The 72,089-nt window shown below is 40.3% G+C and overlaps 2 protein-coding genes and 1 non-coding gene across 4 annotated transcripts in view; 2 read left to right on the top strand and 1 right to left on the bottom strand.

The window, feature by feature from the left end:
- Nucleotides 1–17,613, top strand: part of LOC145408475 (leucine-rich repeat and WD repeat-containing protein 1-like) — a 19,036-nt gene extending 1,423 nt beyond the window's left edge. Inside the window, exons 2-9 of the mRNA XM_080279212.1 lie at nt 1,210–1,365; nt 2,593–2,735; nt 4,504–4,733; nt 9,844–10,060; nt 11,314–11,478; nt 14,155–14,255; nt 15,326–15,489; nt 17,243–17,613. Of these exons, the coding sequence (XP_080135338.1) occupies nt 1,210–1,365; nt 2,593–2,735; nt 4,504–4,733; nt 9,844–10,060; nt 11,314–11,478; nt 14,155–14,255; nt 15,326–15,489; nt 17,243–17,389 (1,323 nt within the window). The 3' untranslated portion in view covers nt 17,390–17,613. The remainder of the gene's footprint in view (nt 1–1,209; nt 1,366–2,592; nt 2,736–4,503; nt 4,734–9,843; nt 10,061–11,313; nt 11,479–14,154; nt 14,256–15,325; nt 15,490–17,242) is intronic.
- Nucleotides 17,614–31,316: 13,703 nt separating this feature from the next.
- Nucleotides 31,317–59,521, top strand: kra (basic leucine zipper and W2 domain-containing protein kra). Of its 2 annotated transcripts, none has more exons than XM_080277006.1 (11): nt 31,317–31,397; nt 36,795–36,916; nt 39,365–39,491; nt 40,997–41,175; nt 41,790–41,951; nt 43,442–43,621; nt 45,976–46,116; nt 47,859–48,078; nt 54,908–55,030; nt 57,853–57,916; nt 58,253–59,521. In XM_080277006.1, the coding sequence occupies exons 2-10, from the start codon at nt 36,806–36,808 to the stop codon at nt 57,885–57,887; spliced, it is 1,278 nt and encodes a 425-aa protein (XP_080133132.1). In that variant the 5' UTR covers nt 31,317–31,397; nt 36,795–36,805; the 3' UTR covers nt 57,888–57,916; nt 58,253–59,521. The 2 variants fall into 2 exon arrangements, with proteins under 2 accessions (XP_080133132.1, XP_080133123.1); XM_080276997.1 differs by having other exon boundaries at nt 31,348–31,427.
- On the bottom strand, nt 53,548–53,666 carry LOC145408983 (5S ribosomal RNA). The gene has a single exon (XR_013899028.1). It is a non-coding gene; the product is annotated as a 5S ribosomal RNA (ribosomal RNA).
- Nucleotides 59,522–72,089: the final 12,568 nt, after the last annotated feature.

Below are 72,089 nucleotides of genomic sequence, written 5' to 3' on the forward strand. Positions count from 1 at the left end.
AGAGACATGTCTTCAGTCCCAGGCTGCACCTTCACACTAAACACTAGTCATCTTTGTCCTCTGTCCCTTACTAACCCAAAGCCATTCTTACACTTTTACCAGAGAAATTGTATTCTCTCAGTGTCAGGGTTTGAATCAAATTGTGGGCTGCAGAAGGTGACTCGAGTGCCCTTCCCCCCATTTGTGGGTGTGTAAGTAAGATGAGTAGCTAAGGTAATACTAAGGGGAGGTACCGGTAACTGTGGTAACCTGAATGATGCAGTGGCCTTGTATCCCAGGAGTGTAGGTGAACAGCCCACCACAGTCTCAAGGGCCAGAGTTATAGAGATGAGCATCTCAGCTAAATACCTAGTGCCATCTACCCCAATTTTTACATGTAATTGTGTCTTGATGCCTTTATAGCTTTAAATTAGGTTGGTTTTTGCAGAATTAGAGTATAATGAAGAAAGATGCAGCTCAAACTCACCTTCACATTACTGTACAGTACTTTTCATTAGAACATTTCATCCGCTGAAATCACACTTTATGAAGAAAGATACAATTTCTTCATGATCAGAATCCCATTGTACTAACATGACTAAAGTTGGCTTGCCCCTCCATGTGATGACTTAACTATATTACTTTCATTCATTCATTCCTCATCCAGTCCTACATTGCCCAACGAGGAGCATAGTAGCTTGGGGCTAGGCTAGTTGGTCCAGACATTTAAGATGAGAGTGACCAGCCTCACTCATCCCTGAGTGGCATTACGTGAGCAATAAATCCCAACCACCCTTGGATATAAACCTTCACCGGCTGAATCCGATAGGAGCGCCGTAATTACTCACTAAATCACCAGGTGCCAAAATTTGTTTATATGGTTACCACCCACCATTGTAAATGGTTTCCTGGTGTACAGGAAACTATTTGGCTTGTCACTCAGTGTAGAGTCACCCACAGGCAGAAGGAAGAGGAAAGACAGACAGAAGAAGGAGTGTAAAGTCACCCATAGGTAGAAGGATGAGGAAAGAAGGATGGAGGAGAGGAAAGGGCAGACACCCGAGAGCAGCAGTACATCGAGTGAGTGGGTGGTGAACGCCCCACCTACCACAAAATGTATTACTTGCTAATTATAGTTTTATACTGTACCATATTTTCCTCCTTTGCCGACTCAGCGATTTCCCAGGTACTGTACAGTAATTGTAACCAGTCTATTTTTCTCCTTCACAGACTCAGCCACCTCCAAAAATAGATTACAGCTTTGATCCCAGCTACAAGTTCAGTGAGCCTGTTGTTAGCAAAGTGAAGGATGCAGACAAATTTCAACCCATGTACTTTTTACGCACACACTCAAAGAACAACGATCCAGCAGATGTGCAGACACAGGTATAAAACTGATTATTGTGCCTGTTTACAGCCTAGGAAAGTCTTCTGACACTCTTCTGAAGGAATTAAGCAAAGTAATCTACTGTGTAGTGTTATTTGTGGAATGATAATTTATACATCTATCTGTCTGTCTATTGCCAGATGCCTTAATCCTGTAAGGAATGGCCACAAGCAAGTGATGATAAAGCATGAATTATTGTGTTGGTACGTGCAAATTGATATTCATCATCATTCTGCCCCTTTTCTTACCCCTGAAAGTAGAGTCAGATAGAATAAAAACCAAGGAAAGAGAAAGTACATAAGTTGGAGAAGCATCAGCAGTTTATCAGTTCAATATTCACAGATGGGTTTTGTGTGTATTTGCTGACATTACGCATTTAATGCCCTTCCAGGACTTAGGTGCCCAGGACCAGGCCACTCACTCCAGACATTAAGGCAAGAATGACTAATTGCTCATCCCAGAATGGCTTTACGTGAGCAATATACCCCAGCCAGTCCTTGGATTTGAGCCCTTTATGGATTTCCTCTACCCATTAGACCACCAAGCACCTATCTGTTGGTTTTATGGTTCATAGTCATTGCTGGAAAGGGACAGCTTCATGGGTTGGCCCCAGTATTATGCAAACATCCCACACCTACCTCCCTGTCCCCTGAAAAGCTGATTTTTTACTGTAAGATAAGGGTAACTTCAGCCTACACTTCAACATTTGCACATTCAGATAAGCCTGGGATCACAAGAGGAACATTTGTTTATATCATACACTATACCCTTGCTTTAATGGACTGTGATTGACCAGATATCGGATTTAACAGACACCGTGATGGCCACCCAGCTTCCATCAGCTATAGCGAAAAATGTCTGTTAAATTGGGTGTATTGGGTCGCAGTGCATGTGTTTCCTACCCTTTTTACTCTGACCTGGCCCTGAGCTTGCCCTCTCACCATCATGGTTGCTGGGTTGTAACAGCAGACTATAGTCATACTGTACTAATCATGAAGTGCTATGACAAAGATGTGAAATAAGCTGCAGAAGGGTGAAATAATGGGCGAGGTTAGTGTAAGGTGGGTATAGTTATTATTTTTAGTACTAGAATATGCCACACTGCATATTAATTTCAAACATTTCCTGAATCCTACCTCATGGTGGTGGGGGGAGCATCGTATATAACGGACTGTTGGCTTTATAGTGAGTGTCTGCTGTAATTTTATATTAATTTCTCACTACAGATCTGGCAATGTTCCTTTGAGCCCCACCCTGATAAGCAACACCACACCACTGACATTGTAGCAACCTGTGGCGGTTCGTCTGTTTGCTTCATTAATGTAACTGATGGTGGAGTCATCCTCAAGTACAATCGGAGTACAAAGACGTAAGATACATGTAGCATGCAGCACTGGTTGTGTGCAGACAAAAATTATGCCATTCCTCCTGTAAAGGAACCCCAGTATTAGGTTGCTCATAGTATAGCCGATGAAATCTAGTGACTGGAAGTTAAACAGTGTGCTAAGACCAGTTATACCCTTTTCACATTAACTGGGCCCAAATTTTCATCCATTTGCAGTTCACTGACAGAAAAATACAAAGCTGCAGATGTACGTTCTTTCCATAGCACTTCTTCATGACTGGCATCGTATTCTAGTGTTAATCTGTTGCTAGAGCTGATCAGTCAAAATGAGATATGGCATTTTCAGGCCAGGTTATAGTAAAAAAAGGGTATTTCGTAACAGTTCCTGGTAACCATGGGGAAAAAAGTAATCTGAGATTAGGACTAACACTAGTAATGGTGTTAGTCTCTGCTTGGATTTTGACTCTGTGTTGTTTTAGGTGAATGTTTCCTGTGTGAGAGTAGTGATTGCATGGCTAATTACCAAGCTTGTGGCCACATTTCATTCTCGTGGTAGTACCTCGTAGGGTTAATACCAGTTGTAGCCACCCATCTAGTAGCTGCCAATACCTACAGTTCAATATACCGTACTGATTCATCGGCTGTATTCTGGGTTGCAGAGGGGGCAGTCTGTTCTGCATTTTTCACCTTAACATTCATGTGTATGGCATCTGTATTGTTTAATACTGATATAGTTTGCATCAGTAACATAAAAGAGAATACAGGCCAACTTTATTTTACAGTCATCTGTTATATATTATGTTTGTTTACTTATATGATCTTAACATTTTAGCACCATTTTTCAGTATATGATCATTTCTGCATATGCAGTCAATGCATTCCCCCACAAAGCACCATTTTTGGTAAACAGTTGTTGATTTTTGCTTATGTAATTGCTCTGACCCCTACTTTTACCATATGATCAGTCATTATAGAATTGGTTTTCCTGAATGTAACCAGATCATTCTATAGTGAGGTTGACCTACATTGAGATGTATCATCATCATTATCATCATCATCTGGACCTCCTTTTCTACCCTAGGGCAGGGTGAGGAGTAGCAACGTCCAGAGAGCCTAAGTTTTCCCATTTCAATTGGCCACGCTTCCATTCACTCATCATTCAAGCCCACAGAATTCTGGCTTCATCAGATAGGCCAAAAAAACTTCACAACATTCTGTAGCTTCACATACACTTATCAGATGGAGTCAAATGTGCAGAATAAATCACTAAGGAAGAAATCTATATACTATACATAATCTCCAAGTCACTTAGCATATGACCTGATGTAATAATGCAAATCCTCATTGAGTCTATTGATCTCTTTGTCTGTAGCCAGATGCCATAATCCCCTAAGGGGTGGCTGTTTGACTTTGAGTTAGTTGTTTCATGGGGAAGGGCACTAACCCTCTGTCAACCTATTTGTTGACACATAGAGAACATGTATGTGTTGTTTATATGGTTACCACCCAGCATTGTAAATGGTGTCCTCGCTTGCAGGAAACAGTTAGGGTTGTCACTCAGTGTGGTCATTATTTGATATTCTTTATTCCTTTTAAGTCAGTATAAAACAGAAAAGTTGCTCCTTTAAAAGAAAAAAAGAAAAAGAAAAAAAAAAAGTTTTTTTAAAGCTGATTTGCCAAGTTTTCCACATCTTGCTGTATGAGTTGTTTAGAAAAAAGTATAATGTACAAGTATTTACTTTAGCTGTACTGCATGCTGTATTCTGATATCTAATAATTGTTGGCCCTGTAGAGCAACAGCGGGAGAAATCCTGTATGCTCAAGTCTGGTCACGAATCCCACTGGACGACCTTGGCCTGAAAAGTATCACAATCCTCGCCGCAGCTGGGGGACGCTCCACGGTTGTCCTCATGCACCCTGATGCTGGAGTGTGCTATCAGATGTTTCGCACGGTACCGAGCAAAGCAGGGGCTCTTATAAACTCCCTGCAGTTCCATCCAAAGAAGGCCACATGGTTGTTCTGTGAGTATCATTTGATATTTTTGTAAGACTTAAAATTGAATCTTGAACTTAAATTAACCTACACTTATTTTTCTAGATTAGCAGTTGTAGATATTATGATAATTCAGTGTGTCACACATAAGTGGTAGAGTAATAAGATGTCACTGCAGAGCAAAGGAATGAGATATAGATATGGGAGCAATACCTAAATAGAGGGTGTGGATGGTAGAGTATTACTGATGAGAAAATGAGTACCATAGATTATTGGAGAAGGGAAGTGTAAGTTTAGGTGGGAATAAATTCAAGATAGTGATGAAAGGAATTCTGTGACATAGGTTTGGGGATGATTATTCCAATTGGAAGACTGGTGAGAGTGGAAAGATCAACAAAGGAGAAGTGTGTTGTAGCAGAAGAAAATTAGGGAGCAGTTTGCATGATTTTTTTTTTTTTTTTTTTTTTTTTTTTTTTTTCCCCCCCCACCTGTGGATTGTGCAATTACCTTTTTTTTTTTTTTAAATCTCACCCCATGGTGTGCAAAAAATGAAGAAAAAAGTTTTTTTTAGTTTTTGTTTATTATAAACATGAAGATAAACATCCAGGGCATCATCTGGTGAAAAAAAAAAAATAATAATCTCACCGTCTTTGCATAGGACCATGCGTAAGTTTACGTAGGGGAGTAGTGATTTGTGTGTGTGTGTGTGTTTGTTTATTATAAAGTTGAAGATAAACATCCAGGGCATTATCTGGTGAAAAGAAAAAATCTCACTCTCTCCGTCTTTGCGTAGTGCCATTCATAAGTTTGGGTAGGGGTGGAGTAGCCTAGTTAGCGGTGATGCACTATCAGCATAGCCTGAGCTGTGGCTCACAACGTGATGCTACCCAGCCTCAGCTGTGGCTCGCAATCCATGGGTTAAGGAAGGGGAGGGATGAGTTAGGATGATGATGTACTTGTTAATGTTCATCCATCTCTCAGTTGTGTATTACCTCAACAGGAACAAAGGAACCCAGGATGCAGCTGCTCACTTGAGACATTCAAGGCGAGATTGACCAGTCACTCTTCTATGAGTGGCATTATTTGAGTAATAGCCTGAACTCCAACCACCCTTTGGACCAAACCCCTTCACACTAATATCGTATTTTTCATTTTAATCAGCCAATCGCCAGAGTACTGTAGTTAGCTGGGAAATCTTTTTGTATTGTAGGCATTATTGATAATTATATGTTTTGGTGGTGGGTGGGGATGCCATCATCCACACAGTCAGTGTGCCATATGGTCTCTACACTGAGTGACAAGCCAAATGGTTTCCTGTACCCAGGGAACCATTTACCATGTTGGGTGGTAATCATATAACCAGGATTTTTTGCCGGGTTAAGTGTCTCCCTGATTCCCCTATCAAAAATCACTAAATCATGGCAGATGCTTTGGAGGGCCCAATACCTGCCCAGGGCCCCAACCAAATGGGCAGGTTTGCATGGCCATGTGCAGTGTGAGAGATGTGAATGAGGAGAGCAAGAGGGTGGAAGTAATGATTAATGATTAATGTGTTCAAGAGTGCGATATGCCGTGATGGCATTATGTGAAACAAAGATGAAAGGGTGTGAAGTGGAGGAGTGGGAGGGTGTGAAATGTGTAAGGCCGGGCATGAATGGGTGAGGAAGATGCAAGGAAGGAGTTGTTTTGTTGATGAATGAAGTGTGACAGAATAGAATGAGAGATTACAAATGTATCAGCTCAAGATGTATGTACAGTATGTCAAGTTCAAGTTTGAGAAGGTGAAAGTGGCAGTGATAGTAGTGTATGCAATATGTGATGACAGGAGTGAGACAGAGAAAGACAGGTTTTGGAATGAGCTGGATGAAGTATTAGGAGAAATGCTGAGGAGTTATAAAGTGCTTGTAATGGGTGGTATGAATGGGAGAGTAGGCCCTAGTACTGTGAATGATAAAATGGGTAAGAATTGAGTACTAGGAGAGAATGATAATGGAAAGTAACTGAAGGATGTTTGTCAGGAAAAGAGGTTGTGCATTTGTAATTCTTACTTCAAACATAAAGATCCACATAAATAAACATGGTACAGAGGGAACGGAGATCATGCTGAAAGGAGCCTGATTGATTATGTGCTCATAGAGAAATTGATGCTAGGAAGTGTTGCTGATTTGAGGGTAGTGAGAGGATGATGTGGGGGTTTGTCAGATCTTATGATTGTGGTATGCAGGATCAAGCTGAGAGGAGTGAGGTGGACCAAGAGAGAGGGGATCAGTCAGGGAGAGAGACTGAAAGTCTTTGAAAGTCGAGAAGCTGAGGATTAAAGAAATGGTAGATGAATACAGGGCCATAGTAGGGGAGGAGTTGGAGTCAGTGAATTGGAGTGAAAAGGATCTGGACAACTTGTGGAATGCATTTAGGGATTGCTTAGTTAGGAATGCTGAAGTGGTGTGTAGTGTGGCAAGAGTATCAGCAAAGAGGAAAGGTACGGCATGGTGAGATGAAGAGGTTAAGAGAGCAGTGGAGGAAAAGAGGAAGAGGTGGCCAGAGTGGATACAGGACAGGGGTTCAATTGAAATAACTAAATATATTGAGAGCAAGAAGTATGTAAAGAGACTAGTGAAGATGAAAAAGGAGGAGGTACATGATGATCTAGGAAGAGAAGTAAATGCAAATTACATTGAATATAGGAAGTTATTCTGGAAAGAGGTGCAGAAGTGTAGAAGTGACAGTGGAAAGAAATTTGAAAGAATGAAGGATGTAAGTGGTAGAGTATTAACCCTTGGGGATGAAGTAAGGACCAAATGGGAAGACTATTTGAAAGTCTGATGAATGGGAATGGAGAGACCTGAGCAGCTGTAGACATGATTAGTTTTAGAGGTATTCAGAGAAGGAGTGCAGTGCCAGGAAAAGTGGCACTTGCAGAAGTGAAGAACACTGTGAAACAGCAGAAAAATGAGAAAGCAGCTGGTGTTGATGAGTTGTATGCAGAGATGATTAAGTGTTGTGGACAGAGTGGAATGAAGTGTTTGTTGTAGATATGTAAGAAGGCATGGATGAGTGAAACTGTGCCAGTTGAATGGAAAATCTGCGATTATACCTCTGTACAAAAATAAAGGTGAACGAAGTAAGTGCAAGAATTATCATGACATAAGTTTGTTGAGTGATGTAAGGAAGGTGTGTGGAAGAAGTATTATAGAGAAAGTAAGAGAGATAGCAGAAGTCCTAGTGAGTGATGAACAAGGTGGCTTTAGGAGTTACAGAGGATGTGTGTATCAAATATTTGCAGTGAGACAGATAGTGAAGGCTTGTGAGAAGGATTACAAGGTGTTTGTGGGATTCATGGATCTGGAAAAGGCATAATATGCCTTATGACAAAGTAGACAGAGAAGGATTGTGGAAGGTTTTGCATATGTACGGTGTAGATGGAAGGAAGGTGTGTGGAAGAAGTATTACAGAGAAAGTAAGAGAGATAGCAGAAGTCCTAGTGAGTGATGAACAGGGTGGCTTTAGGAGTTATAGGGGATGTGTGGATCAAATATTTGCAGTGAGACAGATAGTGAAGGCTTGTGAGAAGGACTATAAGGTGTTTGTGGGATTCATGGATCTGGAAAAGGCTTAATATGCCTTATGATAAAGTAGACAGAGAAGGATTGTGGAAGGTTTTGCATATGTATGGTGTAGATGGTAAGCTGCTAGGTGCCGTTAAGAGTTTTTATGATGGTAGTGAGGCATGTGTAAGGGTAAATGGGCATCTAAGTGAATGGGTCACAATCGATGTGGGCGTGAGACAAGGTTGTTTGATGGCCCCATGGTTGTTCAATATATTTATGGATGGGCTGATGAGATAATTAAAAACACGAGTAATGGAGAGAGGGTTGGCGTTGGTAATGAATGGTGATGGATGGAATATCTCAAATTTTATGTATGCTGATGATGCAGTACTACTTGCAAATACCAGACAAGAGCTTGGTTGACTAGTACAGAGTTTATTAGATGTCTGTGAGCATCGTGCCTTGAGAGTAAATGTAAGAAAGAGTAAAGTGATGGTTATTGAGAGAGAAGATGGCTCCCAGTGTGATGTTACAGTGAATGGAGAGAGACTGGAATGGGTGAGAGAGTTGAAATACCTGGGTACAGTGATAGATAAGAGAGGAAAATGGCAAAAGAAGTGGAATGACACAAGGAAGGAAAGTAGCTGATGCTGTGAAGGCCTTGATAAGAAACAGAGGCTTGGTTGTTGCAGCTGCATGAGACTTACACGAAGGAGTGTTAGTGCCAACTTTAACATTCGGTTGTAAGCTTATGGTGTGGCATGAAAATGAAAAGTCACGAGTAAGAGCGGTAGAGATGGGACTGTTAAGCAATGTATGTGGAGTACAGAGAGTGGATAGGATACGGAATAATGTGATTCGTGAAAGATGCATTTCGAGGAAGTCTGTGGACACCAAAAGAGAATGTACTGAGATGGTATGATCATGTGGAGAGAATGAATGACAATAGAGTTGTGAAAAATGTATATCTGAGTTAATCTGAAGGAGGGAGGAGGCGAGGTAGGCCAGGAAGAAGGTGGAGAGATATGGTGGATAAGTGTGTGAGGAAGAGAGGTATAGAAGTTGGTGAGGAGAAGAGACTGACAACAGATCGAGCTGGTTGTATGAATTTTGTGTGGAGAAGCGCATGTCCAGGGATTTTGAACCTCTTTTTAACGTGACAGCATTCGGTCTATCAGATACGTTTATGTGAAAATACAAAATGTGAAAGTTTTTGGCATATCAGATAGAGCCAGGATTCCATGGGCTTGAATGATGAGTGAATGGAACGGTGGCCCACTGAATTGGGCAAACTTTGGCTGTCTGGATGCTGCTACTCACCCGGCCCTAGGGTGAGAAAGGAGGTCCAGATGATGATGACATATTTAACTACTCCAGTTCAGAAAATCTCTTAAGCTGATGTACAGTAGTAAAAATTTATGGGGATAGCAAGAATGGTATATATAAAATTCTGGTACAGTATGTTATAGTAATGAGATAAATCCTCATGGGTCATTCCTAGTTGGAGTGCTATAACCCTCTAGACCATCAAGCATCCATTTCCTGATTAGCTTTTGTTCCCTCTTTTAAAACAATTTCTTTTCTCTCTTAGGTGGGCATCAAGATGGGCAAATCCAGCTATGGGACGTGGGTGTGCCTTCAATGCCTGACTACAATGTATCACAGACACATCTGCTGACCATTCCGGCTGTGGCACGTGATGTCTACAACCTGGCCTTCTCTGCCACACACGACTCACTCATAGCTGGATGTGATGGCGGACTCTTTGCGTGGAAGATAGATATAAAGAAGGTGGAAGCCAATGAGAGGTAATTTTTTTTTTTTTTTTTTTCCCCGACAACTTCAGGAAAAATATATAGGAAAGAAAAGGTAACTGTACTTTGTTTTTGTTGATTTGGAGAAGACCTCTGACAGAGTCCCTAGAGAGGTGGTGAAGTGATCATAGAGAGAGCTTGGAATCGAGGAGTGACACCTCATGGGGCAACACAGGATTAGGTGATGAATGAAATGAATAAGCGAGGGGTAACAATTTTTATTTTTGGACGGTTGATATTACGGTAACCATTAGTCATATGAGAGTGAAATATACATTTTCATTTGTCCGAATTCAAGCCCTTGAAATCTGTAAGAAAACATTTTAACTTGGCAAGAGTTGAAAAATCGGACACTCTCTGCAGTTCTTGGGGTAGGCTGGCGGGGAGATTTGTGTACTTTAGGGGTTAACGAATTTTGGTTTTAATGACCACCTCAAGCTGGCCAAATGTTATATTCATTTAACAAATTTTTGTTTGGTAAAAGAATGGACGTGGGGGAAACACTGACCAGTGTGGCTTTCCTACATATACACACACACCTGCGCACATCCACATCGCGCAGAATGCTGCATCAGTCTTTGGGTGACCAGTATCATGAGAGGAGCCATAAGTAGAGCATTTATTGAGGAAAAGAGCCATTTAGACCTAGCTGTATGTTATTGTGTACAACTGTACGGCCAAATGATGCTCTGTATTTAGCTGTCTTTGTTCGGTAAAAGCCATGGTGCCTGGGAAATTATCAAACAGCATGGTGTTTGCCTTTAACATCAAGACTTTGGTACCAATTAGTTTGTTATATCAAGGGTGTACTGTCTGCAGGTGGTTCGTCCTGTGGGGCATATCCAGGATTTTGGGGACTTGAATTGTGTGAATGAGTGTTTTGCCCATTTCATTAGACATGCTCTTGATAGTTCTCTCTTTTGTGTTTCTCCTGATATTGATTTCTTGGTCATACCGATACCTCACCCATTCTTAGGTGAGAATAAAAGTCAGAGTGAGGAATATAAAATAGCCTGATTATCTTTGTAACAAGGATGGTGGAGTGCCACATGCTCAGAGGCCTAAATTGAGGAGATGAGCACTGTGGCCAGGCATCTCATGGAGTCTGCCACCACCTTTACCTTATCTTTGTTCTCATAGGTTAGAACGAATAGAATTCTTATTGCCTGATGATGGTAATGGAATGATGCTGGATTCTGTAGTGATGTGTACCCACTTTTACCTTTACTTTATCTTTGTTCTCACAGGTTAGAACGAACAGAATTCTTATTGCCTGATGTTGATGGTAATGGAACGGTTCTGGATTCTGTGGTGATGCTGCGTGATGACCTCCTGGCAGCCAAGTGTGCACTCCATGGCCAGATCTATATATTCTCCCTGGCAAATGTCCTGAAACAGGCCACCAAGTCAGTGTAAGTGCAATTATTCCATACTGTTCTTCAGGTCTACTTATCTGCGGTATCTCTCTATAACCACTTAAATAAAAAAAAAAAAAAAAAATCACTTGTTCTAATGCTGTTCACAACAAGGAGAAGGCCTGCAAAAGTTATCGGAGCCAACCCACTCCTGAACCTCATCTCTTATGTGTTTCTGTCCAGAATCATGCTAAGTCTGTTCTTCACACTGCTAAAAGTAATTTCATTTGTACTAAATGCTTAGAACTCTCTAACTCAAATTCTTCCTTCTTCTTTTGGCACCTTACCGAAAACCTTTTTAACAACTGTACTTTATCATCCTTCCCTTCACTTTTCCACTCTGATGGCTCTGTAGCTTTTTCCTCTACTGATAAGGCAGAACTCTGCCCAGACTTCCTTCTCTAATTCCACCTTAGATGATTCCAGTGCTGTTCCTCCATCACTCTCCCCCTTTGACTTCATCAAGGCTGACATTAAAATTCTTCAGTTGATGTACAGTCTTTTCCGCCATCACTGGCCTCAATACTGATAAGGCATATGAGTCTAGTGGGGTCTCTCCTGTTGTTCTCAAGAACTGTGCTTCTGTGCTTACACCCTGTTTAGGTAAACTCTTTCGCCTTTGTCTGTCAACATGCACTCATCCTTCTTGCTGGAAGTTTGCCCTCATTCAGCCAGTACCAAAGAAGGGTGATCATTCCCATCCCTCCAACTGTCGCCCAATTGCTTCAGCATCCTTATTTCAAAAGTTTTGGAGTCTGTTCTTAACAAAATTTTTAAAGTATCTTTCCTGTCACAACGTTCTTTCTGATCATCAGCATGGGTTCCATCAGGGACGCTCCACTGGCGATCTTCTTACCTACCATTCAGACTCCTGGTCATTCTCCTTTCAGGACTTTGGCGAAAGCTTTGCTATTGCACTTGACAACTTAAAGGCTTTCGATTGAGTCTGACATAAATCTTTAATTTCCAAACTGCCCTCTTACGGTTTCTATCCTTCTATCTGTGCCTTCATCTCTAGCTTCCTTTCTGGTCGTTCTATAGCCACTGTTGTAGACGGCCACCGTTCTTCTCCTTGAGCTATCAGTAATGGTGTTCTTTAGGGCTCTGTCCCATCACCAGCTCTCTTTTATTCATCAATGACCTTCTAAGCTGTACTGTGCATCTAACTCTGTTCACTCATACACTGATGACGCCACCCTTCACCACTCCATTCACTTCCTGCAGCGTCCATCTCAGCAGTTACTTCAACGAACAAGGGATGAGGCTATGGCACACTTAGTGTCTAACTTGGTTCATATCTCTGTTTGGAGTAAAAATAATCTTGTTGTTTTAAATGCATCAAAAACTCAGTTCTTACGTCTGTCAGCATGAAAAAAAATCTTCCACAGGAGTACCCTCTAGTTTTTGACAATATCTAGCTCAGTCCTGCATCATCTTAAACTCACTTGGGGTTTTATTGTCTCGGGATTTGTTTTGGAAAGACCATATTACCTCTCTTGTAAAACCTGCTTCCAAGAGATTAGGTGTGCTAAGCCGACTCCATACCATCTGTACCCCTGCACAGTTGTTGACTTTATACCCGGGTTTTATCGGCCCCTGTGTAGAGTACAACTCTCATGTGTGGGGAGGCTCCCCACACACACCCCTTCTCAACAAGGTGGAGTCAAAGGCTTTTCATCTCATTATCCCTCCTCCTTTCACTGGCTTTCTTTAAACTCTGTCACTTTGTCACATTGTTGCATCTTTGTCTCTTTTCTACTGGAACTTCAATGGTCACTGCTCCTCTGAACTGTCTGCTTGCTTCCCTCCACCACTATGGCGGGTGCATGGCACCTTTCAAGCAACAAACTCTCATCCCTTTCCTGTCCAACTCTCTACTGCAAGAGTTAACCGTTACTCCTTGTCCATCATGTATGCAACAAGTCAGCTCTGGAACTGTCTCCCTCTGTATTTCCTCCTGCCTATGATCTTCAGTCTTTCAAATACAGTGTATCCAGGCATCTCAAAATGAACAGTTCTTGAATTTGGCTCACTTTTTTTTTTTTTTTTTTTTTTTTTTTTTTTTTAAATAAGGGGAACAGTTTGTGGGTTCCTGGCCTTTGGTTCCTTCTTCCTTGCATTAAAAAAAAAAAAAAATAATAATAATAATAATAATCCTGGAGGGGTGGCCATGAACAAATTAGCTACTTCCATCAATCTTCCCTATGTAACTCACACTACCCTCATTCATATACCTCTCCACCACATCCTCAGTCTCTTCCTTCTCCTCTACTGTAAGTCAAAATGCTGAAATGTATGAAAATAATCTTTCCTAAATTTAGGGAACTGCAGCCCCTTTGACACGGGATGAAATTCCCTGTCTTCAGTGGTAAGCTGCTGTTGTTGCCCTACAAGACAGATGCTGTAAGGGATAATTTAGCATTTTCAGTCCTGGTGATGTCCCTTATAGTTTATTCTTTCTTCTAGCTGGCTGTTTCATTGCACCTAGGATAGACTTTTGAAATGGAGCTGTTTGGTATGGTATTAATAAGTTCCCCCAGTATAAAGGGTTTTCCTTATCTGAATCTCAACTAAATCATCAGGTAGCTGCAAGCATATACCATTACCAACAAGAATTCCACCTGGATTGAAGTGGTTAGGCATTTAAGCATGACAAGTGTTTGTTTATTGCAGGTGCGGTAGTCAGTTCGAGACAGTGGTAAAGGAAGAGATGATGCTCAAACTACGTTGGAGTGACACAGACAACTATTATATGAATATGGGGGTTGACCCACGTAAGAAGCTCATTTTTTATTTTGTATTTAATGTTTATAATTTTTCTTCATTTTCATGCCTTTGTTTCTGGTTTATCTTGAGCATCTACATTATTGTATCAGTAGGGCTTTGTTTTATGTTGCCCTTTTTATGTCATTTTTTGCAGTAACTCCAGAGCTCATTTAAAAGCTTAAGGACCATTGGTGTCTATAAAGCTGAAATCAGTTTCTCCCAATTTAACTACTGGTTGTATGAAAAAATGTTGCTGAAAAGGGTCTGGACATTAATGATGATGATATTTTCTAGAGCATCCCCAACATAATGAAGACATACTGTATGTATACCATTACAGAGTACTGATAAACAATGATCCACAGTTGGATCATGTTCATCCATCCATCCATCATCCAATCCTACATTGCCCCATGAGGAGCGTAGGAGCCCGGGGCTAGGCAGTCGGTCTTGACATTTAAGATGAGAGTGGCCAGCCTCACTCATCCCTGAGTGGCATTACATGAGCAATCAACCCCAACCACCCCTTGGATATAAACCTTCACCAGCTCAATCTGACTGGAGTGCAGTAATTACCCACTAAACCACCAAGTGCCAAAATTTGGCTGTATGGTTACCATCCAGCTTAGTAAATGGTTTCCTGGTGTACAGGAAACCATTTAGCTTGTCACTCAGTGTAGAGTCACCCACAGGCAGAAGGAAAAGGAAAGAATGAAGGAAAGAAAGACAGAAGAGGGAGTGTAAAGTCACCTGTAGGCAGAAGGACAAGGAAAGAATGAAGGAAAGAACAGAAGAGGATGGAAGAGAGGAAAGGGCAGACACCCGATAGCAGCACTACATCGAGTGAGTGGATGGTGAGCGCCCCCACCTACCACATGGATGATGTTCCTATATATATAATATCATGCATTTTCCTTCCCCATTTCTCTAGGCATGTTTTTCCTGGTTCCTCCTCTTTCATACTTACTCTTTCTGGATCCAGTCTCAGTCCTTAAATCAGAAAAAGGGATCATGATGATTTTGTAATAATAATTGTGGTGATGATGTGTGAATTAATAATGTGTGGTGTTGCGCGCAGGTTCATGTATCCTAGTGTGTGGTGACGACAAAGGGGCATTGTGGGTGTATGACTTGGCTGACCACGTGACAGGCAAGATTCCCAGCCCTCTCACCCAGGGGCCACCATTACCTCTCGTCGAACCCATCAAGATCCTGGAGTGGCCTGAGCTGGAGGACGCTGAGGTGAGTCACTGGTGCAGTCTAAGGACTTCATGCCGAGGCTGGAATCAGACATGTACTGATGCAAGCTTGTTTATTTGTGCATCTGCCTATTAATCATTCAGTTATTTCCCCCACCAGGACCATAGGGGCTCGGTGCTATGTTGCTTCATACAGACATTTAAGATGAGAGTGACTGGTCACTTTTCCCTGAGCAGCATTATGAGCAGTAAACCTCAACCATTCAGTCACTTTTCCCTGAATGGTGTTACATGAGCAATAAACCCCAACCATTTAGTCACTATCCTTTGAGTGGTATTATATGAACAGTAAACCCAAACCATTTAGTTACTTTTCCCTGAGTAGTATTTTATGAGCAGTAAGACCACTCTCATCTTAAATGTCAGGACCAACTTGCCTAGCCCCGGGCTCCTACGCTCTTCATGGGGCAACACAGGATTGGATGATGGATGGATGAAGACCTAACCATTAAGTTACTTTTTCGTGAGTGGAATGAACAGTTAACTTGGATGTAAACCCTAATGGGGAACATGCAGTTGGATCACCTTGACCCACTAGGCCAGCAGGTGTCCATTTGTTTATATTGTTACCATCCAACATAGTAAATGGCTTTCTAGACTGCAGAAACCTATTTGGCCTGTTACTCAGTGTGCCATCACCTGAAGGTTATACTACCTCAAGTGAGTGAATGGTGGGTGCCCTCACCTACATTGAAATAAAAACAGGAAGAATACCCCATTTCACTGGACCACACTAGGCATTCTATATCTCTGTCTTACTTACATTATGTCTGGGAGTGAGAAACAGCTTATCCAGGACATAGTCTACTAAAGCAGGATGTTCATCCAATTTTTTCCCAACCAACACTTCAGAACACTTTGTGCCAAAATATTCCTGTTTCAGACTCATCATGGAAAGAACTAAGAAAGAAGTTAGGGTGATGTTTTTACCTCATAAAGAAGACTCGTAGGTATTTTCATTGTACAGTATTGTTGGTAGTTTACTGCTTACATAGTGCTGCACTTAAAGTCGAGACTGTTTGTCTGTCATGTTTATCTATCGGTATCTATATGTCTTTCTATCTGCCTATATATGTAACTATCTGTCTGTCTGTCCCAGTAGCAAGATGCCATGATCATGGAGGATGTGGCCACAAACAAATCACCACCACACGGCCCTTTTCTCTGCCATATGGTGGCCCTCTCTGCATCATACACCACTCTTACACATATACCTCCCAACTCGTTCCCTCTACCTTATCCTTGGGTTCCTTCAACCTCTCATATACTCTTCGAGTCAGTCTCCGACTCTCCATTCAATAATTATAACCCAGATATAATGTTGGTGTTGGACAGTGATGCCTTCAAATGGTTACATTGATATAACCAAGTGGTAGAGCTGCCTGATTCCCTTTACTCCCTCCGTGTCCTTTAAAAGGAGTGATGTTGGACGTTATGAGAAGGGCAGTGCCAACCTGGAGTTCACTGGGTTCCCTTACAGATGAGCCTGAGGCCACAACAGCAATAATAACCATCCCCAATCTCCCTCTCCCTCCTCCTTCTATCACTCCCACCCTCCCTCCACCTCATTCACATACACTCTCCTAGTAGGTTCCTCACTCTCAATCAGACGATATACTGAGAGAAGAGAAAAGTAGGATATGTACTGTTAACTAATTATCATTCTAAGTGTCATTGACATGTAATGGGGAGTGAATGTACTGTACTTATAACCCAGTACTGATGCCCCATTGCAGGTGGAGAAGGCAAGGAAGCTTCGTCTGGACACTTATGATATTGTAGTTGACAATTGTGCAGTGTCATATGGCGGGACACACATTGTAGCTGTCACCTCAAACAACATGGTGTGCATCTGGCAGCGTGGTGACAGCGACTCGGCGTAAGACAAGAGGGATGGAAATGTTATTTGATATTGAACTACACCCTGAGCCGTAGGACTGGAAATGTGTGATATGTTGGATATTGGACAACACACCAAGCAAAGAAAGGTAGAGCATTACCTAAGGCATGAGAGAAGAGGAAAGTTTGATGTGTTATTAGACATGAGAACCCACTGAGCTAAGAGGAAAATAGTGGTGTGTATTGTTAGACAAGTGAGAAAAATTTATATATAGTTAGGTATTGAAGAACACCACATGTCATGGCTTGATCAGAAGAGTTTGATGTGTTGTTAGATATCAGACAACACACTAAGTTAAGTCAGAAGAATATTGTGTGTTGATAAATATCTGACAACAAACTAATTAGACTGAATCATGAGGAAAGTTAGATTTGAGGTGCTTAGAAGTGAAGACAGTCTAGTGCACAAAATGAAAGCAGAAGTTAGATTCTTTTCTTATATTTTAACACTGAAATCTCACAGTATGACATATTGGCCTTTTATCTCCCTTCACACTTGAGCACCTTATGTGAGATAGCAACACAATATTAAGCATGAGAAAACTTGGATATAGGTATTGTTAGATATCAGACAACACACCAAGCTAAGAGGGAAGAAATTTGTAATGTGTTGGTAGGTATGAGACAACACATTAAGCTAAGATAGGAGAAAAGTTACATGTAATTGTTAGATATTAAATAACACACTGTGCTAAGGCAGGAGAAAATTTATGTTTTTAGATATTAATTAACTCCTCCTACATGAGAACATCACATCTGTTTTATTTTTCCAGTCTTATGCAATTTCATTCGCTGTAAGAGAGTGCCCTGCTAGTGAGGAGTTTAATGGAGACTGTATCCAATACCTCCAGTTTGAAGAGTATCTCATGAACTAAGAATGATCATCTGGAGGTAGCAAGAAGAAAAACTAAATCATGTCATCATACTGAAGGGGTTAATACTGATGATATAGTTTTGTTGTAGAGTTGGTACAGGTTGTTCAAAGTTGTGACATTTTAGGAATATCTCATGAAGTTCATTTTATTCTACAAGATGTCTCAAGAAATGTGTGAGATACTTCATGAGGTTATTTTTTAACTAATAAATGTTATACCATGTGTTCAATATTCAGCTCTTATGGAACTAAAATTGCTGTTGATCTTATGGGCAAAAATTATTTCCCTTATAAATCACCCATAAGGGTATGAGTAATTAAGTTCTGTAATGGCTGTGAATTGCTTCCATATCCTCTCTCTCTCTCTCTCTCTCTCTCTCTCTCTCTCTCAGAAGCCCTAGGGCCTAGACTAACCATCTGAAATTCTTTCAAGTTCTTCACACAGTTCCCAGGATATTATAGCACATTTCCTTGTAACATACGGTATATTAAGATGTTTCTTTTTATTTTTGTAGCTGAAGAGTCACTGGTAGCTACCAAAGTTAGAACAGGATCCTGTCTATAAATTTGAATGATGTTTTTTAGGTTCATTATTCTCATCCTGAATTGGTTTTAGCCCATTGAGATATTAAGGAAGTACATGTATACTGAATTAAAAAAAAAAAGTCTTTTATGTATGTTGAAATTTTACCAACCAAGTTGGAAGGTAATTGAGTACCTGATTATGTTTTATGTGTCATAAATTTTGCCAAGTTTCCTGTTTTACGTGGTTGAAAAAGAAATTATATTGAATTGTTGTTGTGTAATGCAAAGTCAACCTTTCTTTTTTTTTTCCCTATTATTTTTTTTTTTTTTTTTAGTTTTTCAGTTGATAACAGTTGTTTAACCTCCAGACTGTGGAGTGCTTGTCAGTTGGAATGTTTTTGATGCAAGAGATTTGGATAAAATTAACTCTTTGTACCTATACACATTTCTTAGAATTGGCCTTGTTCATGAAAAAAATTGATCTTAGAATTGACTTTGAGAAATATTTACATAAATAAAAATTTATACACAGTTAAACAAGCTTTCTACTTGCACATGAAACTGGAAGACTAGGTGGCCCCCATTCATGCATGAAGATGAGCTAAAGACATCTTGCTTTTGGCCATTTTTGGCTCTCAGAGTTCATTTCGTCCAGCCAACACCCAGGTGGGTGGGGAATATTCGCAGTCACCTTGTGTCTGGCCATGAATCATGTACTGTATTCATGTACTCTGTGCAACAGGAAAACAAAGAAAATGTGTAAAATAAAGCAATATTCAGAAATGCATGCCACAGACTACCAGATATGTCATGTGAAATCATGCCACAGACTAGAGGTTATGGTGTAGTTATGAATGGTTAACATGATTACACAAGAAGCCATAAGTGGGGTTGATTCCCATAGACTTTGGATTTAAGTAGTGTTTAACATGCAGCTTTTATATGTAAGTTAGTTGGACAGCTTAGTTTATTATCTGCCATACGTGTGTGTGTCAGGTGAGTCGTAGGATGTCTGTGAATTAAGTTGTTTTTAAGTGACTTTTGATATTTTGTTACACTGTTTCCTTTGTGAATTATGTTGCACATTACACCTCAGTATCCTCTTGTATGTTATTCATGCAAACTGTGTTGATATTAAAAAGATATAAATAGCAAACAAGAGACTGGTGTGGTGTAAAATGCAAAATTAAATAGTAAATGAAGAGGTTCTGTGAAGCCTCCTTTACCACCTACAGTGTGGCTGTTATAATCACAGTTACCCTCATATGGAAATATTGTTGAGCATTCTTCCATTTGACCAATTCACAGTACAATGAAATCATTATACAAATCAGAATTATCTAAATTTTTTGCATGCTAAAGTTTAAAAAATTTGAACACTAACATAGTGAACAAACTTCACATAAACATGTTCAGGCCAGTGATGTATTTATTTTGTTCCTGCTGCCATCAAATGATTTTATTCAGTGTAAAAATGACCTTTAGAAGGGGTTATTGAAGTCTATATCTAACCCCTCTGTATCGGGAATTTTTTAAAGAAGGGGATACTGAAGTTTGTATCGACCCTGCTATTTCAGGAATTCTCTAAATTGAATAAAACTTTGAGGGTAGCAAGAATAAAATAGAAAAGATATCACTGGACTCATGGGGTTAAAAGAATATGTGTTGGATGATTGAGTGCAGCAGTGTGAGTGAAGAATATTTGAGTATCTAGTCGATCAAGTCACTGCCAGAGATATGTAGGTAGCTGTATATATATGCATTTCAGTACAGTATACCAACATGAAATGCAGTTTCTTCCCTATTATGGTACAGTCTTAATTGGTACAGAAAGCTGGTTAATAGCTCTAAAAGTTTGTACAGCAAGCTGAAATTCACCAGTGTACCTGAAGCTAAATATGTGTTGGTGAACATTATGAACACACATGAAAATTGAAATACCATTGTTGTATCAACTGCCTCAAGTAAAATTTTGTCATTAGTACCATTGTCATTGGCCTTACTATATACTATATTCAGTGTTTGTAGATGTTAAAAAAAAAAAAAAAAATACAGTAAATACCTCACAGAAAAAGATCATGTCATTTAAGTCAATAAATGTATTAAAAAAAAAAAAAAATCTTCTAAAAGCTTTTAACTTAAAAAAGTGTAATTAGGGAAGCCACTGTACTCCTGTTATTGCAACCTTGTAGATTATTGTAGCACTTTTTTGTACATTTTAATGGACTTGGTGATTTCATAAGAGTTTATGGTAGATTTCAGTGCAACAATAGTTACTGAAGTAGCCATGCAATACAGTACAGGTCTGAAATTGATATTATGTATCTTATTCTGATTGTTGGAGCAAAAGTGATGATTCTGTATTGTAATCAAGCTACCCACTTTGTAGTCAGTAGGTTGATTCTCCCCCCCCCCCCTCGCCCAAAGACAAGAGTAAAAGTACTTTCAAGTTACTGCACAGTTGGAATGTTGATGGGTGGACATTCAATACTCATATTTTATAGTACACAGTTAATGTACTACTGAAGTTCATATATCAAAATTAATGTTGAGGAGTCTCATTTGGCCAAAGTGGTAGGATTTTCTCATGTTCACACACTTGACCACTTGAATCCAGGTGATGTCATCATTAGTTTACTCATGCCATCTCCAGGCAGCTTTATTCTGTGTACGATAGAATATTCAAACTGGAGAGTGGTTAATATAACCTTAACATACATTACAGTAATGTTGACAGCATTTATCTCCAGCGTAGAAATACTGTACACCTTGTAGCAAAATAGTGCAGCACTTGGGTTCATTTATTATCAGCTATCATAGTCCAGTAACACTGCTAGTGAAATTTACAATCAAATTAATGAAGCACATAGCACCCAAAATACTTTAATCTACTGTGATTTTAATTTACTGGTAGTCAAATAGGAGGAGGCTCTGTTGTAACACAGAGGGTTGGAACCTGTACATTAACTTGCAAGAAAGTTCATTGCATCGCCTTGTAGACTTTCCAGCATGAGGAGGTGCCATAATGGATCTGGGTTTGGCCACATTAGAAAGCTTAGTAAGAATTATTATGGTAGGGGAAGAGTTTAGTGCTAGTCATCATTGGATGGTCACATTCAACATTAAATTCCGTGACGACAGTTTCACGGGTTGTTATAAGAAAGAGCCTGACTACAAGAGAGTGGATTTTCAAAAATTTAAGGAAATTTTGGGTCTAGTGACTGGAATCCCACTGTTCGAACAGAAGATATTAATGAAACATGGAAATTATTCTCAGATATTCTCAGTAATGCCGTCAAATTATGTATTCCAGTGCACAACAGATGGCCTGTTGAGAATAGTAAACCCAAATGGTGAAATATGGATATTAAGCATTGTCTTTTAACTAAAGTAAAACTCACACACAAAGTTTTGTTGCGACAGGAAATCAAAGTGATAAAAGTAAATATAACGCTCTTTGCCGTAGGGTGATAAAAAAAGTAGGAAAAACTGAAGCTCATGTTCATATCAGTAAATCCAACCTTAAAGGAATTTTCAGACGCATCAGAAACCAGAAGGCAATAGCACCAACAATTGGTCCAGTAATCACAGATAATAAAGAGTAACCAGCTGCTAGATAATGCTGATTTCATGCGTGCGGTGTGTTGGGGAGTGCATGTGGAGATTGTCAGGCATGAAAGGATTGATCTTGCTGGTGAGTTTCTTGAGTGTGTGGAAGAGTTTTGTTATTTGGGAGACATGTTATGCGCTGGAGGTGGGGCTGGAGCTAGCTCTGTTGCTAGAGTGAGGAGTGGTTGGAAGAAGTTCAAGGAGCTGTTGTCTCTCCTGACATTGACAGGGCTTTCCCTCTGTGCTAAGGGATCTTTGTATGCAGCATGTGGTAGGAGCGTAATGCTGTATGGTAGTGAGACCTGGGCAGTAATGTAGGAGGATGTTCACAGATTCAAACATACAGAAATGACAATAATTAGGTGCATGTGCAGTGTGTCCCTGAGTGTGAGGCCTGGAGGGGCTAGGTTTATGATGGAAGAGTTGAAGGTTATGACCGGAGTGTATTGGTGTTATGATGAGGAGTGGCAGACTGAGATGGTTTGGGCATGTGGAGAGGATGGGGGATGATAATTGGGTGCAGAAAGTGAGAAGTGTTAATGTTAGGGGTAGGGTTGCAAGAGGTTGACCGGAAAATACCTGGGATGAAGTCACTGAACATGGCCTCAGGGATAAGGGATTGAATAGGGAAGCTGCCAGAGATCGAGCAGCATGGGAAGGTGCTATTAGGTGACCAAGGTTGACGCATGCATGTTGGAGCCATTTAAAACAAAACGATACCGACAGTGAAATGGTGATAGCCAAAATTCTGAACACTTTCTTTGCATCTTTACAGTTAAAAACAGATTCTATTCCTGCAGCGTTCCTTGTTGTCCCTGAAGAAGGTAACATAATTACTGACATTACTGTTGGTAAGAATGATGTACAACTTGTTATTGGTAAACTTGAATAAAACAGCTGGGCTAGATAAAATATCTCTGCACATTCTGAAGGAAGCAGTGAATGAAATCATTAGCAAATGTAACTCCAGTATACGAAAAAAGGCAACAAATCACAACCAGAAAACTATTAACTAATAAGCTTAACTTTAGCAGTGTGCAAATTTTTGAAAACTATTATCAGAGACAAATTTATTAAGCACTGAGAATTAAATAATATCATCAAAGATTCATAAAGCGTTTTCAGAATAATCGCTCTTGCCCAGTGAATTTTGGATTTCTTCTATGATATATTCAGTATATACGATAAAGCCAGATCCGTTGACATTGTCCATCTCGATTTTCAAAAAACATTTGATTAAGGCATCCATTAAAGACTGTTTCAGAAATTGAAGGTGCACGGGTTCATAGTCAGTGTGCTTGGGTGGATCGATAATTGGCTTATGGAACTTAAACAGTCTTAATAAATTGGAAAGAATCAGACTGGAAAGATGTTACAAGTGGTGTGCCACAGGGCTCCGTATTGGATCCTATTCTGTTTTTAATATACATAAATAATATACTGGAGATTAGGGTTTATTTTGTAAAACATCCAAATTTGATGATGAGGTTGGAAACTAAGCAGACACATCTTTACAAAGGCAGGTAATTCAGAGTGACCTCTATTGATTGTTTAATTGGGACCAACCCAGGTGGATGGATATTAATATTAGTAAATGCAAAGTGCTAAAGAGTAGAAATAGAAATGAAAAAGCCAGTTACACTATGAACAATATTCAACTAGATAATTTCACTCATAAAAAAGACAGGACTTATAATACAAATTATCGTAAACCTAGCAAACAGTGTGCTGAGGCTGTTCAGAGTGTCTACAATCTAATCGGATTCATTGGTAGAGCATTTGAATATAAAAAAATATCCTCACCTTGTATAATTCTACAGTATGCCCACATTTAGATCACGTTGGCCAATTCTGGTTCCCTTGTTGCAAAGAAGATATGAGATTGCCTTGAGGGAGTACAACAAAGGATGACAAAAATGATACCTAGATTCAGAAAGAAACCATATGAGGAGCATTTAAAAGCCCTGAATCTCTTTTCTGTAACTAAATGCAGGTTACAAGATTTAATTCATCATCATCTAATCCAGTGTTGCCCCATAAGTAGCGATGGTACCAGGGGCTAGGCAAGTTGGTCCTGACATTTGAGACAAAAGTGACCAGCTTCACTCATCCCTCAGTGGCATTACCCCAACCAACCCTTGGATATAAACCTGCACCGGCTCAGTCCAATTGGAGCGCTTTAATTACCCACTAAACCACCAGGGGTAATAATTTGGTTATATATTTAATTCAAGTACTGTATTGAAAATATTTGAAGGACACAATAATATGGCTATTGATAAATGCTATATAGTTGGTCACTTGAATTATATCCAAGGTAATGGGGATAAAATAATCAGCAAACGATTCCAGTCACAGGAAACTAAACATTTTTTTTCTAATAGAGCTGTAAATACAGTTCAATAAATGGAACAAATTGCCTTTCAGTGTAGTAAACTGTGATACAGTACAAACCTTTAAAAATTGCTTGAATAAGTATCTGTCTTCTAACCTTCAGCAAAGTACTGTATGTTCACACCTGAATAATACATTTCTGTAGTATATTTAGCTTTTTTTCTTTCATTTTCTTCTGTCTTTTTCTCACCCTGGAGGATACAACTGCAGAACAGCATCAGTAAATACTGCTGACCTAATGTTACTTTCCTTGTCAGGTAGATAGTGTTGATTAAGATTTCCTTTCCGTCTTTCCAATGAGATTTCCATGAGAGCTTTTCTATGCCACACTGTGGTCTTTCTCAAAATTTCCTGCTGGCTTTGACTGAAGGGTTTGGTGGGTTAACAAGGCTCCCCTGCTTATCTATCCTTTTCTTTAACTGATAGAATAGTTTGGTTAGTTATAACCTTCCCTATACCAAATAATCAAGAGAGGACCAACAGGTCTGTTGCTGTTTGTTTTCCATTGTACTCATTTGTAATACAAGAGGCCTTTCTAAAATTGAATAAAGTCATCTGCTGAAGCAGGAATACTGTAAACTATATCATGGTATCACCTGAATTTATGGGGTTTGTGAAGTTCTCATACTCACTCACAAATGTTGCCACTCCAATAAAACTCATTTCTTCATGCATATCTCACCTTCCACTCTTCATAATGGCATTGCCTCAGTTTCATGGATGAGTTGTCTGTCTGGACCCTTTGATGCAGCTTCAGTGTGTCTAGTTGGGCTGCCCAGGTAACAAGTCATGTAATTTTGTTTTTAGAAACAAATAGTCCAATCTAAGTTATTTATACATTGTGTATTGATCAGTGAGTTGATCACTGCCAGTGTACTGTTAATCATGAATGTAAAGTTGATGGCAGGTATGACATTGATATTTAATCCTTCATAATTATTTTAAAGCTAGTGGAAATTTTAATCCAACACAATGATATCAGAGTTAGTGCTGCTACTTCTTCTTTATTATTACTGCCACAGCTTGTTTGTAGCCATATGCCACATCCCAGTAGTGAGTGACAGGGAGGTGATATGTTTGTGGGCACCCTTTCTGGGATGAAGGTGTTTGGTTATAGATGGTTAGATAGTGGTTAAAAGGAGAACTGCAGTTTGTTCTCATTACCATGATCCCTATGTATGTATTGTACAGTAATATAAGCAACACTGAACTTACCCACTCCAGTCAAGTTGTATCGTTTTCATTTTGTTTATAAAGGCTCCAGCATATATACATGTGTCTGCTGTGGTCACCTAATTACAGCTCTCCATGCTGCTTGATCTCTGGCAGCCTCCCTATTCAGTCCCTTATCTCTTGAGATTGCACTCTGTGACCTCATCTTAGAAGAAAACTTGAATTTCTCAAGAAAATAAGTTTGGACTTGTATAGCAAAAATACAGTGTGTTGTAGTCTGAGATAATTCCTTCAGTACAGGGACATACTTTTTAGAGTATTTGAGCAATCATCAAATGAGTTTATTCAGATTATGAGAGTCCCCCCTCATTGTAAAGAGCTGAATGAAGGATATGTCTAAGCCATCCAGTTTGAAATGCCTCCTGTAAGCTGAATAAAATTGTGAGGAGACAGGAAAAACAGAAAATGCATCACCTGATTCAAGGAGTTAACATCTTTGGTACAATGATATTCTTTTGATTTTTTCCCATTGCTACTAGTCAGTTTTATTCACCTCAGGATTGACATTTTGAACTGGAGAGGTTTTATATATAGCATTCTTTTACGCCTTCACTTCAAGAGGTCTCATCAAAGCTCAGTAATTCATCTGGAGGTAACAGTTTTGTTTTGCTTCATTTTTAAAGGCCTCAACATGCTTGCATGCATTGGCCTTGGTCACCTAATGGCGGCTCTCCATGTTGCACGATCTATTGCAGCCTCCCTGTTCAGTCCCTTAACCCTGAGGTCACACTTAATGACCTCGTCCTATGTCTTTCTCGGTCTTCCCCTCATAACCCCACCCCCAATATTAACACTTCTCACCTTCCTCACCCAATTATCATCCCCCATCCTCTCCACATGCTCAAAACCATCTCAATCTACCTCTCCTCATCACAACACCAATACACTCCAGTCCCATCCTACCTCTCAACTCTTCCATCATAAATCCAGCCCCCCCAGACCTTGCACGCACGGACACACTACACATCCACCTTATCATTGTCATTTCTGTATGTCTGAGCCTGTGAATATCCTCCTCTTTTACTGCCCAGGTCTCACTACCATACATGCTGCTTACAAAGACCCCTTAGCATGCAGGGAGAGTCCTCTCAGTGTCAGGAGAGGCAACAGCTCCCTGAACTTCTTCCAGGGAGCTGTTGCCTCTCCTGACAATGCAGGATATTCATTTAAAAGTTAACATCTCCACATTGAAGAGGTTAAATGTGCTGGTCTGCCATTGCCTAGTGTCAGATCCTTACTCTGAAAAAAAAAAAAAAAAAAAAAAAAAAAAAAAAAAAAAAAGAGCTGAGGTAAGATTTTTCTTTTCCCCACAGCTTTTTATTCACGTGTTTTCCCCATTGTTTTAGTTTTGTATTGTTTTGATCTTTTTTGATCTTGTATTTTTGTAGTAATTCAGGGCTGCCTGTATGAGTGAGTTATTGTGAAATAATTTTACATATTACCATTATACAGTAGCAACTTAATATATTCAGCTTAAATTTTTCAAACTGGAAGGGGTAAATATAACCATCTTTAATCCCTTCACTCTGAGTACAAGAGGAGTGTTCTAGCTTGAAAAAATTGATTGGAGCAAGAATAAAGTACATGGAGACTTCATTGTACTGGAGGAGTTAAAGATCTATTTGTCTGTAGCCTTAATCCTGTAAGGGGTGGCCACAAACAAGCTGCCTCCATGTCACGCTGTCTGCTGCCACCAGGTTGCCCACTCCAACTCACTCCCTCACCCCAAATACAGTACCTCTTCATCCCATCCCTTCTCATCCTTGGTCTCCCCTTCCACCCCGCTCAGCCACTATACCCTCTACTTGGCCGGACCATATGAAATTACTTCTATTCCTAATCAGTACCACAATGCTCCTTCATTTCCTCATTTGTCTGTCTGTCCACTTAATTCCGCAATCTCCTTTTAGATAAGTAATTTCCACTGCTTTCACTCTTGACTTGTGTTCTTCCAGAAGAGTTCAAGTATCACTTTCTGTGTTAGATAGTGGTGGATCACAGTACTGTTATGCTGCAACTTTTTTGCTTCCATGTTCACATCCTTTTTCCTTGTCACGGCTTTCAGTGAACCAACAACCTTTCTTCCTTGTTGCATTCGTGCTTCTGCCTGAAGTAATTCTTAAACTATGTTCAGACATAGTTTATGTTAGTTTGGTGATAAGTGATATAGTGGTTAGAACACTCCAGTTGGAGTGGCAGCTATGCTTAAGTTTGATTCCCAGGAGGTGACTGGAGCTTTTTAGTCATAAGTTCTGATTTGATGATGTATTGATATATATTGTTCTTAGGGATATTTAAGATGAAACAGGGTTTATGAAGGCTATATCTAACCCCTCCATTTCAAAAATTCACTTCTGAGCTTCATGAAATTATTTGTAGGTGGCAAGAACAAAATGAAAAGTAATGTACCTCATCAGATTTAACCCATTAGATACGACGGTCCATGGGGATGGCAGACCCAGGTAGACTGTTATAATGTAGCCAAAAAATGAAAATGTTCAAATGAACTTGTGAATTGCCTTTTCTGTACAAGTGGATCAGGGGACATAAGTATCTGCAAAAAACAGTTGACCAGATGAATATTTTGTGTTGTAAAATGGTGTTTTTTGTCAAAAAAATATATATACTGTAGTATATATATATTTTTCAACCATAGTCAAACATCATATCTAAAAGGCTAAGGAGTTACTTTAATTGTACTTAAGTATTGGAGACTATCAGTCCCGTACACCTCAGTGGAGGTAAAATGGGATTGGTTGTGACTGCTTTACCACAGAAAACCAATAGGAGGAAGATTAACCAATTACTGTACCCTCCTCACTACAATGGCATATTATGAATTACATATAATGCTTACTATTTTCAAATATTTACACATATATGGGCTTCAGACTGGAGGGGTAAGATGAAGGGTTGTATTCCAGTTGGCATTAGAAGCTTTGTAGCATCTTTTTCCAAGCAATTTATTTTGCACATTTTGCCCTTTTAACCTATTCTACCATATTTAAACAACATTGTCAATGCTAGAAATATATAAATGATAGAGGAGAATTAATAATGTGTAATATGCATAGTAAATCAATGAGGAAGATTCCAGTCCCACCTAGAGGATTACCCATAGTCGTCATCAGCGATTCAGTATGAGAGGTCTTCCTCTAGTTAAATCGTCTGGAGCTAGTTAGGATAAACTGAACTGTCATCATACTGAAGGAGTTTACCACGTTATACTTTACCTCAAGCTTAGGACTCAAGTTAATTTTCTCATTATTTCTTGCACTACTGTGCTCTTGCTGCTTCCATATAATTTTCTTTTACTTTGGAAAGATCTCTTATTGAAGGAATTAATGAATGGTGCAGCATATCTGACCCCTCCAATATGAAAAGTACATTTAATAAAATTGTCTTGAACTTGCAAGAATAAAATTGGAAATCAGTACTTTGGAGTGAAGGAGGTAAACCTCCACATTAGTGTTGGAAGTGTGTTTTCATAAGTGACTGAGTTGTTTGTACAGAATTGCATTATGGCTATTCACTGTATTATTACGTGAATCTCGGTCAAATTTTAAAGTACTGTAATTTCATAATTCCTGGTCTATGTGCATTTACTGTTATGACTGTAATTTGGTGAGTTTTCTGTTTTGGAGTTTGATCTTGATGTTGGTCTATCAGAAGGTAGGGATTTCCTTATAAGTGTGTTGAATAATAGTTCAAAAATACTCTGATCAGTAAATCAGGTAGTAGCTTAGACATAACTTTTCACAGAGATAAGATTTTGTAGATTTATATAAGAGTTTCTCAGATTAATTGTATTATGTTCATCATTATCATTTATAGAAACACAGTTAATTATTATTATTTTATTGCAGGTCACCATTTAATAGTTTGCTTACTGGAACTCTGAGCAAAAAATTAGTTAACTATAATGTACAAATATGTACATCATGCCATTTTATTGATGTAAGAATGTTTTAGGCTGAATTTCATAGTAAAATATTTTCAGTTACGGATGATATTATTTTCTTTTGACAAGGGAGAGCGGAAACTTGAAGGAAATAAAGCACAAGAGATTTATTGCCGCCTGAAGGTAATTAGTGACAAGCCAAATGATCCATGTGGATCGTAACAGGTGCTGTCCTGCACATAGCTGACAGGTGTAGGCTACCGCCAAAGATGGTAAGTTTGAGCCTGGTGAACCGAAAAAAATTGTGAATTGAAGTGGATTGAAAAATATTGTAGGCTAGTGTTATCAAAATATATGCAGTAGATCTCTAAAAGCGCATCGTGAGTTGATCACCCCCCCCCCCCTTCCCCCATTTAACGGTGTATGATTCTCTGCGCAAATCACAGAAAACTCCCAGTGGGAGGAGAAATCTAGCCGTGTCACAGCGTTACCTGTTAGGTTACATGCTAAGCCAATGACCATTAGGACATGAATTTATAGCTAAGTAGGGTAAAGTTCAGTGTTTCTTTTGAGGGAAATTTAGATAAGCGGGTATCGTAACAGGTGCCTAACCAAAGGATTCATACCCTCGAAAAGATAAGCTGCAGGTGAAAAATGCCGATGATATGGACATAACTAATCCACATGAAGTATACGATACCGAAAGTTGCGATACAGGGCTATGTTAGTAGAGGGAGTTTCATATGATGTATTTTTGAAGGGTAAAAATGAAGAAAGGAAGTGTACGTGAAATGCAAGTACAAAAGAAGTAGCTGGGAATGTTTTGTCACGGCTGCTCTCTATTGAAGGCCCCACAAGAAAAAAAGTGAAACCACCGATAAGATTCCTTAATTTAGGTATCATGTGCCTGTTTAAGAAGGGAGGGGTTAAATCTACCATACATAACATCCTTTTTTCGAATGACGTCATTCTGACAGCTGGGGGTTACCCATTAATCATGGTGCTGCTGATTCTTGGTCGTTATTTGGTGGCAATATATGTAAGATGATACTTCAGATATGACAAAGCGTACATATATAATCTTTTATATAGCTCTGCGTAACAATTTGTCGTAGATTGTAGCACTGGTCTTACGTTTCTCAAGCATTTTGAACCTCCCGCGATGTTTCCCCTGAGTCACAGCATGGCGCATGTAAGTGAAAATGGAACTTCTGAAGTGTCGTAATTAACTTATAATATTTGAAACTCGGGGTAACATGCACAAAGATTCAACATGAATATACAAAGCGATAATGTGGTTTGTAAATCAGTTTTGTTTTAATAATGCACATAAAATAAATGAAGGGGACCTCAGGCCTCGTGAGGCACTCGATCACTCTTGCCGCCCTCAGTTCTCGGGTCCCGGATACTGAACCCTACATTTTCCACGCGTTGTTCATCCACAGCTCGTGAAAAGGTTTTCTTTCTTTAGTTTTGTTTATTTTTTGTAAGTATTGCATCTGGGTTTTGGTTTGTGCATGAGACTGTGATTGTAGCATCTCTTGGTGAACATAAATTGAGAAGGGTGAATTTTAGGTGGTTCAGAATAAGACGAGAAGAGGGATGTGTTGAGGCTTGACACTTTATCTCTGATCTTCGCCTTCCTGTCAGAATTACGCTCTCAAGTGAGATAAGCTTGAGCTCATTAAACGCAAGTAAGGGAGCCTACCTTATATTCAGTGAAATTTAAATTGAGTCTGAACTATATGGAGTAAACTTATTTGTTAAATGTTGCACAAAGTCTGTACCCAACATTTTCCAGGACGGCGGAGTGATTTCGTATATTTTGCTTCCATTTCCAGCCCATTTTCTTTATTCCTTGGCTAAAGTACGCCGATTTAAGACGTCCTGGATGACAGTATTCGTCAGGAATATGTAGTTGTTCGTTTTGGTGTGTAATATGGTAGATAAAGATAAACTGATGAATGGCCACTTGTAAGACGAATGAGGGAGTTTTTGTTTACAAGGAAAATTTTTTGTTTGTGCTTTTCCAAGGTCTGCTTTGATACAAGTACAGAATTTTTGGGTAGGGGTTGAATAGTCTGATTTCTGTTAGATCTGCTAAGACCACATTAAGTTTGTAGTGTTTAAATTTCATCACCTCATGCAGTGATATTGGTATGAAGAGCAGGTAGCCATTTTTTTTTCCTTAATAGAAATCTTGCCTCACAGCAATACTACAGTAGTTAAACTTATTTGTAATGTGCTTTTTGTAGGTATATGTGAATATTGAGGTATATAATGTACTTTTTTTTTTTTTTTTTTTTTTTAATTACTGCTGATAAACTATTGAGTACTGTATTTAGTTGAAGCTGCAACTTGGATTCAGGTAGTTTGAAGTGTTTTCTGTTTATAACTTATCATTAGCTGACACTTCATCTGACACTTCCTTCACTGATTAACCCCTTTGAGGCCATGTGTACCAAAAATGTCAAAAAAAAGTGTTGGCACGTGATAAGATATAAACAAATAATTATGGAATATTTGAATACTAGCTGTGGCTTCTGCTCAAAATGTGTACCCAACATTTCCTGTAGTGTTGCAACTGGTGCTTCAGGGATGAGATCTGCATTTTTTTTTTTTTTTTTTTTTTTACAACCATAGTATTCCTGGTGCTTGAGTTTAGAAAATGTTTTGATGTTTTGAGAATTTTGACCTTAATGTCTCTACTGTTTTTTAGTCATTCATTTTTTCCGTATTCCCTATCCACACACCATCTCGAGACTCTCAAGCCTTCCCTGCAAAAAGTTTGGTCAAAATTATTCCAAATGAATGGAATGCTGATGTAAAGTTTCATCATCAAACTAAACAACTTAAAACAGATTTACAGGTAACCTGGGTTTTCTTTCGGCCGTGTCACCTGGGAACTTCACCCATGAGCAGTTTTTTGTTATTGGTTGAAACCTGACCATCATGAGCAGTGATTGGTTGATATTCATAACTATACTTATATGTGGCAAAAGCAGCCATATAGAAGAAAGGTTTGTCAGAATGATTAGATTTATCAATTGCATAAACCTGAATAGCTATGCTCATAATTACATAGTTGTACAAAAGTAAAATAATACTTAGCTTCTCTGTAGTGAAACTGTATCCTAATCAAATTAGAGAGCAAATGTTTGCGAGTGTAGACTTAGTCCTTTGTCTTGGGTACAGTATGTTGTGTAAAGTGACCAGATTTACTGGAGCTAAAAGCGGGACATTGTCACGTGTGTATATATATATATATATATATATATACATCTGTGTTCCAGTGGAAAAGTCTAGGCTGCCAAACAATTTTCAGGATTTTCTTTAGGGTACACCATCAACTTACGATGGAGATGATCCTTCAGTTTTGTGATGTTGAGCAGTTTGTTGTATAGTGGAGCCTATATTTTTATTGAGTTAAAAAAAAAACTGTTCCTGACATCCTTCCCTTCCATTATTTTACCGAATGAATACTCTGTTGCATTAATAACATGATGTCACATTGTAACTTGTGGTAATGTTAAAGAAGTCATGCCATGCTATATGATGAGGTTACATCAAGTGAAAACACATCACATGGCAATTTATAGGGAGGTTGATAAAATGTGGGTTCACTGGGGACAGGGAGGGGGCATGTTTATTTGTACAATATATACTGTATAATATACAGTACCCTCTCGTCCAAGACGGGTTTGCCCAAGGTGTTTCATGTCCAAGATGGAGACCATAAATAATAATCCAAAATACTGGTGTAATACGGTTACATGCATCCAATACGGAACCAACGTTTCATAACAGCCCAAATCCGAGGAGAATGCAGCTATAACAGTCTCACCCGGTCCAACGTGGTTCCCGCGCCCAGGAGAGTGATGTGGTTGAAATGTTGTCCAATAAAATATTGGCATCTGGTCACGTGATGAGCAAGCAAGGCTTACTTTTGTCTCTCACCAGAGCATCGTAGACACACTTACCGCGTGTTGCACTTAGTGTATGTTCCTAGGTTACTGCCTCTCCTTAAGTAACCATGCCTATGAAACTGTCTGCTGGGCAAAGATGACGAAAATCAAGGCAGAGAAGGAGACACCCAATCTGGACAACCCCAAGACTGGACTGACAGATGTTTGGTGGAAAGAAATGTCCAATAGTTTACATTAGAGATCTAAGTGATTCCATGCCAAAATCCTTCCAGCTGGTCCTGAAATACAAAGGAAACATGATTTCATATTAATGAATGGCATTTCATGAACAAACATTGTGATATACTATGGTTTCTGTGTCTTTTAATACCTTGTGGGGGGAGGTCCTAAGTCAATTTGTGGTAGCTGTGTACAGTATGTGTGTATGTGTGTATATATATATATATATATATATATATATATATATATATATATCTATCTATATCTATATCTATATATATCTATCTATATCTATATCTATATATATCTATATATATACAGTAAGACCTCACTAGAACGGACTAATTGGGGCCCATACCATTCTGAAAAATACGAAATTCCGATAAAAGCGACATCCGGACTTTTTCTGATATATCAGACAGTCCGGATGGTATGAAACGTTTTTAAACTGTTTTGACTACCATTGTGGTACTGTACTATGTTATAACATCACTACATTAATCAAATGGTATATATAATAATACTGTACTGTACACTGATAAACTTGTCATTTATTTATCTTATTGCGGTGAACATAGCTGAAGTGGTTAGGCAGTCCGCACTGCTTCTGGCTTTATCGGAATTTTTCTGATATATAGGAATTTAGTCCAGTGGCGCCTCAAGTCTGATAAAAGCAAATTCCAGTCTATTGAAGTCCATTATATTGAGGTTTTACTGTATATATATATATATATATATATACACACACCAGGTATATATATATATATATATACACACCGGGTATATAGTACATACATACAGTATACCTACACAGTACATATATAAACTTTTAGGCTTGCCCTCAATAGCACTACACTTCCACTTGGGATAGCATCCTTGTCAGACATGACTTCAAACCATAAGTTTCAGTTTTTTACAGGTGCAAATTTATTTTTTCACTTAATATTGCATACTGCACTATTTGTTATGCACTTGCATGATTCTTTGGCAATAGCAGAGGTGTTTCAGTTTCCCTGTACACACAAAATAGAACTAAAGGGAAATAATCACAGCTAATGTAAACACTTGGTGGCCATCTTGGCACAAACAGCTGACCATTGGCTTGGGCAGGAGGCACTGTGTATGCACGGGATTGTCGTACCCTGCCACCAGAAGTTATTGTTCTATTGAATTTGGCCTGATTATGAAATATGAAAGCTGGAATGAGTAACTCAGCTGTAACAAACAGGCTTCTCTCAGCTGCTGTTTTCATTCATGTTCAGTTACCATGTGTATGGTTATATCTCTGCATTGTAATTTTTAGTTATCCTACTTTTTCATCTTTTGATTTCTGCTGTTGTCACTAAGCATAATTATTTTCAGTGAAAGGTTACATAATTCAGTTACAGTAATTTTTTATTCACACCCTCTTGTAAACAGCCCTTAACTACCAGGTTAGGATTATTTCTCCTGGTTATTGCCTGATAACACAAAATACATTGTCGTATAAATGAATGCACATGATGCCCATAGCTGGTACCTGCACAGCTGTTCACTCAATGCCTTTGTTACTGATTTTCTGTTATATTGCCCATAAATACAGTAATATTTGCAATGTGTAGTGTGTCCTTGAATCCTTGAATGCGAGACATGGGGGGGCTAGGTGTATGACTGGAGTCTGAGAGGATGAGAGTGGAGTGGATAGGTGCTGTGACAAGGAGGGGCAGGTTGAGATGGTTTGGGGAGTGGGCATGTGGAGAGAATGGAGGATGATAGTTAGGTACGGAAAGTGAGCAAGCTAGTGTGGACATTGGGGGTAGGGTTGTGAGAGACAGATTGCAAAAGATGTGGGACATGGTCATAGAGTGTGACAAGGGACTGAATTGGAAAACTGCCAGAGATCGAGCAGCATGGAGAGCCACCATTAGGTGACTGAGGCTGACACTCGCTAGCATGTTGGACCCTTTATAAACTATATATGATGCTGCTTTTCACATGTTGTTTTGGTGGAGGCTAAATTGAGTCTGCATCATAATATCTGAGAGGATGGACACTGTGCACAACTGGTACCTGCACAGAAATTCACTCGATGTTTTTGTTCCACTCATTTTTAATGTCATGTTGTCCATAAATAATGTACAGTACAATGTGATGGTGATCTACACATGTTTTGGTGGGAACAGAGTTGTAAAAGAAAGAATACCCAGACTGCACCTGGCAGGTATCTATGTTGTTGTTCACTCCGTCTCTTTATACATTTTTTATTCCACCCGTTTAATGTTGCTGTATATAATGTGTGATGTGCATTGCTGCTTTTTAAGTGTTGTTTTGGCAGACCTAGACCGGGACTTTAGTGTCTCATCTTGTATCCTTGACCCACATTATGATGCTTCCTTGCCAACGTGAACAGCTCGTGCAATACACATCATTAATGTTGCAAACCACATTATATTTATCCTTTCTTTACTTAATTTTAAATGGCGACATTTTGATGTAAATACGAATACCATTTGAGTGTAATGAATCGTTTCTCACATATTTAATGTAATTTGAACCATTGCCAAAAGATCTGTTGTAACTTGAGGGTTTACTGCATTTTGCGTGTATTATTGTTATTTTAACTATAAAGTCTTCATGAGAAAGATGTTAAAATATTGTATATATTATACACAAAAATTTTTCTTAAAAGGCATATTGATCATAATATATTCATTATTTTCTTTCCACAGTTGTCTGTTGTATGACTACTAAAGCTGAAAAACCCACGCTCCAGGGGCAGCGCATTAAGACTCGAAAGAGAGATGAAAAAGCGAAGTACGACCCTGTGGGGTTTCGTGATGCAATCTTACAGGTTGGTGTATTATTTGCCATATACAGTATATATTACAGTAAAGCAGATCTTTGGTCTGTGCAGTATAGATAATGCTTTTTAAATTACATTGTCAGTTATAATAAATTTATTTGTATTTCTACAGTGTCTAAAATGATTTCGAGTTAAGTTTTGGTTGATTTAGGTTTGAGTTGATTTTGTTAGATAGGCTGAGTATATTTGACAGTTGCTTCTGGCATTTCCATGCAAGGTGAATGTTAATTGAAGCACTGGAAAAACACTTCATTGGTGTCTAATCTCTGAATACTGACATAGGAAAGGTGCTTGTGATGTAATGTCAGCAGCCACTGAAAATACACCTGAAAGCATACGGGCTAGCTCAATTGCCAATCACACTTCAGTATTGATTACATGGATTGGGGGCTTGATCCCATTACGCTATATAGATTATTTCTGAAATTGAAAGTGCTTTGCTCCCAAGCTTCCCAGATAAGATAGTACACATTCAGCCAAGAAAATAAATAAATATCAGTGCATAGGTTGTATGGAACTATAACATGGCAGCAAGATGACATTGGCTTTACCCATTGGCTCTACATCATGTAGGTTGTCTTACTGTTGTAAGGATGCCACATATTGCTTGCTATAGTGTAATTATTGTACCCTGGCAGCCTGCCGGTCAACAGTGTGTCCGATTTCGTATCATTTTTTACTTGAATTGTGTCATGCATAAATTTTATTATACACGAAACACGTGTATCATATACATGAAATCAGACGCACTGATGACGAGTAGGTTGCCAGAGCACCACGCTCCTTGAGACTTGCGTGCTGTGACTACAGTAAATTTTCCTCGTTAGTGATTATTGCTGCCCAAGAACTCATACTTGAACAGTCCACTATGCCCTAATTATAATGCAACCCTCAGTATTGTCACACATTTACTTACCACATGTACCATATTGTCATAGTGCAGACAATCCTTACCAAAGTACTTGTTTATAGTTTACCTTCTGTGAATCATTGTTTTATAACCAGTTTAATTGTACCTCATATGATGTTTGCAGTTTCCTGCAGTTCAGTGGTTTCACATCAGATTGTCCTGGGGTTGGAACATGTTACTAAATAACCCTTACATCTCATGCTTCCACAGGGCTGGAGTTTCTTCCAGCATCAGTAATTCCAGAGGTTATTGGGAGGATTGCAGTTTATCCCTCTATATTTTCTTGATTACAGTCATTGCTGATCTTCAAGGAGTCATAGGACTACCTTATTATGCATTTTTCTTCAGTTTTTTCCTTTACCAAAGCCCTTCACTTAATATTTTGAGTTCTGAGTACTGTGTCAAGTTTCAGTGTTGCTTTTAAAAGTACAGTAGTGAACAGTGTTTAAAATGTTGTCTTTGTTTACAATCCCCAATGGTGCTGAAAATAGACTGGCTCTATCTCATGATGTGCTGCAGACAGACGAATGTCATCTTAGAATGCCCTTTTTTTATACTAAATTACCTTCATCAGTGCTGCTTTATCCAGACCCAACCTGAATTTTTGTAACAGCCAAATCTAATTTATCCTGACCTAACTTATCATGTTAACCTAACCAAATTTATCTTAACCTAACCTATCCCTTAAATAATTGCATTTTCCATGTTTACTGATGAATCCTCTTATTGAAAATATAGCTTTGTACAACTGCAGTCACTGAATAAATTCAAAGGCAGTACTTTTTGGGGTGGTTGTATGTCTCCTTGAAGATTACAGTTCACTATTCATTTTACGTTGATTTGGTTTATGATAATTCGGTACAGCGAAAACAGAAAAGTTCCACCCTAAAATCCGATTTCTGATGTTTCCCGCTGTAACAATATTGCCCTTGGAAAATTTCATATGAAGCGCTAGGCACATGCAAGGCGACAGTAGCTTGTCTCAGGCAAGATGGCGGCCCCAGCGTGCAGAGCATTGTTTTGGTTCAGTTGTGGTCCCGCCATCCCTTCAAAGCCCTGTCTTTTCCACTCGTTCTGTGGGACCCCCCACCCCACCCCCACCCCCACCGTCACCTCTCAGCCAAGCATCGTGCTACAGTAGGCCTATACATTGTGTAGCACCAGGCCAATGTTACGCAAGTGTGATTGTTGTTGCAACGATTTACTGTACGCGAGTAATGCCGCCTGTATTGGTGTGATAGTGTTTGTTTTGGCCTTGGAGAAGACTTGGACCGACACAGGAAGTGATTAAGGTGGGTTGTCATTTTTATTTCAGTCTTGGGTAGGTGACTTTGGGAAGCTGAGTTGACGTAACCCCCCTTTATAACATGTTTCAGTCTCCCGATTTACGATAAAATCGGTATACGATAAGGTATGACCTGACGTAACCCCATCGTAAAACGAGTAGTGACTGTACCCAATAATTTTAAACATTTGCATTATTATTTTATTTATTTATTTATATAGGCTATATATGTTTTTTCCAGGGTCTCATAGAAGCTGGCTCAGATCTAGAAGCTGTCAACAAGTATCTTGACCAAGCAGGATCTAAACTTAAGTATCGGACCTACGGAGAAACTCTCTTTGACATACTAATAGCTGGTGGCATTTTAAGTAAGTATACCACTATTTAGTATTCCTTGTCTGTACTGTTGTAGTTGAAGTAGACCAGGCACTATATTCTTCTGATGTCAGACAAAAGAAATTGTATTTCTTAGCCAGCTTCTCCTCGTTTCATGTGGTAACACTGTAAGCTTTACAGCATCACGTGATTTGTGTGCAGAGCTCCTGTGCCATTGTCAGAATTTTTTAGAAGTTGCCCAATAGCTGCAGCCCAGTCCCTCTTGACTTTGCCCCTTCGCATCATCCGCTTTCAATGGAAACCTGCAACTTATTAGAAACATGTGTGACTTTATCTTGGACTTTTTTTTCCAGCATAGTCATGAGAATTATTATTTCAGTATTCTTTCTCAATATTGTTGTTAATAATGTCCAACAAAACAGATGGTAATTTTATTGCCATTTTGAAAATGATGCTTCTTTTAAGACTTGGAGTTCATATAGGTACAGATGATTGGTCCACCACCCGAAGCATATGAAATTGTAAGGCTTACAGTGTTTCCACATCAAAAGCAAGGGGCTGGCTGAGGAAGGACCATGACTTTTATTTGTATATGTAAACTTGACCATGTTGAGGGGTGCGTTCCCATGGTGGTACTAATATAACTGGCTGGCTCTGCTAGCTGGTTTAAAACTTTCTCAGCTTCCACCCTATCACCCTGAAAAGACAATGGTGGAATGTAGAAGGGCATTTAGCCAGCTGTTTGGTTTGATGAGCTTTGAGTTACAGCATTCTATGAAAGTTCATGGTTAGAGACATATCTACTGCTTCAAACCACAAGAGTTTGTGTGAGAAGTGGTAACAAAGTGGTAGCCTGATATGTGTGGGTTTAGTATACCTTAATTGGATGATTAACTGTCAGACAGGTGTATGTGAAGCAAAGAAAATGTGTAGGGTTAGACTTGAGATGGAACCAGAATACCAGCAACTTGTGTGATTAATTGTCTTAGCCCATCTTTAGGTAAGGGAAATATATTTTTGTGATTTTTCCTTGTTTCCTGATTAGCTTTGTAAGGAGCCATGCTGAAAGGATCCCAAGACTACCCCCCATGCAACCTGAGTGAACTAGAAAATGTCTGGGTGTACACCTTTTAATGGAGAGCACCTGACAAAAGTTATACTAATTATTTTTCCAGTATGTCGTATATTCTCCGACATACTCTTATTTAATGACGAGAACCATGTACAGTAATATGTAACCTACAATACCATGAACGGGTAATACAGTGAAGTACAGTACTTTATAATAGTACTTTGATTGTTTGTGCATATATTTATTCAGGAACCCCCCCCCCCCCCGATATGTGGAGAGAGAGAGAGAGAGAGAGAGTATCAACACCCCTTACTGCATGAAGAATTATTTTGTAAAGTGAAGGAAGTTGAATTTCCAGATTTGAGAGCTCATAATGTATTAATCTTTTGAGTCTTGGGAGAGTAGTCGTTTGTGTGTTTGCCCATTCTGACCAGAAATGAATACGAAGTTTGTGTGTTTTTCCAGCTCCTGGTGGTGGAATATCTGAAGATGGCATCGACAGTGGGCCAGTGCGCACTGACATGTGCGTGTTTGGGGCACCAGATGACTCTTATGAGACGCTGCGTGGCTATGCCCAGGTTTTCACCAGGTTGATGAGGAGATACAAATACCTTGAGAAGATGTTCTTTGAAGAGATGAAAAAGGTAATATTCTTGGGTGGGGTTCTCAAGCACATATGACACTGTGTCCTTCCTTTTTCCTTCTTGCAACCAACAGTAGTTTTCATCTTGTAACCAAAACCTGTTGTTTTAGGAAGAGATATGGGAAGGCTCCACTCCCTCCAGTTTCCTTCATGATGAAACAACTCAGTTAAACAAGGCTGTATGTGCTTATGAAACTGATCCGTAGTAATTATTTGCTAGTTATAGGGTAGGTTGCAGTATTGATTGTGAGTCATTGTAAGTAATTTGGTAATTTTTTTTTGGCCAGACAAACAGTGTAATAGGTTTTCTGTTTGAATGGTTTTAGAATTTTCTGAGAATCCAATATGTTTAATAAAAGTCCAGATTGTGTTGAAAATATCAGTACATGCAGTTTTAGTACTGTACATGTAAGTCATTCATCAGTTTGAACAGTATCCCTTCCAGTTTCTGGCAGATTTGTCTATCCTTTACCATCATTTATCCTTGATTGCTTAGGCCATAGAAGTATGGAAAGGCCAAGGAGATATGTGTGATAATTTTTTAAAGTCACCCCTAAATTGAATCCTCAGTAAATTGGTACACTAAGAATGACACATAGTACATTCTAATTGCAGGTACTAGTGTACCTAAAGGGGTTCGGTGAAGGAGACCGCATTCGGCTTGCGCGCTGTGTGGCCATGTGGACAAGTGACTCCCTGCTTGACCCCAAGGTGTTGGCCACCCTGTTGCAGGACCATCTTGTCAAGGATGGACTTGCTGCTGACTTTCTGTGTGAGGTATGTAATCTTTTCCACCGTCCAGTCCTTTGTTGCCCTATAATGGGAGTGTAGGGGACTGGTGCTTGGCTACTTAGTCTAGATATTTAACACCTTCACCATGATATTGTACCACATGTCATTTCTGAGCGATAGAAGCATATGAGGACGTACCTAGGATGTCAAAGGCCAATGCTGTACTATGGGGATAGCTGAGGGCTCTCCAAAGCTTCCTAGATCCTTTTACTAAGATATATATGCTGGGTGGTAACCATATAACCAGATTTTGGTGCCTGGTGGTTTTAGTGGGTAATTATTGCGCTCCAATTGGATTGAGCCGGTGAAGGTTTATATCCAAGGGGTGGTTGGGGTTGATTGCTCATGTAATACCACTCAGGGATGAGTGAGGCTGGTCACTCTCATCTTAAATGTCGGGACCAACTCCTTAGCCCCGGGCTCCTACACTCCTCATGGGGCAATGTAGGATTGGATGATGGATGATACTCATGGCAAAGTTGTTAAGAGGTTAAGTTTGTGGTGAACATGTTAATGTGAGAATATTAAGCATTTTGTAGCTTTTTACTTTTGCCATAGTTTTCTAATTGTAAAGTTGTTTCAAAAGGGATTCACGGTTTATCATCAGATTATACCATACCCAGTGTTTTTGGTTGATAGTGTATGTAAAAAGGAGTTGGTGTTTGCCAATATAGCTTTGATATACTGACAAGGTAAAGCAGGAAGAGCTTTAGAAAGTTTGAAGTTGAGAGAACGGTGGAAGTGGATGTTGCTGTAACTCAAGGCATGGGTGTAGGTTGTGTTTGGCTAAGAGATGTGTCGGTTAAGGAAGTATCAAGAATGAGTTGTCCTAATGGTATGGTATTTGGAAAGAGTTTGTGTGAATAGGGTGGTGGAGTGTATGGCGAGCTTGAGGGCGGGAGTAGGTAGGTGTGGTGGACCAAACAGGTGGAGAGATTAAGTAAATAAGTGAGAGGTATGGAGGTTGATGAGGCTGGGGAACTGACACTGGATGGAGTTGGTTGGAAAAAAGAATTTGTGCAGAGTATGTGATAAGGGTTTGACACCTGTTCTTGCCCCCCCCCAAGGATAGTCATAGGATTTACTCTCGGTAGGTAATTTGAACAAGTGCAGGTGTTTGCCTGTGAGGTGGAGTCAGGATTTGATAGGGGGAGGGGGCAACTTGAAGGGTGACTGAGTGTGGACCCATGTAACTGAATAGACTTACTGGTAGTTATATTAGATTTCTTTCAGCTCTGTAGATCCAGTCTTGCCACATCCTTAGGCTAGGAGAGAGGTCATGAGTCATTAAGTAATTTTAGTAATTTATTTTACCGGAGTGATTGCTTTCATTAACTGAGTTTGTGGATTGTCATTTCTGAGGACTGCAGGAAAATGGCTACCAGTACTTCAGTCTTCAGTCCTCTGGGCTAACATCTAGATGAACCAATGCCACAACAACAAGGAACTTCAATACATTCATATATTATTGACAGGTTCTGCTGACTGCTAAGAACTTGAAAGACATTACAACTGTGAGGTCACTATTGCGTAAAGCTGGACTTGACTCACGGTTAATGGAGTTCCTGCAGGCCAACAAGCGCACAGATGAGAACTTCAAGAACCTTTTCCAACAGAAGGGCTTAGCAGAGATTCTTGGTATCCACAAGAATTTGGTGAGTACTATATGGTTAGTGATGAAAATTGGGACTGTTGGATGCAGCTCACCCATGTTTTACAGTGAGGCTGTGTTTGAAAAAATCCATCTCGTAATGATTTATCGTATATCTGGTCATTGATAATTTGGGTTCAATGGGGGATGTTTTGGGCAAGGATCACTTGCCCAAGAAAATATAAAACATGTTACCAGGTGGACATAACTGGCAGTTATTTCACATCACTGCATTTCACTTGTCACTTAATTTCCAACATCAGACCATTGTTCAGTCACTGACACTAATACACCTAATAGTGACAGGTCAAAGACTGTCTCGAGATAAACAAATTCCCTTAAGCTTGCTTGCCAGGATCACAAGAATGAAAGTGATCCCAAATCAATAAGCGAGGCTTCACAGTGGGATCACAGTGATCATACAAGCGAAAATGCCATTGTACATTGAAAAAAGGTTTAAACTTTACGATATGAGTGATTCATCGCATACGGTACCAGTTCAATGTACTAGTGTGAGTCTTGAATTATGCAAGCCCTGCTTGGGCTCCTAATCTCACTAAAACACACTACAACACTCTACAGACCATACAGAACAAGGCCCTAAAAATAATCACAGGCTGCACAGCTACTACACCCACAGACCACCTACATCAAGAAACCAAAATACTCAAAGTCAAGGATCACCTAGACATGAGAGGCACCCAGATCCTTGCTGCAGCCTCCACAGACCCACAGCATCCACTACATTACATGGCAGCACATCCATCCACACCAAGGGACATCAAAACAACACCCAGCACACGTTGTCATACACAAATTCTGTCATCTCTTCCCCCTCACCCACCTGAGACCAGCTTCCAGAAGCATATACATACTCAAATCACTCGCCGCTCCATTCAGTCACTTAAAGACAACACACAGCTGCATGCACAACCTCCTGACATCCACCCTTCTGAATCCTATCTCCCTCGTGAGGACAGGGTCCACCTGGCCAGGCTGAGATGTGGGCACCATCCAGCCCTCTTAAGCTATCAGAAGAGGCTGGATGACTCTGTCGCTGATGCCTGTCCAGGATGTAACACAGCACCCCATGCTATTAAGCACATTATGGTAGACTGCATTGCACACAATCACCTATGCCAACAACACAACATACATTCCTTGAGAGCTCTGTGGGAAAGCCCAGTCTCGGCCATGGCATTCCTAAGGGACTCGGGGCTGTTCGGCCAGACTGCCTAGGGAACTACTACTACTAATGACGGTATGCTTTACTCAGTTAATCATAAGTCTTGGGGGCATATGCTTAAACCTTAAAATGCAAAGTTGAATGCAAGCTTCCCGTCTTATGGTAATTTCTGAACCATGATTATAATATGTTAGGGTTTTCTGTAACGTTGGTGATTGCACTGTCAGATGCATGCTGTTTATGGAATGCCTGTTAACCATAGGCATTCCATAAATGACCAAAAAATTAATGGCCAGTACTCCATTTAGCGAGATATATGTAGATGGCCTCTTAAGTTCATAATTGCTTAGAGTTTAGTGGACTGGCAGGTTCTCATAGCACCGGACAGTATTTCAAAAATAATGGGTGAATTTCATATTTGTGTGGGCTTCCATATGTTCTATACTTAGTAAGTTAGCATACCAACAGAAAACAATAAATAATTTGTAAGGTGGTGGCGACCATCATCCACTCACGTGATGTAGTACTGCCTGCTTCTTCCTTAGCCTTTATCATTCTTTTTCTGTGCCTGCCCTTCTGTCTTCCTATTTCTCCCATCTTTCCTATCACTTCTTATTGCTTTTCTTTCCTTTACAGGTGGCTTTACATTGAGTGACAAGCCAAATGGTTTCCTGTAAACCAAAAAAATATTTACAACGCTGGGTGGTACCCATATAACCAAACCATACGTGCTCCCTACGTGTCAACAAGTGGGTTGGTGGAGGATTAGTGCCCCTCCCCGTAAAACAAATAACTCTAATTCAAATGGCCACCCCTTACAGGATTGTGGCGTCTGGCGGTAGATAGTAGATAGATAGTAGACTAATTTTTATTTTAAGGTAAGGAAAAGTAAAGCTAATTTTGTAGAAGTTAGTTTTGTATGATCTTTTGCATCTCCATACTTATACTGATGTCATTACAATTTGTGTGTAGAGTTGTAGCTTAAAAGTGTGCATTATAATAAATAATAATAAATTTCTTTCTCATGCTTCATTCAAGAGGGTAGAAATATATCAGTACAGTACTGTATATACTACATTTACTTGTACTGTATTAGTATTTGGTAGAGTATGAAGATAAATTGTAAATAGCGTGTCTTGTAATGAACTAATTTATGACTCTGGTAATCACAGGAAAAGGAAACAAGCCTGAAGGAATTGCAGACATACCTGAGCCAGCAGGTGAATGATGGAGCCAGTGTGAAGGACATCATTGTGGGTGTCCAAGAGATTGCTAAGAAGAACAGCATTCAAGAACCTCAGATAGTTTCTTCTGTAAGTGATTGTTTTATACATAACATATGGCACAAAAAAAAAGTGGGTGGTTGTGCATGTGAGTGGGAGTTTCTGGGGTCTTTAAGGATGAATGAATTTGTGTGTGACCCATTTCTCACTGGGTATGTTGAGCAGTTCTCCCTCCATTGTGTGTTGTGTCCATGTTTTCTTGGGCCTACTTCACCCCATCTTTAGTTGGAAAAAGTTACGGATATATTGAATAAAGCATTGGTAAAAGGAAAAAGATAGCGATGTATATTTTGCACTGAGTATTGTAATAGATTATTTTTAATTGGTGTAGAACTTTCTTTACTTTTTTCTCTCCAGATGACATTAGTCTGCTTACAATTTTTGAACAGCAGGGGTTTGATAGTCTTCTTTGACCTCGTCACTAGTGGAAATTTCTGTTTAGTAAACTGATAGTGGTTACGTAAAATGAAAAAGGAATCAGAGAGAAGGGGGGGGGGAAATAAGAATCCCTTCCATCCATTGAAATTTTTTCTTGACAGCAACTTAGGACAGACTTCTGGTAGCGACAGGTGTAATGATCCAAGTCCACCAGTTTGACGATCTCTCCCAGGATGAATAAAAAATTGTTTGCATTGAAGGATTGGTCATTTAAATGCTTGATCAAAAGTGCAGTACTCCTGAGTTGGTTAGAAAGCTGGAAATCTCTTTTGCCAACCTACACGACAGCAAGTTCCAGGCCGTCCTTCCTTGCGGAGGTTTTATGTTTGTGACGGTAGACCAGCATGTTTCAACAGCTACCAAATTTTCATGCTGTATACACATTACACACAGTTTGTGAAATTCAAAATTGCAAGTTGCAGCAGTACTTTCAGTCAAGACCATAAAAATTCCAGTTAATAGCCCTTCTGCCTTTGGCAATACTACAGGTCTTGGACAAATTGTGTGACTTGTTTTTAGTAATTTTTTGTCATGTTGGGCCTTTCCTTTTAAATAAATTACCACTTATCTCAGCCACAGAGATCTACCTGTAGGGGTGGCTGACAAACCAGTTTACTGTTTCATACATTGTACTGGATATTTTCATTTTCACAGCAAATATGGCTCTTGGTTTGTGTATGTGCATGCAGTGATCCACTTGTTCTCATGTATCTGAACTTTAGCCGTATATAATTCGCACTGGGAGGGAGAATCTTGAAAGTGTAATTTTTTATTTATTGTTTCTTAACTCAAGTGAGCAGGTTACTTTGTATGTTACTTTTAAATTGGAATGTAATTTCTCTGTTTTAACTTTTCGTTCATTCATTTATAAAGACTCTGACATTCATGGATGTAGTGGCCTTGGTCACTGAATAGCTGCTATCACACTGCTGTGTCTCTAGCAGCCTCTCCAGTCTTTATCCCCACTGACACACTATCATCCAAAGTTTATTTTTATTTTTCAGTGTTCCTCTTGCAAACCGTGTTGGCATTCACATCTCTCCCCCATTACATGCTGTCGTCATCCTCCATCTCGTCCAAAACCATTTCAATCCACCCCTTCTCATTACACCACTAAACCATTCCCATCCTTCCTCGCAACTCTTCATTTGCAATCCCAACCCCCAAGGCCTGTTGCCCAAGGATGCACTAAACATCCTTCTCATTTTTATCTCTGTGCTTGATCCTACAAATCTAATGCTTTACTTCCCATGTCTTACTACCGTACAGCATTAAACTCATAACGTGCTCCATATGAGGGCCTCTTAGCATTGAGGCTTTTTGTGTTCTTTCAGATCTGGACTAGTGTTATGGATGCAGTGGAGTGGAACAAGAAAGAAGAACTTGTAGCGGATCAGGCTTTGAAGCATTTACGTGTGTATGCCCCACTGTTTGCTGCCAACACGAAGTCTGATCGTGCGGAGCTCACCTTACTGGTCAAAGTGCAAGAGTTCTGTTATGACAACATGAACTTCATGAAGGTGTTCCACAAGATTGTCATTCTCTTCTACAAATGTAAGTCATTGTATGCAATTAGCCACTTGGAGAGTTACGGGGAAGTTGAAACATAACTATATCGATAATTTTCGTAGCATTTGCTTCCTTATAACAGAAAATATTGTATGAAGATAGATTTGAAATATCCAGTGCATGCTGAACATGTTCTGATTCACTTTAGCTCTAAATAAGGAAAGTACAATTTTGAAGACCATCCATACTTCACAGTGTTTTCGTTATTCACAGCTTAGAGAAATTGCTGGGAACAGTATTTTCCTTATTTTTGGCTAAATTGAAGCATAGCATTGTTCAGCAGTTACTTGATATTGTATTGAAACTATTTTCACACAGTATTTACCTGTTTTAAATGTGGTTTATGCCAGTACTACAGAAAATACCTCTGTCAATATTTTCAACTTCCTTGTTGCCCAAAACTAGCAAGTGGCCAGTTATTATTATTCATACTCTGAGTGGCTTTGGATATTTTTGATGCCTCTTCCTTGGTGACTTATTCTGCACGTTTCGTGTGAATATCCACTTGCATGTTATTGATGCAGTTATTGATAAAGATAAAAGATGTTTGGTTCTAATCATTTTCATTTTTGTTTTTGAAGGCTTCAGCATGCTCGCATGTGTTGGCCTTGGTCACCTAATGGCAGCTCTCCATGCTGCTTGATCTCTGACAGCTTCCCTATTCAGTCCCTTATCCCTGAGGTCACACTCAATATCATCGTCCAAGGTCTAAAATATTGGTCTACCTCTGACAGCCCTACTGTTATCATTAACACATCTCACCATCTGTGCCCAATTATCATCCCCTATCCTGTCTGCATGCCCAATCCATCTCAATCTGCCTCTCTTCATCATAACACCAATACATTCCAGTCCCATCTTACCTCTCAACTCTTCCATCGTAAATGTAGCCCCTCCAGGCCTCGCACTCGGATGCACTGTGCATCCGCTTAATCATTGTCATTTCTGTATGTTTGAACCTGCGAATATCCTCTTCCTTTACTGCCCAGGTCTCACTACCATACAGTGAGACCTGGGCACTACGAAGCACCCTGTTGGCAACTAACTTCTTATGTGTGATGTTTGGTGTGAGGTGCAAATTTTTGTAGTGTACAATGTACATATCTGTAGTGACTTTGTTGCAGGTGGGAGCGCTCACCATCCTCTCACTCAATGTAGTGCTGCTTTGGATGTCTGCCCTTTCCTTTTTTCCTTCCTTCCTCTTCTGTCTTTCATTCCATCACTCTTTCCCCTTCCTTCTGCCTATGGGTGACTACGCTGAGTGACAAGTCAAATGGTTTCCTTTACACCAGGAAACCATTTACCATGCTGGATGGTAACCATATAACCAAATTATGGTGCCTGGTGGTTTAGTGGGTAATTAAGGTGCTCCAATTGGATTGAGCTGGTGTAGGTTTATATCCAAGGGGTGGTTGGGTTCATTGCTAACATATGCCACTCAGGAATGAATGAGGCTGGTCACTCTTATCTTAATTGTCAGGACAAACTTGCCTAGCCCTGGGCTTCTACACTCCTTATGGGTATAGGATTGGATGATGATTGGACAGATGGCTATATCTGTAGTGTGACTGTATTCAGGTGATTACTTCCAGTGCAGTAGTTAAGAAAACTCATGAATGGATTGTGTAAGTTAATGGCTCAGAAGTAGATGGACAATTGGTAAATTCTTCAGTAGGGTGTGTAAATGATCAGGAAGACAGGTTGTGCCAGAAATTTAAAAAGAGGGCAATTTATATGACCATGAAATGAATAGTGGAAAAGAGTATAAGGAAATTTGAATACAGTGCTGGTATACCAAGGATGATGTGTTGGAAGGATCATCATAATTATTAGCTACAGAAGATAGCTAGATTGCAGGTTTGAAGAGTATGGGTATGGAGATATTTTTAAAAATGTTAAATTATTTGTAAATACCAGCAGTACATATGAAAAGGGTGGGGGGAGAGAGGAACTTGGCCAGACTTGTGATGTAGGAAGAGTTTAATGCTGGTTGTTGTCACCTTGGTCTGTCTGGCCGTAAACTTTAGGCTGGCAGTTGCTCTTTATTGACTGTCCATCAAGTGCTCCCCTGTGGCAAGCAGTGCCTCATAACAGTAAGACGGAGAGATGAGTTTGGAGATACGGTTGCCAGATGGATGTAGCATTGCTTCCTGGATGGATGCAGCATTTGCTTCTTTTGACCCAGTTAACAGGGGCACCATAGTAGGCTCCACATCTTGTAATGGCAGACCCTCATTTTGTAATGAACCAGTATGCGATAAATTGCTTTTACAATGATGAAAAAGGACCTCCCCCCCCCCTCCTAAGCAATAGCATTTTCACTTATGTGATTACTATAATCCTATGTGAAGCCTCGCCAGTTGATGTGTGATTGGTATTTTAGCTGGTACAGTCACTGACATGTAAGCATAGTCATTTGTTTATTCCAGGATGGACAGTGGCCTTCTTGAACTTATCACTCTTGAGTATGTCAGTGTCAGTGATGGAATATTTGTGTGGTGTTGGAGTTCAGGCAGCAGGTGAAGTTCAATGAAGCGAAATAACTCCTGGTTTATGTGACTTGTTTTTAGAACTTATTGGGCAAGAGACTCTTGGTGAAAATCGTATTCCCATTGAATCCATGTTATAATTGACTCTGTATTTGATAAATCATTAAGCAATGCATTTTGTCAAATGCATCCTCACCATAAAATGAGGGTTTACTGTATTTGGTTATATGGTTACCATCTAGTGTTGTAAATGATTTCCTGAGTTACAAGAAACCTTTAAGCCCATCACTAATGGTAATAAATTACAGGAAGGGTGGGAGATAGTAGGAAGACAGGAGGGCATACCACAGGTGGCGGATAAAGGTGAAGGAAGAAGTAGGCAGCCCTATTTCACATGTTAAGATTAGGGGATTGAAGGGTGGCAGTGAAGAGATCAGGAATGGAGAGTAAAGATGGTATGGTTGATAATTGTCAGAAGATGGGACAAGGGATTTGCAGTTTGATATAAAAGAGAGGGAGAAAAAAAAAGTAACCCCCCCCCCCTAAAAAAAGGTGATTCTCTCTCTCTCTCTCTCTCTCTCTCTCTCTCAATGAATAAATAAATAAAGGTGATCTCTCTCTCTCCCTCTCTCAGTAAATAAATAAAGGTGAGTGCGAAGTGAATGCAAGAATTCTTGTGACATAAGGTTTTTGAGTGTTGTAGGGAAGGTGTATGGAAGATTTATAATAAAGTAGGAGAGATATCAGAAGTCCTAGTGAGTGATGAACAGTATGGCTTTAGGAGTGGCAGAGGATGTGTCAATCAAATATTTGTAGTGAGGCATAGTGGAGAAGGCTTGTGAGTAAGACTATAAAGTGTTTATGGCATTTATGGATCAGGAAAAAGCCTACGACAAAGTAGACAGAGAAGGATTGTAGAAGGGTTTGTGCATTTACAGTGTAGATGGTAAGTTGCTAGCTGCCATCAGGAGTTTTTATGATGGTAGTGAGGCATGTGTAAGGGTAAATGGGCATCTAAGTGAATGGTTCATGATCAGTGTGGGCATGTGACAAGGTTGTGATGTCCCCATGGTTTTTCAATATATAATATATATATATATATATATATATATATATATATATATATATATATGTGTGTGTGTGTGGATGCGGTGATGAAAGAAATCAAAGCACAGGTAATGGAGAGAGGGATGGCATTTGTTATGGATGGAATATCTCAAATTTGTTGTTTGCTGATGATGCAGTGCTACTTACAAATACTGGACAAGAGCTTAGTAAACTACTAAGGATTTCAGGGGCAGTGTCCAACTGTTTTTTTTAAATAACGTCTCAACAAAGCGTCGGACAAGGATTTAACTTTGGCAGTGCATGTTTGAGACCCCGACCTAATTTGTAAGATTATGCTTTTGTACCAAATGTGTATGATTAAGGCATTTATAAGAGTAAATGTAGGGTAAACTTAGCTAAAATCGTCAGAGGCATGTAGCGAGGCTAGCTTCGGTCACGATACAAGCCCCGCCCACAATTCGGAACGTGATGTCGGTGTGACGTAGTAGTAATTACCTGTTCAAACTTATCAAATTCCTCATGCGGACCCTTTCGCGGTTGTATACCGCGAAAAGCCGCAGCACAAAAGCAGTCTAGCAACCTCTAGGACAATGAGATGCTCGCCATCGCTGAAGTTTCGGTTTGGTAACGTCTCGCCTGTCGGCGGCCGCCACATCACCTCGCCCAGCGGTGCCGGCTCAGGCAGTGATTACTACTCTTCAGAAGTGAATAAGTCATATTGACGTCACAATATGTGTAAGAGGGCGATGCATATACTATGTACTAATAGGGAGTCTGGAGGGATGTTCAGTCACTCTAAAAATCAGCCGCAGCTCAGAAATATGAGTAACCCTGAGGCATTGAATCTGAAGCAGCTTACATAAAGACAGAACTGCCACTTGCGTCGGTGATTACTACTACGTCACACCGACGTCACGTTCCAAATTGTGGGCGGGGCTTGTATCGTGACCGAAGCTAGCCTCGCTACATGCCTCTGACAATTTTAGCTATAGTCTCACCAATCTAAAACCAAGGTTTGGGTGGAGTCCAGCCAGGGATTTCCCGGCGTACAGCGTTGCCTTGTTTCCTATACTCTGATTGGGTAGTGGCTGACCTGACACCGTTAGAGTTTGTCCGCTCACACCTCGCCACCTGGCCTGACGTGACTTCACCCACTTCTGTGTGTGTGTGTGTTTTTGTGTGTGTAAAGACAAACTAATTTAAGTTATAAATATAATTTAAGTTACCGGTATATATATAACAAAGTGAACAGTGGAAGCACGTGACAGAAGCTTAATCTCCCTCCAATGGATTAACTCCCAGTATGGGCCTGGATGTTGCTGCTCGTGAGTGTTTTAACTTATTTATTTCTATTAAGAAAATAGCGTATGTTCTACTGATTCCTTCAAATTATATTATAAACGTAATTGTTACATTACTTACCCAACTTAGAACTACCGTGAAAGTCGGTAAAAGTAACTACATTTTTTTTCAGCACCACTGTAAAATATGTATGCCACATTTCTTTATTGATGTACAAGAGCCATATGCATTACAAGTTTACCTTCCTTTTATATGCTAGAATACTTAGGTTTATATTGTATTAGTATGTGTGTACCTATCTGTGATGCCTATTACATATATAACAGAATCTACTCATCGCTCGTTTAGGAAGTATGGCATGGCTGCACCCAGCGCCAGACCCCACCCAAACCTTGGTTTTAGATTGGTGAGACTATAAGTTTACCCTACATTTACTCTTATAAATGCCTTAATCATACGCATTTGGTACAAAAGCATTCATTCATTCATTCATTGCCAGACGCCATGTATCCCAGACAGGGTGGCCAAGGGCTTAGAGTTAATTGTTTTACAGGGAGGGGCACTAATCCTCCACCAACCCCACTTGACGTAGGGATGCCAACAGCATCTGATGTTCCCAGGCGGTCACCCATCCAAGTACTAACCAGACCCAACGTTGCTTAACTTCGCTGATCGAACGGGGAGCGGTGTACTCAACGTGGTATGGCCGTAAATTAGGTCGGGGTCTCAAACATGCACTGCCAAAGTTAAATCCTTGTCCGACGCTTTGTTGAGACGTTATTTAAAAAAAACAGTTGGACACTGCCCCTGAAATCCTTAGTAGTGCAGAGTTTTGCTGATGTCTGTAAGCATTGTGCCTTGAGAATAAATTTAGAAAAGAGTAAAGTGATGGTAATTGAGAGAGAAAATGGCTCCAGTGTGATGTTACAGTGAATGGAGAGAGACTGGATTTGGTGAGAGAGTTCAGATACCTGGGTACAGTGGTAGAAGAGAGGAAAATGTGCAAAAGAAGTGGAAAGCAGAGTGACACAAGGAAGGAAAGTAGCAGGTGCTATGAAGGCATGATAAGAAACAGAGGCTTGGGTGTTGCAGCTGTGCGAGGCTTACATGAAGGAATGTTAGTGCCAACTTTAACATATTGATGTGAGACTATGGTGTGGCATGAAAATGAAAAGTCAGAATTGAAAGCAGTGGAGATGGGACCGCTGAGTTCTGTATGTCAAGTACAGAGACTGGATAGGATACGAAATAATGTGGTTCGTGAAAGATGCAAAGTGAGGAAGTCTGGACACCAGAATTGAAGAGAGTGTACTGGGTTGGTATGGTCATGTGGAGAGAATAGATAACAGAAGAATGGTGAAAAAGGTATATCTGATCTAATCTGAAGGAGGGAGGAGGCTAGGTAGGCGAAGAAGGTAGAGGGATATGGTGGATGAGTGTGTGAGGACAAGAGGTATGGAAGCCGTTGAGACTAGGTGGCTGACAAGAGATTGAGCTGGTTGGATGAATGTTGTGAGAAGTGCATGATCAGGGGCTTGGCACCCCTTTTTAACATGACAGCGTCCAGATTAACTCTATCAAATACGTTTATGTGAAGCTACAGAATGTGGTGAAAGTTTTTGGCGTATCCGATAGAGCCAGGATTCCGGGGATTTGAATGATGAGTGAATGGAAGTGTGGCCCATTGGATTGGGCAGACTTTGGCTGGCTGTATGTTGCTACTTCTCACCCTCCCCTAGGGCGGGAAAGGTTGTCAGGATGATGATGATGATAAATTACATGATCATCATGTAAGTAGAGATAATGTTAAATTTAAGTGTTTCATATAGCAAAGTTTAAATAATGTTTTAAGATTTAAGGTAATTACCGGTACTGTACTGAGGAGAGAGATTTGTTCTTATTATTTGTTACTCTTATTCAGTGTAGATTAGTTTTTTATGATTTTCATTTTTCAGCTGAAGTATTGTCAGAGGAGGTGATACTGAAGTGGTACAAGGATGGTCATGCCACTAAGGGGAAGTCCATATTCTTGGACCAGTTGAAGAAGTTTGTGGAGTGGTTGCAAAATGCTGAGGAAGGTGAGTATCATAAAGTCCATCATCTGTACCCTGATTGGCATGTGCAGCTGTGTTGTTTATGTAGGTTTAGATTAAAGCATTTTGTCCGTAGAATCTCTGCCTGTGAATTATAATATCTCTTGTAGAATGTAGGGATGTTTCACTTTATTTGTACCATCTGGTGATATGCTTCAGCATACACTAGTTGAGGTGGAGGTTAGATATAACCTTACTAAGTCCTGTACTATGGGGGGTCTTTCTTAAACGGAATGAAATCGCATGGGTAGCAGCAAAAATATGTAAATAAGGCATTAGTTGGATTCAGTGGCTTTAAGGTTGGGGTTGGTCATAAAGGTAGAGAATGGACTGTTGAGTGTCAAGATTAGAGATGATCTCTGGCTGGAGCAAACAACAGTTTGAAAATTTGAATTCTGTGTTGATTGATATTCCTTAAGGCTGTGACAAGAAACAGTTTGACTCTCTGAATTTTTGTTGAATGATCTTCCATGATACTAACAATCATAATTATCCTGAACTTTTTACCCCACATAAATATTGGTTGAGGTAGAGGTCAGGAAGCAAAGGAAAGGGAAAGCATGAGAGGGAGGTTGATCCCAGGCTGAATCAGAAAAACTTTGTACTTGAATTTTGCAGGTAAATCATCATCTACAGTGCTGCTGACAATCGTCAGTAGCATGCCCTTTGAAATTGGCCAGACACTTATTTACATATTTAAGGCCCCAGATTCTTGGTTCCATCTCACTGGCCTAACCATGTGCATATATTTTTCTGGTTTTTGTTAATAAATGTACATCATTTTACCTGCTCGGTAGTCGTGTAATAAAGGTGCTCCAGTCGGATTGAGCCAGTGAAGGTTTACTGTATATGCAAGGGGTGGTTGGGGTTTATTGCTCCCATAATGCCACTCAGGGCTGAGTGAGGCTGGTCACTCTCATCTTAAATGCCAGGACCAACTTTCCCAGCCCCGGGCTGCTATTCTCCTCGTGTTGCAACGTAGGATTAGATGATGGATGGATGGTAGTCTTGTCTGTTGCTTATCATATTAGTAAAAGGGTACCAAACCTTGAATTTGGCTCTCGCTTGTATTTTGTTTTTCTCTTGGAAGGAACTGTTTTGCGGGCTCGTTGCCTTTGGTTCCTTCTTCCTCACATTGAAAAAAAAAATAATAATAAAAAATAATTAGCTTCTTTAGTGCAAAATTTATCCAGCCAACTCTATGGCTTGTCAGTCTGTATTCCTGTCAACTTGTGGATCTTGCTTTGGTCACTTGCAAAGCAGTGTCATATCACCCCTGCCAATACAGTCACCAATTTTGAGCCCGAATGTATATTTAGTATGGTTAGTGGGTACTAGAACTGATGATGGCATGTGAAAATGTGTGATGGCATTTGTTGTATGTCGGGAGACTGCTGGCCCCCCTCTCCCCCCCTATATTAGAGATTTTTTCCCTGATGCAAGAGTTTGGCTTTGTTGTTAGACATTTACATCTTGGTGCTAGAGACTATCGTATGGTTCAATAGACTTTTTGTAGAATGGTCAACCATTGTTACTAAGATACCAGACATAGCTAGATTGAAATATTAGTTACTTTTTACTGTTAATGGCTTATGGATGTCAAGTACTATTTAAACTACTGGATTGTTTTCCTTGGAAGAAAAATATAGATGACTAAGTATTTGTAGAGTCGGTGAACAGGAAAATAAAATCACGTACTTTTGAGGTTCTAATATACACTAGATGCATTTTAAACCTGCCAGTAACACTAATTACTGAACTGTGGTTCACAGACAGTTGTACACATCACTTCTAATTGTAGCTGTAATTGTTTTACTGTAAGATACTGTGTAATAGTAGCTTTGTATGTGTGTGCACTGCTCAAATTGACAGTCATCTTCATTATTTTCTCACATTCTCTTTAGGGTTTCCATAAAACAGAAGATAGCTTATCAATTACTCTGGTCAGTCATTATTTCAGTCATAAGTACCATCAGAGATGAAACAGGATCTGGAAACAAAAGGACGCTTCACAATTAGTAATTTATCAGTTGATGCACCCATAATCTTTTACATATCATCCAAGCCCTTAAAATTTTGATTACATGCATGCACGCACGCACACACACACACACACACACACACACACACACACACACAGTAGATAAGGTGAAAATTGTGTGTTTGGTGTTATCTGATAAGGTCCTAACACATATTCAGCTATGATGGTCACTTGTGGTCAGATTAGAGAATCAGTTTAGGTAGTAACCAGTAATACTCGTTGTAGTCTTTTAACTATGACAAATTTCATGCATGACCTAGTTGTAGGAGTGGCATAGTTGTTGTCTAGGTCATCAGAGTACATAGGAAGTGCAGATATTTGGAGGTCTCTTAGCCAATAACGAGGCTACCAGTTGAGGAAAAAACTGGTTATACCAAAGATCTAACAGCTTGTGAGAAAGGATAGAAAAGTTTAGGCTTTGTCATCATCCTGACCTCTTTTTCCCATCTAATGATGGAATAAAGTATGTTTCAGAAAAGTTAAAAATAAACAGCTGTGGTACCCTAATGCCCTTTGATTGAGCAGTGCAGGGGATTGCCCTGTGTTATTGTGTTGTAGGTGAACTGCTGGACCTCAGGTACAGACTTCCTAGATTGTCTTGAATCAGATGCTTTAACAAGTGGCCTACCCGCATTGGAGTTGGTCACATTAATTATCAGAAATTGCAACTTTCAGAACTTAGCCAGCCATATCTGATTCTTGCAGTGGCATAGTTCATTCTTAGAAAGCATGGAGGAGTGATCTTACTACTAGCTCAATATTTCAGAATCTGAGGAATCTGGTGAAGAGGAAGAAGATTAGATTATATGCCTACAGAACTCAGGACTTTGGTGAGTATTAATATATTTTCTTAAGTTGAAAGATAACATAATTGCTAGGAATGTGAATGATCAGTAGTTTGTAAGTTTTTATGATGTGAGATAGATGTTTTGGCTTTTGAAGATCATGAACTTTATCAGAAAAATGTGGTAAATAAGATTGACTGTACTGGTAACCCATTCAAGGCCAGATAGCCCTGTGGGGGCTGTTGCTTGCCAGCAGTTGATGGGTCTACTTGGCCAGACAGACTCAGGTTGATCAGACTTGTTATTTAGAAGAGATTATGAGTGAACTAAATATCCAGTTGTATCTCGGAACTAAATAACTACTGCATTTTCTCTCTACAGCACAGCCAATGTTCTACTGCTGCCAACCACAAAGTAGCCATCCAAGGCATCATTTTATCAGTTATTGAGGGGCCTCCTGTGTACTGGTAATCTGGTTTTTATTTTCCCATTGTGCCCACTGTTCAGGTGACGATCAGTTATCTGCTCTTTGACACTCCGCTTCCATCGTCACCATATCCAGATAATAAAAGGACAGTTTTCTTGGACCATTTTAATACACTATTGGCCTGCCCTGTAACCCTTTCACTCAGATGATGTATTTTTCATTTCATTCTGTCTACAGTACATTAGGATATTTTCATTCAGCTGAGGAGGGAGTTTTTGAACTGGAAGAGTTAGATATTGCCTTCATGTACTCCTTCACAACAAGAGATGTCCTCTTGAGCTGAATCAGATAATCTGGTAGTGTCCCGGTTGAAGTGAAAAAGATGTCATCAGATGGAAGGAGTTAACACACCATGAAGATACTGCCGCTACTAATGCTTGAGACATCAAGTACAAAGCAGTTACTACTCTACATAATACTTTGCTGATGTTGGGAGTCACCGTCAAGTATATGGGGCCTTGCTTTCTCTTATCAGTGAGTCTTTGAAGTGTATATCTGCTCTATCCTATTTCATTTTGTAAATGTGTATGAAAATTTCATCCCTGGTCACAGAGAATGAAGCTGTGAATTTTTTTTACATATATATATATATATATAGATTCTGAGTAGTGTGTACTTTTTTCATTGGTGTGTTTGAAACTGCACATAATTTTTATTTTTTCAAGAACTTATAAGTGATAGTGTGACGTGTAAAAGCTGATTTTTATAGGGTGCACTAGTTTGCCCGAAGTGAAATTTTCTTATAAGCTAATGTAGTACTTGGTCCCGTATTGACAGGGTCCTTGTTCTCACAAGCTAAGGAAGTTCTCTTGCACTTCTTCCTTAATGATTTATTTTGCATCTGTCATGTTAATGTTCTCTTGTATGTCAGTTATGGCATTGTAATATTGACATTGATTGCATAAATACCATGCAAGTGAATTTTCATGTCATATTCAAGTGAAGTGGTAAGGAAGAGGTGCTGTAAAACATCCTAAGCTGATGAGAATACGGGTCAGAATTTTTAGGCAGACGTGTTCAGTAAGATGGGAAATAATACTTACATGGTTTTTACTTTTTTATAGACAGGGAGGCTCCTCCCAGCTTGAGCCCAAGGTATTTTACTTTATAATCATTAATGTAGGTGTGGGACAGAATTTTGGTAATTAAAGATTCTGATCATCGTGGTTCTTTTATTTTGTGTAAAAATACAGGTATTGGATATAAAAATATAGTGGTAAAAAATGCTATATACACAACAAAAAAGCAATTCTAAAGTACAGTAGAATATGGTTTAGAGAAGAGTCATAATATCAGTATTCCTGCGGGACAGCACATAAGTTATGGAGAATATTATTGTAAAATGGTTATGCAAAAGGTATTGAAAGTTTCTTAATCTGATAAGTGTACAACTGCTTGAAAAGGAAGGACTAAGTATGATTTTGCAAAGGAAAGCAAAATGAAAATCATGGGGGGGGGGGGGGTTGCAGAAAGATGAAGGTAAAATGGTTGCAGTTTAGCTACTTAACATTTACTTTTGTTGTTGAGAGTTATACTAAAGAAATAATCTCACTGGTAGGTGCAATCTGTAAATTCTTTTTAGCAGTATTAACCAGGGTTCTCCAGACATTTTCCGGTGATGCATCAACAGTTCGAACTGCCGCTGAAACAACAGGCACTCCCTGACTGATGAAGTGAGAACCTCTAATGGCTTCAGAGGTTTCTTGTCCACTATTGTCGGAAGTAGTAATTGTCAAAACACTGAATGCTTGGCTGTTTTCATTGTCGAGTCCAGTACCTACTATTATAGGTTCAATATGACTGACTGAATTTGCTGATTGTAATTTGGAGTGTAAATTTAACTCTTCACTTCCTGTGATGAAACTACTTTCCCCATCAGATCTTACAGTTGACCCTTTTGTTACAGAAGCACTTTCAATTTGGCTGGGTTGTATGGAGCTACCACTTACTTCACCGATGTTACTAGAGCTGCCTTCTTGTCCCACTGATAAGACTGCTTCACTTGCAGCCAACTGTCCGCCTTGCTCTCTGTAGTCTTGATTGCTGGTACCATGGGAATAGTATCCTACTAAATCTTCTTGTACCAGTTCATCAACCAGTCCTCTTCTTAATGTTTGGCTGTTAAATTCAGTAGCTTCATGTCCCTGAATAAAGCCACTGGTGGGCGTCCCAGTGCTTAAGATACTGCCGCCAATATGTGTACTTTTTAAATCAGAACTACTCACATCTACATTAACTTGGCTTTCTAAGACTGAGGCACCTTGGCTTTCATGTAGTGCATGACCCGTACCATCAGCTGCAGCAGGGAGTCCTTTTCGTTGTACAGATACAGCAGCTAGATCCCCACCTCTCTCCTTTATGTTGAAGCCACTCACACCAGCTGTCTGACTGATTATGAAAGAGGGTCTAGCCCCACCAGATACAGAACCTCTTGCGGTCTCTATCTGTTGAGTCTCTACATTACCCTTTGAGTCAGCACTTGGGCTGTCTCCTGGAGTTTGCCCTTGCTCATCAAGAATTTCACCCGTAGGTCCTGTTTGTTGTACTCCGATTTGTGGTTCAGCTTGTTGGATTGCAGAACCACTTGTTGCTCCCTGTGTTGAAATACCACCTGCCCTCTCTGCTTGCTGAGCTGCAAAGTCACCAGCTTGTTGACCTATTAGGCCTTGTGATCCAGCATGTTGAACCCCGAAACCTGTGATTGCATGGTGGATTTCAGGACCAGCTGTTTGTTGAATCCCAAATCCACCTGTCAAGCCAGATGTCTGTTGGGCTTCAGTGAGAGTTACTTGTTGAGCTACTGTGGCGCCTTGGGTTCCGAAGCCAGTTGCTTGAACATCAAATCTGTGTGGTGGTTGGGTTTCAAAGCCACCCACTTGGGATACGGTGTTACCAGTTTGTTGAGTTCCAAAGCCACCAGCTTGTTCAATATCAAGGCTGCTTTGGTGAGGAAAGCTGCCTGTGTCATGAGGTCCAAAGCTGCCTGGTTGAGTTACAAAGCCACTATGTTGAGCTCCAAGGGCACTTGCTTGACCTCTGCTGCTAACTGTTTGTTGGATTCCAAAGCCTCCTGTATGTTGGGTTACAAAGTCGCCTGTCTGTTGGGTTCCAAAGCCACTCACATGGGTCCCAGAACTACCTGCTTGTGGGGCACCATGGACATCAGACTGTTGAGCACCAAAGTCACTGGCATGGGCTCCAAAGCCACTAGCATGTGCTCCAAAGCTACTTGCTTGGGTCCCCAAACCACCAGCCTGTTGGGCACCGAAACCACCAGCCTGTTGGGCTCCCAAACCACCAGCCTGTTGGGCTCCAAAGCCACTGGCCTGTTGAGCTCCAAAGCCACTAACTTGGGTTGCAAAGCCACCAGCTTGTTGGGCACCAAAGCCACTGGTTTGTTGAACTGGTTGGGCACCAAAACCAGTGGCTTGTGGAACTGAATGTTGGGCACCAAAGCCACTGGCTTGTGGAACTGAATGATGGGCACCAAAGCCACTGGCTTGTGGAACTGAATGTTGGGTACCAAAGCCACTGGCTTGAGGAACTGAATGTTGGGCACCAAAGCCACTGGCTTGTGGATCTGAATGTTGGGCACCAAAGCCACTGGCTTGTGGAACTGAATGCTGGGCACCAAAGCCACTGGCTTGTGGAACTGAATGCTGGGCACTAAAGCCACTGGCTTGCTGGGCACCAAACCCACTAGACTGCTGCTCACCAAACCCACTGGCTTGCAAGTTACTAAAGCCACTGGCTTGAACTGCATGTTGGGCACCAAAGCCACTACCTCTGTGGTGAGCTCCAAAGTCACTAGTCTGTTGAGGCTGAAAACCGCCAATTTGACCTCCAGTTTGTTGGTCTCCAAAGCCAGCTGCTTGGGTTGCAAAGTTACTGGCTTGCTGGCTTCCCAAACCACCAGCCTGCTGGCCTCCAAAGCCACCGGCCTGCTGGCCTCCAAAGCCACCGGCCTGCTGGCCTCCAAAGCCACCGGCCTGCTGGCCTCCAAAGCCACCGGCCTGCTGGCCTCCAAAGCCACCGGCCTGCTGGCCTCCAAAGCCACTGGCCTGCTGGCCTCCAAAGCCACCGGCCTGCTGGCCTCCAAAGCCACCGGCATGCTGGCCTCCAAAGCCACTGGCCTGCTGGCCTCCAAAGCCACCGGCATGCTGGCCTCCAAAGCCACCGGCCTGCTGGCCTCCAAAGCCACTGGCATGCTGGCCTCCAAAGCCACCGGCCTGCTGGCCTCCAAAGCCACTGGCCTGCTGGCCTCCAAAGCCACTGGCCTGCTGGCCTCCAAAGCCACCGGTCTGCTGGCCTTCAAAGCCACCGGCCTGCTGGCCTCCAAAGCCACCGGCCTGCTGGCCTCCAAAGCTACTGGCCTGCTGGCCTCCAAAGCTACTGGCCTGCTGGCCTCCAAAGCCACCGGCCTGCTGGCCTCCAAAGCCACCGGCCTGCTGGCCTCCAAAGCCACCGGCCTGCTGGCCTCCAAAGCCACCGGCCTGCTGGCCTCCTAAGCCACCGGCCTGCTGGCCTCCAAAGCCACCGGCCTGCTGGCCTCCAAAGCCACCGGCCTGCTGGCCTCCAAAGCCACCGGCCTGCTGGCCTCCAAAGCCACCGGCCTGCTGGCCTCCAAAGCCACCGGCCTGCTGGCCTCCAAAGCCACCGGCCTGCTGGCCTCCAAAGCCACTGGCCTGTTGGCCTCCAAAGCCACCGGCCTGTTGGCCTCCAAAGCCACTGGCCTGCTGGCCCCCAAAGCCACCAGCTTGCTGGGCTGCAAAGCTACCAACCTGTTGAGGTGCTAAACCTCCTTGTTGAACTAAACCACCAGATGTTTCTGGTTGATTTCCTGTGCTGATAATTTGTGGTGGTGAAATGACTGTATTTTGAATTCCAGAACCATGTGTTTGTGCTGTAAACCCACTTGCACTGGTCTGTGATGTCAATCTGCCTGTAGGTATCAACCCACCAGTAATTGCAGCTTGTGATTTAAAACCACCAGAGCTTGTCTGTGTTGCAAAACCACGTGTTCCTGCTTGCAGAGCTCCAGTGTTACTTTGTTGCTGCTGTATTCCACTTGCAACTTTGCTTCCTACACGAAAACTGCTTCTTCGAACCTCTGGAATGGCCACCTCAACAATTTGTCCCCTCCTTTTTGCAAACCCTTTATCTTCTTTGGCAATATTGTTCTTTTGTCCTTGACTTTCACTTGCCCCAGTCACTTCCACACCAACTACACTCCCACTGTTACTCCCAGCACTCCCTTCATGTCTTCTTTCACTACCACTAGGGAAATTGATGCTAATACCAGACACAACATCTGAAGTAATTCCATCAGTCTTTCCTCTTTGGCTGAAGTTTAACCCTTCTCCTTCAGTGCTAAAACCTTCATTCTTCGCACTCTCATCAGAAGACCCACCAACTGTTCCTCTTTGTGAGCTAAAACTTGATAAGCTCGGAGAATAGCCAGTATTGAAATAGTAATTACCATCTTCCCCATCATACTGGACTTCAGCAAGGTAACCTGAGTCTCCCACTACCTTGTACTTCACTCTCTGGGTTCGCCCATTTGGTAAAAGTGCATAGTATGCACCATTAGTAATGTCGCCTTCCCGGGTTTCCTCATGCCCGTAGTAGTTTTTGGAGTAGGAGTCCTCTACATCATATCTGGTAAAATAGTAAACTATGTACAGTATCGCTTCTCAAAAATGTGAGTCATCTACATCATGCCTGGTAAAATGTTAAACAGTATGCCTCCTCTCAAATTTTGTGCTCTGTACATCATATTTGGTAAAACGGTAAGCATTATGTCCTCTCATATATGAAGTTAAGGGCCCAGTTGTGCATGTCACATGGCAAAAGAGGATTCATAGCATCTCTTCCTTGGCAATGAATTTAGCATATACATTAATGATCATTTGTCTGCTATTTATAGCAGTTATATTAATGACAGTTCCCAACGGTGACATTCAAGAGGATACCGAAGTGTAATGTGCAGAATAAATATCCAAGGAAGAGGTGTTACAAAATTTCCAGAGCCACTTAGAACATTGTCTACACTAAGAGGTTGTAATGTAGTAAGATTGGTCGATAAAATGTGACAGGACTGAGGATTTCTTGGAGACTACAATGACTCATATCAGTGCATCATTGTGGAAGCTCACTGGAAGTAGTAAAAATACTTTAGTCATCAGTAAAGAAAAATATCAGTGCAAAAACAGATGAGCATGTATACATCAATCACAAAAATTACTTGATTTGCAGTGGGTATAACATTGACTTGTTTATAATTTTAACCAAGGAAGTTACAAAAACATTGGACTTTTTAATTCATTCAGGCTGGAGATTTCAGTTTTGTTCTAGCTTATGTTAAATGAATTTAATCACCTTTGGAAGTATATATGCAGCTGGAGGTTAAAGACTGATAAACTGATCATCCATATTGAGGTAGGGAGCACGTAAATAGCCTGTGAATGCTTAGTGGGCACTGGGTGAAAGTACCTTATGAAGTTAGTAGAAAATGTGTTATTTGGTCAGGACTGTTGACATTACAACTACAAATTGAAACATTTGTCTGTAGATCAAGATGAGTTTTAAGCTGGATTATTAAAAGTGTTAGGTGGATTAACTGCAAGCTAAGTAACAAAGTTATGCATTAAAAGGAGTACTGATGTTTGTGTGCGATGTTGTACCAGTGTTTAACACTCAAGCTTTCGTGTCTCACTTTTAGGAATATGATCATGTGGCATTAGTTGGAATGGAATACAGTACTATAGTTCCAGCCGTGAGAGGGTTAATGGTAGCCTACTGGTAATAACTTGGACTACCGTGACCTAAAATTGTCTGAATAATGCTGGAGTAGAATACTAGAGTTGATCTAAACATGAGGGTTAAGAAGGGTATTATGCTGATTGCCTTTTACCCAGTAAGCCTATTTCAGTAGTGGGATCGGATTGAGCCGGTGACGGTTTATATCCAAGGGATGGTTGGGGTTTATTGCTCACGTAATGCCACTCAGGGATGAGTGAGGCTGGTCACTCATCTTAAATGCCAGGACCAACTTTCCTAGCCCTGGGCTCCTACGCTCCTCATGGGGCAATGTAGGATTAGATGATGGATGGATGGAAAACTTAATGGTAAATAAAATCATGGAGCACTTGGAGACATTTAGGCATGTGCTCCTCAGAACGGAATCACAAAGTGTTATGTGTCTCTAATGCACTGGCATTGTTCTGTGAAGAATATTAGACAGTAGGTAATGATATAGCATACCGGTAATATGTTTCCAATTACAGTATATTATTGAAAGGCACTGACTAGATTCCTAAAAAGGTTAACTGGAAATGTTAGTACACACTGACATAGGAGGGGTATAAAATCAAATTATATCAAACGATGGCATGCATCCTAATAGAGAATGCCCGTAATGTGGTTGGCTATGATGCAGCAGATGTTTTTTGTGGACTGGGAGCTAAACCAAGTACCAGTACCAGCTAAATCCTCTATACAGTTGTTGGAAACTGTAGGGAGAAGAATTTGAGATGTTTGAATCTGATATTAATGTATGTGTCCCAGCTTGGACTTAATTTAGTTGTGGCCTTCTTAATAAAATTTGTGGCTAAATGGAAAGGAGCAGAGGTTTTAAGTCAGATGGGGATTAATGACAAGTGGAGTGCCTTAGGATTCAGTTCTTTGTTCCTTGTATTGCACATCAGTGATTTGGAATTAGGAATGAATAGCTGGGTATTTACTGATATTCGGAAGAATCATGCACCTTGTAGAGATGTTGTAACAGTTATCAGAGACTCTAACATGCATATCAGATGTATGAATGAGAAATTGCCACATAGCACGAGCTCCTTCCCATATCTCATTAGACACTGCTGTTTATGAGCATGAGTGTCGACAAGCCTCAGATTGTTTTCAGTAATTTTTTCAGCATGTGATGATAATAGAACATGTATGACATTTCTGTATAGATGTTGACTATACTGTAATGTGGATATATGCTAATCATACTCAGTAATTACAGGTGTTCCGTTAATGACAATCAGATGTTAGAGGTTTGCATACACTTTTGCAGTCTCGGTTATAATAATACACCCGTAAAAGCTGCTAGTTATCCATATTGTTTTTCAATAGAGATACAGTAATTAAAGGAGCTTTTGAAAAATTGGTGTTAAAAAAAAGTTGAAGTTCTGTGTCCACTTCCTTGTCCAAAGGTGGATAAATTTAGAGAAGGGGGATACGCTTAACTTAACCCCTCCACATTTTAGATCCTAACCTCTCTAAGATAATGGGGAAATTTAACTTGGGTGATTAATGATGATGGATATCTTAGTCCATTTTAGGTCCACTGCAATACTGAACATTTTCCTTGGAGGGAGAGTAGTAGAATTAAACCTTCCCCATGTTGGCCAAGGATGAAATGGGTTAAAGGGATGTCTGTAGTAAGAGTGAAGGGTGTGAAAGTCAAAGTAATAATGGGTACAGCAAATTAATTCTCAAGTATTCACCTGAAGGAATAGCTGGCAGCAGCATACTGCTCCTCTGCATTTACTCCACCACCACCGCCACCACCCTGGAAATTGGAATCTTTGTATTACAGTATTAAGTAATGTACAGTATATATTTTATCTTTGTTTTATGCAGTATTTTATGTTTTGCAATGCAGCAGCAATGACCTGTAATTTTATGCTGCCTGAATCAGGTATTGTAATATTTATCCATTCATTCATTTTATTTTAAGTAACAAGAAGTTTGAGACTGTGGTTCGTATACCTAACTTAGCTGAGATTGTCGTTCTTTTGCAGGTTATTTATGTAGTACAGTAGCGGAAAAAGACTTGTTGAGGCTCTGTGTTTTTCCATAGCATTTCTTTGTGACTGGCTTCATATTCTAGTGTTCATCTGTTGTTACAATTTTAGACATTAAAGATGGAGAGGACAGTTTAAGGCCAAGTTAAAGTGAAAGGAGCATAGTTACATACAGAATATGGTTGCTGCGTGGGAACGGTGTAGCTCTGTGCCGTCACAGCAACAAGCATGGACCACAGCATACAGGCCGCCACCACCAGTAGTCGTGGCTGTGGCAAAGATCTCTGATGACTTCATACTGGATTATACAGGAAGTGTCACAGCTGGCTTTGCAGCACATCTCCCGGAGTGATTAACATTATATATTACATTTAACATTCTTTTGGATATTATTATAATTTTAATGTTGACATAGCTTGTTCCAACAACATGCAAGAGAATACTGACGTGTAATGTGCAGAGTAAGTCACTAAGGAAGAGGTGCTGCATAATCTCCAAAGCCATGACGTTATGTAGTTCTGGTGTTTGTTCGATACTTCCTATCCTGTACCTTTGCAACTAATTTTAATAATATTTTGTTTATCTATAGTCAGATGCGTTAATCCTGGAAAGGGTGACCTCAAACAAATTGCTTCCATGTCACCCAGGCTGTCCTTCCTCTGACTCAAACCAATCTCATTGATAAACCTCTTTACCACATGCTCTTCTTGCCCCTCCACCACATTGTCACCTTCCCGCTCCACCTCACTGTCATTCACACTGGGTCTTACTCTCCAATCTTCCTGTAAACCAAGCTATCTCAGGATACTTCTAATACTTTCAGTGCATCCACATCAACACTTCTGATGGTAACCACAGCGTTTGATTCATAATTACAGTGAAAGTTGTAATTTATAAACTGAAGCTTCCTTTTATTTTCTATTTTTTGCTGGTACAATATGTCTAAGCTATATATAAACAGTATAATGTAAATTAAAGCCTTCAAGTGTGGCATATCAACATGCAGGATTTGCTTTTTTTTTTTTTTTTTTTTTTTTTGACCATCTGCAATAAGTTCATCATCGTCATCATCCAGACCTTCGTCAGTAGCCTATACTGTACCCCTTGATTTGGGGAGGACCTGTAATATCTGAAACACCTGGAAATTATGTTTTGGTTAATGTCATTTCTCGTATTCTTGTCAGTTAAGGAGACTAATTTAAGTCGATAATAAGATTTTAAAATCCCATGGCAGGTAAGATTAAACGTGGAATTACAAAATCAATCGTTGATGAACTGTGAAGAGTGAGCTGTCACTGGGCGCCAATTTATGTTGATTCGGTACTCTTGAAGTTTCGTCGATATTTCGATTTGAAACAATATATATAATGGTTTTTACTTTGTTTTATGCTGTAGGTGTTAGTAACTTTAAACCTGCCTGCTATGGTTGTGCTGCAGCCTGCAAGTGCTTGTAGCCTATACGTGCACATTCGTGCCGTAACACTGGTGTAAACGTAAACGTGGATGTAAATTAATTTCGAGTCAGTTTTTCTAAGAAGTTTATTTCACATAATGATGGAGATAATAGGTTAGACCGTAGTACACATATTTCGCTTGCATTTGCACACAAGAGCACATGCGTCTAATGCTTCCTGTTGCTGACTGCGCATGCGCATATTCTCCGAAAAGACAAAAACAAAGATGGCGGTCGTACGAGCAGTCTACAGAAGTGGTCTATAAAAACTTGAAATTAATGAGGTTAATCGTCGTTTTCAGCCAACCCGGTAAGTGTATACATGTTGTTGGGAACGAATATATTATTCCGCCGCATTCTGGTGCGGTATTCGCCAAAGAAAAAATAAAAAAAATGTTAAATCCCATCGACATCCTGGCGTCGATGGCAGCCTAAAGTGTGTCCGAACCATCGAGAAAGCGGAGGTAAATTGGCGTCGCTACTCGGTGTTATGACTAGGTGCCTTTGGTTGTGTCCTGAGTCTCATCACAGGGTAGTCGGTTCGTTTTTTACCCAAGAGAAGTGTGCTACGCGAACAGCTCGGTGGAACTGTGCAACTTCATGTTCAACGACTAGAGGGAACTGCTATTCCAGCAACTCGAGGGAACGACACTCCGACTACGTATAAGGGAGCTGTGCTACCCAGTAACTTAAACACTAAGTTATGAATACGTGAAATAGTGAAATTTTGTAATGAATCTGCATGGTTACTAGACAACTCTCTAGTAGGCTACACGACCATCAGCTAAGCTGAAAGGGATCGGTATTCTTTGAACATTTATGGTGTTGTTTAACAGCCAACCATTTCCATTGCAGATGCTGTAGTTAGTTAACAATTTCCAACGCAAATGCTGTTGTTAGCCAACCATTTCCAGTGCAAATACTTTACCTGGCTAACCATTGCCAATGCAAATACTGTAGCTGGCTAGCCATTCCCAGCGCAGAATGTTCTTACTTTATACTAGCATGACCTGTTCTGGAGTTGTTTCATATCCCTTAGAGGTGCAAGGTCGCGGTCTGGGTGCAGCCAAGGAGGGAACGGAGCCAAGGGGTTTGGTTCCCCCCCCCCCATTCTTTCAAAGTAAGCTGAATGGCAAGGCATTTAGCCATTTTTGTTTTATTTAGTCTGCTACCGAAATTATTGTTTCCTGTTTCCCTTTGTTTTCACTAGAAACGTCATTAATTAATTTATATGCTCTTATAATGCAGTCCAAGCAGTTATGTCTTCAGACTAATGACAACCAAAATTCAGCTCTTTCCCCATATCAAAAGCCTAGCCCAGAGTCTGGTGGGCTAACTTCAGTCAGAACAGTTAACGTTTACTGGGAGAGAGCCCTCGCGTTCCTAATGATACCCATCATCTTGTGTTGACAGCAAAAAAAAAAAAAAAAAAAAAAAGTCAGGATTACCGCAGCTGTAACCTATATTCACGAACTACAGTACGATTACGACAGCCCTAGATCTAACAACCGCTAAATTCTAGCGGTTTAAGCTGAATTGTAGCGTTCTTACCCTAACAAGTTAGCATTCATTATATGTATAAAAGCTCTAAGTGCCGTAGCCGTAGTCCGTGAGTGTATGTGTATAATTACGCTGTCGTAATCCTAACCACTTCGTAAAAAATATATATATATTTTTTTTAATGCAACCACTTCATGACGGGGCGTTCACCATCTGAAAATAGTTTTGCGGTAGGCGTAATGTAAGAAATAACCGTACTTCAGGGTTATTTATTTTTTTTTTCCTAGCCCCATCACAAAAAATTCCCATATTACTAAAATCGTCTGACTCGAGAAAGAATATAACAAAGACGCGACTGTATAGAATGCGTAAAACCATGGCTGAGAGGACAAATATATCGAGAGCAATAATGTTAGGGTAAGTGACTGACTGCTGACTACATTCTCCTTTCTACTGCACAAAAACTGGCCGCTTTGTCTTGTGTCTGAGCAGGGTTCGTTTGGAAGCTTGAAGTTACCTTTCTCGCCAGTCTGTTTCTACACATGGTTCTTATATTTTCCACATTTATACGAACTATGTCCATATCAGCATGTGGAATAAATGACTATGTTCAGCCTCAGAAAAGCCGCCTAAAGCGATAAGAATACCGGGTGGGGTAGGGCGGGGCAAGGCTGGTTAGCGGAAGGGCGGGATAGCGGTAAACAGGCTGGTATAGCCTATGTGCCTTCCGGACCAAAACTTCGCCTAATATTTCACCCCAACTTCTCACTTTCCTCGGCTCGTTGTCATTCCAACTGAGAGGGGCTTGGTATGTTTCTCTGTTCCATGGTGATGCAACGCGTGAGGGGGGAAGCCTCTAGGTTGAGATAGAGGCTGTTGAAGAGTAAATGGACTTCAGCCGTTGCACATTTGAAGATTGTAATATCGCTGCACAATCAGGAAAGTATTAGGCACCTCTACATTTGAAGATTGTAATACCGCTGCACATTCAGGAAGGTATGAAATGCATATAACATTTTGAAAATGAGTGTTTGATCCGATTCTGGCATGGATTTAATAACCCGTTCTCTGAGGCTCACACCACTTGGTGCACATACCCTCCCTCCAGGCTCTCATTCATTACTGCTGTGATGGTATTAGCGGGGATGTTTTTCTGAAATGTCAGTGGGTCTCCGGGAAGATCAGCAAAATTATTGGCGTAACGAAATTCACGCTGTTTCAGCGTGGGATCGAACTCACGTTGTTTTCACATAGATTATTTCTCTAGCCGCTTTTTGACCCCCCTTCCAAATTGTGATGTGAATGTCTGGCCGGGCAGAAATGAGCGGGTAGCAACTGGATCACTTGCCCGAGTTTTTGCCTTAATTTCTCCTTTTACTTTCAGCTTCCGTCTGCCGTCGTCATTTTGATAAGTGTAGTCAAAGTTCTCTCTCTCTCTCTCTCTCTCTCTCTCTCTCTCTTTTACATCTGTAATTTAGAGAGTATTTGGACCGGACCTCGTATTATAGAATGGACAGTAAAATGTGTGTGTGTGTACACACACACACACACACACACACACACACAAAGAGTGCGCAGACAGGAAAAAGTACCGACAAACCCGTTACTTTGTTACCACCACACAGCACTATGGTAAAAGGTCACAGTCCACCATATGTCTGGGAAGGGGCGGTGTACTTGAGGTAATTGACCTTTTTTGCACATTATCTTGAGCTCCGACTCACCACTCCTTTCCCTTTCACCTTCCCGCCGGGCACGTGGGGTCACTTTGCTTAAGCTGGGTTGGGTCTGGCGGATGCATTAGTGGCCATGTGTGATGGAGCTGGGAGACTCAGTAAAGAAAAGGACTTAACACAGATGGTAACTGAATAATGAGTTAGACCCCGGTGAAGCACGCAAGGTACAGTCGTCATTCTGCGGTTCTTCGTATTTCACGCCTAAGAGTGTACTGTATATATAGATAAAACAGAT

The sequence above is a fragment of the Coenobita brevimanus genome, chromosome 8, assembly GCF_032717465.1.
Source record: "Coenobita brevimanus isolate Jiangsu-jjx chromosome 8, ASM3271746v2, whole genome shotgun sequence".
In the NCBI taxonomy this organism is placed as follows: domain Eukaryota; kingdom Metazoa; phylum Arthropoda; class Malacostraca; order Decapoda; family Coenobitidae; genus Coenobita; species Coenobita brevimanus.

What these genes read in the sequence shown, in the direction of transcription:
- kra (XM_080277006.1), top strand. Translation starts at nt 36,806, where the DNA reads ATGACTACTAAAGCTGAAAAACCCACGCTCCAGGGGCAGCGCATTAAG. An exon ending in AACCTCAGATAGTTTCTTCT is followed by an intron (nt 46,117 to 47,858) that starts GTAAGTGATTGT and finishes GTGTTCTTTCAG; the next exon opens with ATCTGGACTAGTGTTATGGA. An exon ending in TGTCATTCTCTTCTACAAAT is followed by an intron (nt 48,079 to 54,907) that starts GTAAGTCATTGT and finishes TTCATTTTTCAG; the next exon opens with CTGAAGTATTGTCAGAGGAG.